The sequence below is a fragment of the Cupressus sempervirens genome, chromosome 6 (assembly GCF_028749045.1).
Source record: "Cupressus sempervirens isolate cs-2001-9-10 chromosome 6, ASM2874904v1, whole genome shotgun sequence".
Taxonomy (NCBI): Eukaryota; Viridiplantae; Streptophyta; class Pinopsida; order Cupressales; family Cupressaceae; genus Cupressus; species Cupressus sempervirens.
In genome coordinates this window covers 89,962,954-90,035,042 of record NC_143123.1, presented here as the reverse complement: position 1 = coordinate 90,035,042, position 72,089 = coordinate 89,962,954, and the positions used below count along the sequence as shown (strand labels likewise).

The following is a 72,089-nucleotide window of genomic DNA, read 5'->3' as shown; positions in this document are numbered from 1 at the left end:
GAAATTACATTTTTTGGCAACTGTACCTGCATAATCCTACATTTTGCAACTTCAAATGCTCCATACAGGCACATCTGGTCACTTTTTTAGGTTCTATATTTGTTGAAAGTGTGTTATTTTTCATCTACTTTCTAGATCTAAATTCAGATTCTAGGGTTGTGTGGACAAAATTCTCACTCTCAGAACAGGGCTTTTTTTGCATTGTAAAGCTTTGATTACTTTTTAGAATTGTTTTACATCTAAGCTATAGTGCTTAGTGATATGTTTGGGCCTCAAAAGGTAGTTGTAAAAGAAAAATTAGAATGTCCACTTTGTTCATTTTGACAAGTGGCCCATTGTACATGCACTACTTATAAAGTGCCAAAAGCATATTTCTTGGGGGTTCTTTTGATTGAGTGAAAAGGGAGAAGTGTGTATTGTGTTCTTGTGTCTCTCTTTTATGCTCTTTTCATTTTTGCATCATGGGTTTTAAATGTCCACCTCTAACTTCATGCAATTATTCTACATGGAAAGATATTGCATGGAGTAGATTAATGGAAAAAGGATATAGTCTTTATGTTGATGGTACAATTACCAAGCCTATTGATGCTAAAGAAATCATTAATTGGCAAGCTCAAGATTGACAAGCTTTAGGAGTTATCAGGAATTGTGTTCATAGAGATCTCTTTTTTCACATTGCCAGTTGTAAAGAATCCAAAGAAACTTGGGATAAACTTGAATCATTGTATGGTAAGGTGGATGAAGAAAAGGGATTTCAGATTGAGGATGATCTACTTCTCTTGGAACTAAAGAACTTTGACACAATTTAGGATTACATCATCAAAGCCAATGAACATAGGGCACTTTTGAAAGATTTTGGAAATCCCATGAAGGATGAAAAGTTGATTCATCACATCCTAAAGAGGCTACCTTCTGAGTATGCTTCCTTTGTTTCAAGTTTTAATACTCACAGGTTGACCATGGGATCTACTTACCAGAAGCCTTCATTTGATGCATTCATAGAAATGTTGATTGTTGAACAATCTCACTTGATGGATTTAGGACTTCTCAAGTCATCAAAGACCAAAGCCTTGGTGGCTAGTGATGAGCACCAATCAAGTCAAGGAGGGAAAAGCAACAAGAAGAAGAAGGAGTGGAAGCAAAAATCATAATCTGAGACACAATTCTCCTCACAACAAGGTGGTTCTTCTTCCAAGAAGAAGGGAAGTAATGAAAAGAAGGAAAAAAAATTTTGTGCATACTGCAAAAAGCCAAATGATGATGAGCATCATTGCAAAACTAAAAGAATCGATGAGTTAGAAAACCTACTCAGGAAGAACAAGATTCAAGTGCCAGGTACTTTCAAGGATTCAACTCCAACCTCTTCAAAGGGTAAAGGGAAAGCACTTATGGCAAACAGAAGTTCTTCTTTGGAATGGATACTTAACTCAGGTGCCTCCTACAATATGGGTTCTTCAAAGGGAGACTTTTCTTCATTAAAGCAGTCAAAGGTACCACACATCGTCATGGGAGATGATACTAAAATGGAAGTTGAAGGAAAAGGACACGCGGAAATGAAAAATGGGGAATTCAAAGATGTTCTCTATGTTCCAAACCTTAGCTCCAATCTCCTATTAGTTTACCAAATCACTCACTTTGGAGATGGTCATAAAGCTGAGTTCCTTCTAGATTCAGTGATGGTGCACAGTCTCAGAGATGATTCATTGGCTATAGTGGAGAAAGTCAATCATGACAAGAGGCTTTATTCCTTCTCCCACTTTGTGCCTAAGTGTCCTTCTCAAGCCTTGTTGACTCACTCTACTCCACAAATCAACTTATGGCATGAGTGGTTTGGTCATCTTGACTTCCACTCTCTTTAGCAACTTTGCTCAAAACACATGGTCAAAGGTCTACCTAATCTCAAATTTTCTAAGGGAGAGTGTTCATAATGTTCAGTGGATATGCATCTCGAGGAGAAATATGATAAAGGGAAGTCTTCTAGAGCTCCAATTGTTCTTCAGCTAGTTCACATGGTTTTAGCAAGACCCTTTGCAGTGACTTCAATCAGCCAAGGCCGCTACATCCTCACATTTGTTGATGAATTTTCAAGATTCACTTGGGTCTACTTCCTTCATCACAAGAGTGAAGTGGTTCTTAAGCTTCAAGACTTCACGATTCATGTTGAACACAAATCAAGGAAAGTCATCAAGGTTTTACGAGTGGACAATGAGAACAGATATGTGGACCAAAGACTTGGGGACTTTTGCAAATTTGAGGGGATTGATCTTCAAAATCCACTAGCATTCAGTCCACACAAGACAGATTTTGTAGCTATGAGGATTAGGACCCTCAAAACCATGGCAAGTTGCATGATAAAGGCCAAGTCTCTTGATCCTACAATTGAAGTTGAAGCAATTAGCAGTGTTATTCACATACTTAACAGGTCTCCTCATAATGCCTTAGATGGGAAGACTCCTTTTGAGTCATGGTGTGGTAGAAGACTAGTTGTGAGTCATTTCAAAGTCTTTAGTTGTCCAACATGGGAAAACCTATCTTCTAGGGGTTGCAAGGCACCAACACCTAGGCCTTGTACCTTCATCAGATATGAAAACAATGTGAAGGCATATAGACTTATGGATCCAAAGACTCATGAGATTTTTGTGGAGAAGGATGTTCACTTTGAAGAAAGTTCACCTAGCTTATCCTCTAATCCTCTCTGCACATCATACATAGTGGAAACTGATAGTGACACCAACAATAGTACTTTAATAGATTCAGACACATGGGGTTCTATCGACAGTTGCAATGGCAGGTCACATCATTAGTCTAGCCCACATGCTTAGATTGCCATAGTGAAAGGTACAACACAACATGGTACATCTCATCTTCCAACTCTAGATTTAGTTAAATTGGGAGATAGCCTTGAGGACTTACATCTTCTTTTTGATGAAGGTGATCCTTCTATAGTTGTTGCGAGGGCTCACTCTGACCCTCATGTCCATTCTCTACATGATCAATCTTTACAAGTTGGCGTGATTGTGGATCCTTATGTACAACAATTGGAGGAGGTCTCTTTGTCAGTTGAGGAGACAGATGGTTCATTGGAATAGGTTTAATAGACATCCTTGCTTGATCTACATTTGTTCTTTTAATACAGTTGGAAGGGGCGAACATTAGCATAGGGATACTTGAGCAAGTTTCAGGGCCAACATACATCTTCAAAATTGTACCTATGCCATTGTTTCTTCTAAAGGGGAGGAACGCCATTCAACACTCTTGGACCAACTTCTTCATCGAAGTAGCTTTCACTACCAAGAATTCTTCACTTGGGAAGGACTACCTTGTCTCTCTTCCTCTTCTTTCTTATGGGAGGGACTTTTTCCTCTTATGAGGTCAAGTTCTTCTCATTCTTCACTTATGTATATACTAGATGTATGTCATAATGGGAGGGTCTTGATTACTCCATCCATCCATGCATCCCTATTTATCTCTCTTTTTGGGGGAGAGTTTTCCCATGAGGTTTTCCCTCTTTCTCTACTTTATGAGAGATTTACATATCATTCTGTACATGTGTACCTAACATGCAGGCCTAGTAGTCGAGAGCCATCATGCACTTCATCCTAGTTTTCATATGCTTAAGGGAATTCCCTAAGTTGCACTTAAGGGGGGGTGTTGGTGTAAATACGTATTTACTATTTACACTTACTTAAGTTTACTTAGGTTAATGCATTATTTTATTATTTTATTTTGTGAGACACTTAAGAGTTTGTGCACCTTTTGGAGTTGTCATGTTGACAACATGGAAGTACACAACTCTATTTTAGCACATGGTGTCTACAACACTTATTTGTGTGTTACACCTTTGTAGTCTTATCCTCTCATCGCCACACTTACTTTCGTGCTTAATGGAGGATAACCAATATCTGTTGGACATGTGCATGGTTGTATGACTTATCATGATGTTGATTACAAGGCATTCTAGATGTATCTCAGAGGTCTTTATATACAGGTGCTCCTAGTGTACTCTTACAATGCATATTGAATGAATATATCATCATTTTGATCATACTCTCTCTTTTGAGTCTACACTTGTGCTTGTGTTTGAGTTCTTAGTTCCTGGGTGAATTTTTCCCTTAGGCAAATTCTTTCAAGGAAAATAAAAGAAAAATTAATTTTTGTAAAGTTTTGAATTAGTTAAGGTGGTTAGACACGTGAGTTTTTTTATTCTAAAAATACTATAGTAGAAAATTCATAATTAATCATTTATTTAGAATAAAAATACCCAAAAATATGTGTCACATTTGGGCATGAGTCTAATTCTTATATCTAAAATCTTATTAAAAAATATTAACATTTGATTTTGATTAAGGTGGTTAGACATACACCTACTTTTTTTTTTGTCCTGAAATTTTTGTACTATTGCCTTAAAATTCAAAATTTTGACTAATCAATTGTTTATTTCTTCATATAAGGCCTAGTAGTTTAGAAACTATATTCAATTTTCTACAGATTCTATTCTCACAACTTTTTGATTGAAAGTTCATAACAAGGTTAAAATTACACATCAAGTTGACATTACCTTGATTTTTTGATTTTTCATTGCCACTTAAGGGCATAGTTTGGTTGACCATGATCCTGCACATACCCATATAGACATTCTAACCATTCTGAACTAATTTGGACTCTTAACAACCTAAGCTACATATGTCAACTCATTCCTAGGACATAGGAATTGAATTCCTTTTACAGAACACAAATAAGATACTTAGTTGTAATTGAAGTTTCACAAAGTACAATCCTAATGCAATTTTTCAACTATAAATGAAAGAAATAAAAATAATAGAGACTTTTAGATAAGGCATCACTTATGCAATCCTTGCTAAAGGTTCACTACAACGTTACTTGTGATGCTTGAGTTTACTCTTATTTTCATTTAAAACATTATTACTATGGATGAGTTGTCGATGATTGAAGTCATTATTGTAGGAGCTGGCTCCATCATCTATGGTTGTTTGCTCCTGTAGTTTGCTCCATTGTGTCCTTTTATATATTTTTTGGTGATCATTCTCCTTATATTTTTCTCCCTTATTACGTTGATGTACAATATAATGATATTTTTCTTGTACTCTATACTTTTTAAAAGCCAATATTTGTTTTTTTTTTTTTTGGCAATTTTTTTTAACAATGATTAATTTGAAGAACTCCAAGGGTTGACACAATGCTATAATCCCCATTCTTTCAAGACAATGGATAATATGTTATTAAATATATCTGAATGATATGTAATTGAATTTAGCACTTGAAATGCTAGTTATGAAACAATGTTTTAGTATGACTTACTAAATTGAAATACTCGAACATAGAAAATTCACAACACTACCCAGACGTCCAGAACCATTGAACATTTAACATAGCAAATATCTAGAATAGTAAGATTCAAAAATAAAAAATCAAATAGAAATTCAAGTACCCGTCCCAAGTACAACATGGTTGCGAAATAGTAGAGGTGGGGGTACTTGAGTACTCCAAGTTCCCGATGCGAGGATGTCTCAGGGATGTGTACTTCGAGGGTTTTCTTTTATTTACTTTTCCCATGTTTCATTGATTTTAGATAATGAATAATAATACTATTACAATATAAAATCATGATATATAAGTTGAAGTATATGCATTACATATATAATAATAATACAAACATAATAATAAAAAATAATAATATAATAAAACCAATCAAATGAAAAGACACCCTTACTCATGACAAAATATATAAAAGGAATATTAACATGGAAAAAAGAATATTCAAAAACTTGGATGTTAAATAGGTTTGCAAAAAAATCAGAGAATCAGATCGGGGGCATTACAACATTCAAGACTGTTTCCAAGCGGGTCATAGCAGACTAATAAAGGGATCGTGAACATTTTTCTATTCATTGGTTAGAATGAAAATGAGTGATTTGTTGATGCCGTTAAATGCAAGGGTTAATGCATTATTTTTTTCATATGTTCCAACCCATGTACAGATTTGATATTTCCAACACCCAACAATCTAGTGGCGGGAAGACGTCTTTGATAGAGGTTGACTTAATAGGAGTCCTACATTGTTAGACTCTTGATTTATTTTTCATCATACATTTTATAATTGAAAATAAGTTGTAATTGCAAATGACCTTTTTCACCTATAAAGTTATTATAAATATGTAATAAAAAATGCAGGTCAACTACATCAGGACTTGTAGTTTGAGTAAGTCAAAGTTTATTGGGTTTCTCTCATCTTTTTCTATCATCCCCACCTATATAAAGGAGAGAGCTTCATTGTAGATTTTATCTTTTGACAAATCAATAAAATTCTGCTGGTTTATATATACATTGTAAGGCTTTGGGCTTAGATGTAAATTAGTTTTCTTTCAATAAAAGATGCAAGTTGTTTTGAAAGTTTGTGCCAATCCAAACTGTTATGTGATGATATTTTCTTGAGTTGATTGTGAGTTTTGTGTTTTTGTTAAAGAGGATTTGAACTCAATATTGCCAACACTGAGCTGCATACTGCTTTCAAAGTTATACTTTGGTTTCAGATTTGGTCTTGCAGTCTTTGAGCTGCATATCAAATTTGAGATTAATGTAGAATGCTCAAGCAAGGGAATAGCTTGTAAAATTTGAGGTGCTTCATTTTCTTCATTTGTGCATGCAAAGTGAGATACATGTTGGAGAATTTGAGTTGCACACTTCTTTCATTCTTGTTCTCCTAATCTCATGAGGGGTCATTGAAAGACTCTGAGCTTTCATGAACTCCCAAGTTACTGAAAGTTGTTGGTACAATAAAGATTATTCTTATGTCAAATCTTTTGTTTGTTAGGATTACTGCTCCATTGAATACTTTGTAAGTGAAATACTATTGCTTAAAGATTGTATTGTAATGGTAACATCTATAATGAACTAAAAAATTAGGATGAATGTTCCATTATGATTTTTCTTAGTGTAAATAATAGTTAGGTGCTTTGCTGATTCTAGCAATAAGAAGGGGTAGCCTTCTTGTATAATTTGGAAAGACTGTATCTTACACACCATAGCTGAAACCACTGTTTTGCATTTGATCCTTAAAATATCCATCCAACCAATATATAGACAATCTAACCATTATGAACTAATTTGGACTCTTAACAATGTAAGCTACATGTGTCAAGTCATTCCTAGGGCATAGGAATATAATTATTTTTACTGAGGGACTCAAATAGGAAACTCAGTTGTAATTGAAGTTTTAGGAATTACAATCCTAATGCAAATTTTTCAACTATAAATGAAAGAAATATATATAATAGAGACTTACATATAAGGAGCATGACTCATGCAATCCTTCTAAAGGTTCACTATAGCATTACTTGTAATGTTTGAGTTCTCTCTTATTTTCATTTAAATGATTATTACTATGGATGAGTTGCAATGATTGAAGTCATAATTGTAGGAGTTTGTTCCATCATTTATAGTTGTTTGTTCCTTTAGCTAGGGGGATCTATTCTTTTAGCTGCAAATAGTTGTTCATAGCTACAAGTTTACTACTATCTTGGCTATGGGTGTTTGCTATCTTGCTACATGAAGGGTTGGATTTTTTTATGAAATACTTCTATGTTGAAGTCACCATAATCAATCATGATATACTACTCTATTTGGGATTAATCATCAGAACACAATCAATGTATCGAGAGATTATATAGCAGCAAGTTTTTTAAACTTCAACTTTTAATATTAAGACTTAGGTTTTGGCTGAAATTGTTCATTTAAATTGTTTGTGAAATAGGAGATAAACATAAGAAGTAAGAGCAATTTTAGGTCCCATGAAGCTATAAATAGGGAAATACCAATATAGAAACCCTAGATCTAATTGTTATCTACAATAAACAACGTGATCAACAATAACATACACATAGTAGCAACAAAGCCTCATAAATTGCTCTTTTTGGTCTGAAAATGATCTGAAAATGCCTTTCAATCAGCCAATTACATATCCACAATTTGTTGTCTTCAATAAATAATAATACTAGCACTGTAGTGACATTGAAGTGACCAAAAAATTACTTTGTCAATGTAGTGACACAGTAGTACATTGAAAATGACTTCAATTTGTAAACCCAAGTGCAATCTTTGAATAGAACCATCTCAGAAGGAGATAAGAGTTTTCATTCCTAAATCCAAACATGGAAAGACAAGAGTGTTTTCGTCTTGTGAATCTATAATACCAAAGATCTTTATCTTTGAATGCTTCAATCCCCAAAACAAAATGATTGATGAAATGGCTAATTTTTTCCCTAAACATTAAATAGGACTTGCCTAATATATAACTGGGAAAAAATGGTTAGCTCCACTCAAAAATATCATTGATTCTTTAGTTTTAGAAAGGGGATATGAGATTTCTCCCTACTTAGAATTGTTTGCCCTCAAGAGACTGTGAGGCTCAAGTATCACCCAGCCAATGTGATGGAACTTGGTCTACACTTATAGAGTCTAGAGTGTGTACTTGTCAAATTAAGCAACTCCTACCAAAAAGCATAATTATAGGATATATGCAGATGTGGATACTCAAGTATTGGCATGACAACATTATGTTGTAATGGCTATAAGGTTTAGCTCTTGTTCTTATATAGTAAATCAACTCTTGCTAAAAAACACTATGAAGTCTACTATTTACACCAACTGTATTCTTATGCAATCCATGTAAGTTGATCACCTCTCTAAAAAATAATTTGGACAATTGAGAAAAAACAAAAAAGTGTGCATGATTCACAACAACATAAATAAATGCAAATTGGGAGCCCTATGATGAAATGCATGATTATACTTTCTAGCCTTGAATTGGATTAGGCAAGGAGAAGAAGCAACTCACAATATGCTTCTTTTGATTTGGGAACAAATGGCACCTTCTTCCCAATGTTTGAGGACATCTTCAAACTCTCACAAGGCCAAAGGTTGCCCTATGAACTTACCAACATGCTTTTGGTGCATTACATTGTTATGGCAATGAACAGGATAATAACTCCCTTGAGTTCCAATAGATCATCACTCCGCTATAGGATGAAAAATCATAGTAACATGAGGACATGTCCCCCCACCTTTTGCACCACTTCCTAGAGACTTCAATGGACTAGGGACTTGGGGACTCTGTACCCCCATCCCCAGCAGCGCCACTAGAATCCACCACCTCCACCAAAGATAGGGGACATTTTGATGTTGACTATTTGCAGATTCAACTATTCATGTTTAATGTTTAATGTTCAATGTTCCAATTCAATGCAATGTTCAAGTATTTACTCTTTTACATCTTTATATCTTATATTGTAATACACATTTTCATAACAAGCATTTTAAGTACCATATGCATATATATATATACATATATATATATGTATATATACATATATTGCATATATATATGTATGCATACATACATATATGTATGCATACACACATATATGTATATATATATGTATATATATATATATATATATATATATATATATATATATATATATATATATGTATATACATACATACATACATACATACATACATACATACATACATACATATATATATATATATATATATATATATATATATATATATATATATATATATATGTATGTATATATACCCCTCCTATCCCCTATTGCCGTCACCTTGTCGTCCCCTCACTATCCCCAAATTAAGGCCCCTCTATCCCCCCATCTCAGAAACTTGTCCTCACATTCTACTATACCCCCATCCCCCAAGGCGATGTAACTATGGATGGAATCCTCTTAAATATGTACAAATCATCTTTTATGCTAGCTTAAATGAGTTGTGACTATCATAATTCCCTTCAAACTTCTTCCCAAACAGTAGTACAACAGCTGAAATAATTGTTGTCCATTAGTTGAAACCCTATACAAATAGTAAGATATAAGAAAAAAATTCCTAAAGTCTACAAACTAGTGGTTGTACATGATTGATAACATTAGAGCCCAAAATCAACAACCTTGGAAATTGACAATATAAAAATATTATAGAAGCTATGGTGTTGAAACTTGAAAATCCCTTGCAAAATCAGCAATATAAAGGCTAGAAAAGCTATACAATGAATGAAAGCACTCCAATAGAAGCTACAAACCAAAAAATATTGTCCTGTGATTAAAAGCACGTATATGGCTACAAATAATGTAATATAGTGTTTGGAAATGATGATGACAACAACTGTAAAGCTAGCAATTATGATAACAATGATTCTTGATGTTTCCTTTGCAAATAATTGCAATTTTCTATGATTATTCTTCTCCATGATGCCAAGTTTGTAATCTTCTGCAAACATATTTGTATTTGAAATCACTCCATTAAGCTTATGCAGCACTATCCTAATATCATTATGAATATCCTCTCCAAATATTTTAATAAAGATCAATGATTCTCAAATATAAATATTTCTTAGTCAAAAAATGAATTCATGACAGAAAATGAATCTTCTAGATTAAACTTTTAATCTAAGCACCAACATCTGCCTTGCCTTCTTTTTTTGGACTACTAGCATTTACATCTACCTTCTATAGTGTTTGGCCTCCAATCAACCTCTTGTTTTATGAAGATGATGAATTCTAGGAAGATGATAAATTTTAGGAAGACTGTACTTTCTAAAAATGTTGTGTGAAGTGATAAAAAAATGTCAACTTTTTTTATTTTTCAAAATCACCAAAAATGAACATTGTTTCTAGCTTAAATGAGTTGTGACTGTCATAATTTACCATTAATGTAGGTGTATGTTAAGATAATTAATTTGAATGGAATATGGAAGTCAGATGAATCTACTTTGCAGTACTAATGGTTGTAATTTTTTGGGATGCAAATTGTCATCTCAACTTGATATTTAGATAAAAACTAACAATATTATTGGCTTAATAGGTTAGAAGCATCAGATGAGCTTATCAGAAGATATTCATGTGTGCTACTGAAGATTTAGGTCTTCAAGAACGCCTTGTCGACATAAATTTTTCAAAAAAGATACGTGATTGCAAGACAATTAGTATTTGTTACCCATGTGTATACCTACATTGGGTGCTTGGAGTACTTTGAGAGCTGCCTTGGAATCCAGTTTCTCATAATTTGCTATTAATTGCTACGAGCTGTCTAAACTAATCATTATATAAAATATGTTGATTCTTATCAGCAATTCAAAACATTTGGAAAACATGTATTACCTGAACACAATAGGTTTTCAAAAAGTATTTGATTCTTTGTAAAAGTCCTTATACCTAAGGCTTTATTAATTTTATCAATACATCTAATCTTGGACTTCGGTATCATTTGATTTTACATTATCTTATTTTAGTGTAGAACAAAAGTTTCTAATTTCTAAAAGAAAAATTCTGCCTATACTAACATAATTTTGAAACTTAGCATAGGATATGAATAGTAATTAAAATTGGTAAAAAAATTGACTTGTGATTTATCAATTCTAGGCCCCTGCCAAATTTTTTGGGTGATGTAATTATTATTTCAACTACAATTTTAGGTTGCATGTGTCACATTGGCCCTTTTATTTATTTTTAAATGAATTTTGGGGCTTGTACAGTTGGGAGGTTTTATGATGCAGCATCTTTCTTGTCAGTCTATCATGTTGTTTGAGGCACAAATTGAGGCATTTCTAGTTGTGAATCTAGGTGTACCAATTTGTGCTGTGGGGTCCAGACTCCATACACACTTTGTCAGATGTATTAGCATCAGAAGTTGAATTTTGTGTAGAATTCTGAGTGCAGTAGTGGATTTTAAGTGAGTGTCTACATTTGGAGGGAAAGACATTTTTTTTTCATCAGTGGAGTTTGTACTAGCTAGTGTGGATCCAGTCAAGAGAGGTTTTAGAAGTGGTCCTTTCCACACACTTGTTGGGATCTGGTCACTCTCCTCTTAAGGAGTTTTTTGATACTAGGCTATAGCTCTACTAATTTTTTATTTTTTGGCAATGGAAATCCAATCAAGCATGACAAATGGACAAGAAATCTCTAGTAAATTACCCAGGTCAAGTAATTATTGCCTCATGAATTGAAATTGAGAAGTGGATTTGGATAAATTCAAAATAGAGGTTCTTAAAGCATGACATTGCTCATATGAATTAAGAGCAAGCAAGAAGAAAGTCTCAAAGGGAAAATAAATGGTGCTTGGTTAAAACTATTTCAAACAACTTTTTGTTGCAACTTTGAGGAAGCAAAATGTCAACAAGTAGAGAAAAGGTATCAAGGTTATATCATTTATGATCCTACTTCCATAGCTCTTTCTTGAATATTTTGTCACTTACGATCCCACTTCCACACCTCTTGCCTGATCTTCATCTTTATGTGCAAGAATTGTCAAGTGCCAAGAAGAGGTTGGAGGTCTTGGAAGTCAAAGGGAGAAGGAAAGGGACCACAAAATCCATGAGATCACACTAGAAAATCTATTCTTACTTTAAGTAATAAAGTTTCAAAGGAACATGTGGTACTATTGCAAGAAGATTTGTAGGAAAGTTTGAGTGGCCAGGCATGAAGGTTGTTCATTAGAACTTGAAAGAAGTTGTAGTGGAAAATAAAAATGTGGAATTCTAAAATATCTTAGGATGAGATGAAAACACATAACCAAATGATTTTTCAAGGACTGAAGACAAAAGAAAATAATAAATGAAGCACATCAAAAGAATTCAAATTATGGGCTCAAGTTGGTAGTGATTTTGCTAGTATGCAAAAAGAAGCAAACACTCAAGTTGATAGATTGCATGCCAAAGGACTTAGAGAAAGGCAAGATAGAGAATAAATCATGATTATAAAAGGATTAAGAGATTATGGGAAAAATGAAAACATTCTCAATCTTATGACTTCTTAAGAGACAAGGACACATTTGTCAAGCATGAAGGGTCTAAAGGTTATATGATGAAAAAGCTAGGCCTATAAGTCATGATGTCAAAGTGTGCACAAAAGCACTATCTTCTAAGCAGGAAGCAATTCTAAGGAGCTCACACTTCTTAAATGAAGGTTTTAATTAAAGCAAAAAGAGGAGAAATGGGAGGAAGTGACAAAGATGAAAGATTAGAGCAATTAGAGACGAAGGTAAAAGGGCATGCTTTACAAGGGTAAAACTATTATTATCAATTTTGGACCTCATACTAAGACATGGCAGCAAGTTTGACAATTAAAAACTGAAAACATATCGTATAGTATGAAGCATAACAAGAAGGCCAATATGGAAAAATAAAGGTGAAGACTTAACTTTGAGTTTTATGTGTAAAGATAAATAGTAGCCAAGATCTGTTGATAATTTACCCAAGCTTAGTTTGTTGGAATTGTAGAGGTTATTGCTTTGAGGTAAGGACTTGGGTTATAGCCTAGAGTAGAAGGTATAGACATAATTTGTCTCACAGAGACTCATAAGCATGAAGGGTACAAGACTCCTTTGTAATACCCCTTTATAAGGTATACCTTGGTTTTTCCCAAAAATATCAAGAGCTCTAGTTGAGCTAGAGTCCCCACCTTTTGTCTAGAAAGGAAAATATATTTATTTATGGTCAAAGTGTAGCAAATTTTCTCTCTCTCGAAGTTATGGCATTCGATTTGTAATTCTTTTGTATTATGAAATATTTTGATCAATTTTGTTGTCTTGAGAGTATTTCGGTCTTAGTTACATAAGTATTTGCTTAGATCACATTAATATGCTCAAGACAACAAAGACCTATGCAATTAAGTGTAGTGAATGTTGTTTCTTTCAAAAAAATGTCTTCCATTCTATAAGACAATATGCACAAGAGCTTTAAGCTTAAACACATGGATAAATTTTTAGTTTTACGAACTCTTAGACAAAGACAAAGTGCAGAATGTAGACACCACAAACTATTTATTTATGCCCCATGACATCTACAAACATTACTAGAAGTTGAAATAGAGAAATTAAACTAAGCATGAATTTAACATCACCCCTGTTAACATTAAACTATAAGGACAAGTTTAAAAGTAGAAGATAATTCAACCCTTCTCTTTTGGCTGAGTTAACTATATTTTATAGGATGAAAATATGAGGGAATTGTGTCATTTAAAGGGGATGTCTAGAAGAACCTGGAAAATGAGCACACATTAAAATTGAACCTATCCTCCCCCATCTTATAGAAAGTTCATGTGCATTATGGAATCACTTAATTATCTTATTCTTAATTTTTTTAAATAAAGAATTGAAAAAAAAGAACCCTGTGCTATAAAGACATATTTTCAAATTATCTCATATATTTTCTATTGGCTAAAAATCGGTTGCCATTTATAATGCTAGAATATTTCCTTTGCAATGCTGAAGCCTCACAAATTGAAGGATCAGTTACTAGAGACCTAAATGTTTTCCTTTACAAGTACGATAATAGGAGATGAACCAAATCATATTGATGTGCATTACCATACAAAAAGGACAAATCTATACCTGGATTGTTGCTACATAAACCTCTACAAATCTTATATTGCTACATAAATCTTTATACAACACAAACAAACATATATTTGTCAATTATTGAAGGCAAATAGTAAAAGAAATGGTCTCTATAATACAACAACAAAAATCTTTGTAGCTTTTAAATAGACTTATATTTGTCAACTGTTGTAGGCAAACCGTAAAAAAAATACTGTCTATATACAACTGTAATATCAATACATATTGTATAACTAAACTTGGCGAAATTGTCTATCTCTATTTCCAGATGGACAATAAGGGATGCTATTATCATTCAAAAAAATCAAACCCGTGACTAGGATGATGCTAAATCTTACACAACTACAAAATTCTTTGTACATCATAAACAATTTCTATTTATCAATTTAGAGGTAGATCGTTAAAAAAATGCCCTCTCTACGTATAATTACGATATCAATACATATCATATAGGTAAAGTTAGCATAGAAAATATAGGTAAACTTAGCATAGAAAAATTGAAGGGTCAGATGAATGACAGAATTTTAATCGATATAATTCATATAGCCAAAGAGTATATGGGAATTGCAGGGGTAGAGGCATGATAGTAAGGTCTTCAATGTTGTTAGGGAATATCATTTCTAGCGAATACAAATTCAAATCTGTTGAGAATGGATTCAAATCGTTAATGAAAAAAATCTTTACACAATCTAAATCTAATTCTAATCCACAAACCAATCACTATAAACATAATAGATTGGCTCTTTGATTAACAATGTAGTTTACACCCACTCCATTTATTGGAAAGGACTATTGGAAAAAGGAATCTACGAAATTACATCTTCCAAGGAGCTCTCTGCGGACTGAGATACATCTTTTGCATCTTCGTTTTTGTCATTGTCTGTAGGAATTGGAGACTTTGAAACCCTATCTGCGCCATTAGCTTCACATTAAAAACCATCTTTGGATTCAATCCGAGTAGCAATCTTACAAGTGCATAAAATGGAAAGATGGATCACTTTCTTCAAGACTTCGACTTTGCAGTCTTCAAAAATTTTCAATCGTGTGGATTTGTCAATTCTGTACTGGACATCTACCTTTCTTTTGCCCATGATATTAACTTCAACTTCACGAATTGTTTATCAAAATTGCCAAAATCCTTTCTCTCAGTATTTTTTCAGATTGTTTTACAGATTTTTGTGGCATCTCCCCCAAGTAGCTGATTCTTATAGGAAGCAGTCTGGATATGTGTTTGAAAAAAGCAATAAAACAACGGTCAGGTTATGTTTTAAATACGATTTTTAAAAAAGCCAGCACATTGTTTCAAACGAAAAAACACAAACACACAACAGTCGGGCTATCTTGCTTCACACACAAGATAACCATGACAATCCAAATACATCCGTTGCCATCTCTCAAATTTTCATCTTAGACTATCATCAAAATGTTAAAACTTGTAAGTAGGAGAATGTTAAAAAAAATTCATCTTTTCATTGTCGACTATCATTCCTCTTTCCTTTTAAGGCTTTAGAGTCCCCTTTGCATGTCGGTGTTCTAATACGTGTTGATTGCGTGTCAGAAAACTTTACATTCACCCTGAATCAAATCCTTGGTATGATTATGTCAAACAATGAAGAGTTTAGAGACTATGACAGTTTCCGACTATTAATGAAATAACTCTATTATCATACTGGTCTGAATCTGCCGATCACACAGATCCTATATAAGCATGAAATCGCTGAATGAAGAGGCCTTATATTTCCTTCATTGTGATCGACATCTCCTTGGGGCACTTTGATTAAAATCAGATTGCATAAATTGGTTCGTTTAATCACTAATTAATTGTTGTCCAACTAGAGACGCTGATTTCCATGGAAGCATTTGTAGGGCCAACCTAGAGCGTCTAAGGACATGCCCCTTGGGTATATATACACATAATCATAAATAAAGTCTACTCCTTTAGCAGCTTACTGCTTCATTCGATTTATAGAAATAAATATTTATTACAGAACTATACATCATTGAAAAATACTTAACATAGGTCTAGTATAAACAAAGATCATCTTCAGCAAGAGTAAAGGTATTACATCTATATTGACCTTCAAAGAATTTGCAGAAACTTTACATGGTATCAGAGTTGTGGTAGTCGAACTTTGGCTCTGCAAATTAGTAATCAGACTTAATTCATATCTAACTTCATTCTTCTACCTACAATGGCTAGAATGACTAATGCAATCAGACACAAAGATAGATTTGATGGTAAAGACCATTTCATTGCATGGGAATTCAGAATTATGATGGCTCTTGATGAAAATGATGTATCACAATTCGCTGATAAGAAATCCAACCAACCTAATATTGAACCTAATAAAACTACCTGGATCAAAAGAAACAAGAAAGCCATGAGAATCATATTAGATGGAGTAAAAAATAAAATAGTACCTATGCTAATGAAATGTAAGATGATATTCAAAATGATGAGTGCACTAATCAATGCATATGAGGTTAATAATAAAACTAGAACCTTGTAACTAAAAAGACAACTAAATCATATAAAAATAAGGAAGGGAGAATCTATGAATTCATATTTCCTAAGGGTGGCTAGTCTCAGAGATGAACTTACAAGCATTGGGTACATAATTGATGATGAAGAAATAACATTAATGGCAATAGATGGATTACTAATTTCATTTTGAAATATTTTCACAAAGAGTAAGTGTTAGAGACATAATTTCAAACTTTAATAGACTTAAAGGAGATTTCCTTCAAGAAGAATCTAGGCAACTTAAGAACGGAGAAAAATTGAAAATCAAAGATGAAGAACTTCATGTTCTCAACACAAATTCCTATAAAGGTAAGAAGAAGTAGTTCAAGAAGAAGAAGGTTAATCAAAGAAATGACAAACCTAAGAGAGATTTATCAAAAATAAAATGCTTCAAATGTGAAAAATTTGGACACTATAAATCTAATTGTCTTGAGAATACATTATTAGGAAAGAGGAAAACTATGATCTTGAGAAATGTATATTATATTCAACACTATCAAATGAAGTATTAAGCAAAGCATGGGTAATTGATAGTGGATCATCTCAACACATTACATGATACAAAGAAGTACTAAACTCAATATCAGAAGAAGTTAATGAAAAAGTTACCATAGGTGATAATTCCACTCATTAACCATCAGATCTATAAGATTTTCACAATCCATGAAAATGAGTTTTAATTTCTGAATTTGATTGTGTATAGTTTTTTACCATCAATGTTTTAGATCATACTACATGATCCATCATCAAGATGTAAGAGAACATGAAGAACAAAAAATAGATTGTGTATAGATTTTTTGTTCTTCATGTTCTCTTGCATCCTGATGATGGATCATGTAGTATGATCCGAAACGTTGATGGTAAAAAACTATACACAATCAAATCCAAAAATTAAAACTCATCTACTCATTATGTCAAAGGAATTGGGAACTGCACCTTGAAACTAAAGTCAAGTATTTCTCTCCATCTCAAAAGAGTAATCCATGTACTAGGAATCAAGACGAATCTAATATTTGTTACAACACTTGAAGAAGATGGACATAATGTTGCATTTATGGATGGTAAATTAATGACTTGGTCTAGGAACTCCTCATTTAAGAAATCAAAGTTAACTGATCAAAGAAAGGGATATTTATATGCATTAAATATAGAACCTATTAAAGCCTTAGTTCATAAAGTTGCTGATATAAATGAAATGTGGCATAGAAGGTTAGGACACCTAAATTTCAAAGTCTTATCGACTATGGAGAAGATGGTTATTGGTTTACCTAAGTTGAATAAAGTTCATTGAAGCATATGCAAAGGATGCGCTCTAGGTAAGAACACCAAAAGTCCATTTCAAGATAGCACTAAAAAAAATAACAATGTTTTAGAATTAGTCCACTCAAATTTATGTGGACCTATGTCTGTTCCTCCTCTTGGAGGATTCTGGTACTATATACTTTTTATAGATGATTTCTCTAGGAAAAGATGGATTTACATCTTAAAATGTAAAGAAACAAAAGAAATCTGTAAGAGATTTAAAGAATTAAAATCCTTACTTAAAAGCTTATCAGCACACAAAATTAAATCTCTTAGGAATGATAATAAAGGGAAATATACTTTAAATTTTTTCAAAAAATTTTGTAAAGAAGCAAAAATTAAGAGGGAGTATATTGTTCCTTATAACCTACAACAAAATGGGGCAGTGGAAAGGAAGAATAAAATAATTATAGAAGTAGCAAGAGCTATGATATTTAATCAAAATTTAGAATATTATCTTTGGACGGAAGCCTCATGTACTAATGTCTATATTTAGAATAGAAGTCCTCACTCTAACCTTAGAGATAAAACTCTTGAAGAAGTCTTTTCTAAGGTTAAACCAAATATAAGTCATCCTAGGATATTTGGGTGCCCAGTATACATACATGTTCCAAAGGAAAAGATAACTAAGGTAGAACCCATTGGGAGGAAATGTATTTTTGTCAAGTATAGTCAAACATCTAAAGCATATAGAGTTTTCATACGTGGTCAGAAAAATATTGAACTTAGTAGGGATGTAATATTTGAATAAGATTTAGCATTCAAAAGAGCCCTACGTTCTAAAGATCCTACACATATACCAAGTTTTGAAGAAAATCATGAATTTGAGTTTTAGAGGAAGACCATTGAAGAAATTGAAGATGAAATTCAAAATCTTAATCTTGAGGAAGCTCAAAATCCTAAGAAAAGGCTAGTTCGGGATATCAAGATTGTAGAGGAAGCAGAAGACTTCGTTGCACCATTCGAAACCTTCAGAGAAAGGAAAAGACCCAAAATATTTTCTAGTTATGCAACAAACATGAGTGATTTATCTAAATTAGAACTAACCAATATTTCAGATGCTATTGAACATATAGCTTGGAAGGATTCTATGACAAAAGAATACCAATCCATTATTAAGAATGATGTTTGCGAGATTGTTTCTTCTAAGTGGATATTTAAAATCAAGCATGATACTAATGGTAGCATTAAAAAATATAAATTCATAGCTAGAGGATTCTCTTAGAAGAAGGGAATTGATTGTGCAGAAACCTTTGCTCTAGTTGCCATATACACTTCTGTAAGAGTAGTCCTAGCTATTCCAACATTGAAGGGATGGAATGTACATCATATGGATGTGAAAACAATATTTTTGAATGAAAAGATTATAGAAAAGGGATATCTAGAACAACCTAAAGCATTTGAGACTCATAATCTTAAAATCTTTGTTTGCAGACTAAAGAAAGCTCTCTATGGGCTTAAACAGGCTCCCAAGGTATGGTATGAAAGAATCGATACATATCTCACCAGTTCATGATTCTCTAAGAATGAAGCTAATCCAAATCTCTATTAAAAAAAGAATAAAGATCATATGATAATTTTGATACTATACGTTGATGATTTACTAATAATAGGTGATGATCATCTTATAAATCAAATGAAGAAAGATCTAATCAAAGAATTTGATATGAAAGATTTAGGACTCCTTCATTACTTCCTAGGACTGGAAGTATGACAAAACTCTGAAATCATCATACTTAATCAAGGAAAGTATACATTAGACATCTTGAAGAGATTTGGAATGTGGAACTATAGATCCATATCTTCTCCAATGGAGACTAATCTATAAAAATTTAAAGAAGAAGTAACAAAATCACCCTCCATAGATTCTACTCTTTACAGATAAATGATTAGGTCTCTTATTGATGCAGGAGCATCTTGCATGGAAAAATTATTGGGGAGAAAAAAAAAAAATTGTGGAGGAGAGAGAAAGTGACGAAAACTAGAGGAAAAATAATAAAAAAATAAAAAAGGGAAAAAAGGAGAAAAGAAACAAAAAGAGGATTTTTATTTTCTAGGTGCATAGGTGGCATAATAGAAAAAATAAAAAATAAAAATAGTTGTCATTACATTTATCGAGGTATGTGGGTAGAATTCTAGAAAGTTATGAATATTGTAGAAAGTTGTGGATATTGTAGAAAGCTATGGAAGTTGTAGAAGGTTGTGGAGGAATCCTAGAAAGTTGTGGATAAGTCATGCATGGGGTGGTAAGTGCCTATTTAAGCAAGGCATATGAGAATTTCTAAATCAAGCTCAAGGAGAAGCTTGAGAAGTGGAAGCTTGAGGAGTAGAAGCATGAGAAGTGGAAGCTTGAGAAGGAGTAGCTTGGGAAGTAGAAGTTGTGGAAGGTGAAGCTTGGAAAGCTTGGAAGGCTTCAAGGTGTGAAAGAGAAAGAAGAAGTGAAGAGTGAGTTTTTCTTGAGTCTGTGGACAGAGCGCTGAATGTGAGGCAGTTTATAGCAGGATTGTGATGGAGTTGTGAGTGTGTAGATAGAGTGCCAAATGTGAGGCAGTTTACACTTGGATCTTGGATTAGGTTTGTGAGAAGAGATAGTGATTGCAGCTTAGAAACAAGGAAGTTTCTTGGTGGCTTGCGAGCACAAGTTGAGATCTCGGAGGTTTCTACCAGAGTGTGGATCTGGACTAGCTTGGGTTTGGATTGGATCTTGAGAGATCTTGGAGAAATGTTATTGTAACTACTATTGGATTTTCAAGTATAATAAAATTGTCTTCATATTGTTGCATTCTTGGTTGTGATTTGGTAAGGGTGGTGTGGCCCTTCATCAGTGGTATCAGAGTGTACCTTCATCAAGTGGTAACAGAGCAATACTTCATTAGTGGTATTGGGGTGTACCTTCTGAAGTGGTATTAGAGAGGTTCTTCATCAGTGGTATCAGAGCAGGAGTTCCTAAGTGTACAAGAAGATCGCTGAAGTGTGAGGCAGTTTGTACCAGGACCTTGGTTGGGTAAAGTTTATTAGAGCAGGAGTTCTTGAGTGTACAAGCAGATCGTCGAAGTGTGAGGCAGTTTGTACCAGGACCTTGGTTGGGTGAAATTTATCAGTTCAGGAGTTCCTGAGTGTACAAGCAGATCACCGAAGTGTGAGGCAGTTTGTACTAGGACCTTGGTTGGGTGAATTTTATTAGAGTGGGAGTTCTTGAGCATGTAAATAGATCACCAAAGCTGAAGCAGTTTGCACTAGGACCTTGGGAAGACATGCAGATTGATTGATTGATGCAGAGATGGAAGACTGAACTTGTTGAGGCATGATTGTGGAGAGCTGATGGATTGCAAATCCATTGTCCTAGACTTGTGATGTGGTTCCTGATTGTTCGTGTGAGGTGGCAGGTTGCGATCTTACTTGCAAACAATTTGGTTGTCACAAGGAGCGTGGGAAGGATTTGTTGCAGAGGGTTTATGAAGATCTTGGAAGATGGCTCCAAGAGGATTGGACCCTAAGATGATTGCAAAAATCCATGATATAGTGGAGAGGAATTTTTCTAAGATGTTTGCTCGATTAGATGCTAGATTGGCTGATCAAGCTAAGAAGGTCAAGGTGGAAGAGGATGGTTTTGTTGATCAGTTTGTGGAGTCTGATGCAGAACCTACAGAGCAACTAGAGGTTGTTACTGAAGATATTCCTAATGTTGTTGATGTTGGGATGGAGATTGGTTTTCATGATCAATTCGTTGAGTCTAACATAGAGATTGTGGAGCATTAGGTCGTGGATGATCTAGTTGTTGGAGGTGAGTTATGTATTGCAGAGCATCTTGTTGTGAGCAATGAGGTTGCTGGTGTTGAGAGTTTGGCATGTGTTGATGGAGATCTACATGTGGCTGTTGATGTGGGGTTTTTTGCTATGGGTATGAATTCACTAGTTGCTGATGTGGAAGAGGGTTTGAAGAATTATGTTCAGTTTGTTCCTGGGGGTGAGCATGCTAATTGGATGGTTGAGATTCTGGTGTTTGATAGAGTAATGCAGATGTGGAAGATTTGCATGGTGGTTTTGTTGTCCCTGTTGAGGTGCAAGTCTTTGGTGAAGATGAAGATGGTTGTAGACCTTTCTTTTTGGCATCAAAGTGTGGGACACACTTTTCTATCTACCGGGGGAGTTTGATGCAGGAGCATCTTGCATGAAAAAATTATTGAGAAAAAAAAAATTAAAAAAATTAAAAAAATTGTGGAGGAGAGAGAAAGTGATGAAAATTAGAGGAAAAATAATAAAAAATAAAAAAGGGGAAAAAGGAGAAAAGAAAGAAAAAGAGGATTTCTATTTTCTAGGTGCATAGGTGGCATAATAGAAAAAATAAAAAATAAAAATAGTTGTCATTACATTTATCGAGGTATGTGGGTAGAATTCTAGAAAGTTATGAATATTGTAGAAAGTTGTGGATATTGTAGAAGGTTATGGAAGTTGTAGAAGGTTGTGGAGGAATCCTAGAAGGTTGTGGATAAGTCATGCATGGGGTGGTAAGTGCCTATTTAAGCAAGGCATATGAGCATTTCTAAATCAAGCTCAAGAAGAAGCTTGAGAAGTGGAAGCTCGAGGAGTAGAAGCGTGAGAAGTGGAAGCTTGAGAAGGAGTAGCTTGGGAAGTAGAAGTTGTGGAAGGTGAAGCTTGGAAAGCTTGGAAGGCTTCAAGGTGTGAAAGAGAAAGAAGAAGTGAAGAGTGAGTTTTTCTCGAGCCTGTGGATAGAGCATCGAATGTGAGGCAGTTTACAACAGGATTGTGATGGAGTTGTGAGTGTGTAGACAGAGTGTCAAATGTGAGGCAGTTTACACTTGGATCTTGGATTAGGTTTGTGAGAAGAGCTAGTGACTGCGGTTTAAAAACAAGGAGGTTGCTTGGTGGCTTGTGAGCACAAGTTGAGATCTTGAAGGTTTCTACCAGAGTGTGGATCTAGACTAGCTTGGGTTTGGATTGGATCTTGAGAGATCTTGGAGAAATGTTATTGTAATTACTATTGGATTTTCAAGTATAATAAAATTGTCTTCATATTGTTGCATTCTTGGTTGTGATTTGGTAAGGGTGGTGTGGCCCTTCATCAGTGGTATCATAGCATACCTTCATCAAGTGGTAACAGAGCAGTACTTCATTAGTGGTATTGGAGTGTACCTTCTTAAGTGGTATTAGAGAGGTTCTTCATCACTTATGTACTTGGTAAATACAAGACTTGATATTTGCTATATTGTTAATGCCTTAAGTTAGTTTATGCGTGAGCCAAAGGAGATTCACATAGTTGCAATCAAACACATTATGAGATACTTATAAGGAACTCTTAACCTTGGGCTCAAGTATGATAAAGTTGACTTGGACTTACCTGGGTTCACAAACTTAGATTGGGCTGGAAGTGTTATTGATAGGAAAAACACTTCAAGATTGTGTTCAAGTTTAGGCTCAGCAATGATATCATTGATGCAGAAAGTTTAGACACGAGCAACATAGAGTTCCACAAAAGTTGAATACATTGTAACAATAATGGCCTCTTAGGAAGCAGTTTGGCTTAGAAAGTTACTTGTGGGATTATTTGGTCAACCCATGAATCTCACTATTATTCATTGTGATAACCAAAGTTCTATCAGTCTTTCTATAATTCCAAATTTTCATGATAGGTCCAAGCATATTGAAATTCTTTACCATTATGTAAGATATATGGTAGACATGAAAACTGTCAAGTTAGAATACATTTTCACTACATATTAGACAACATATATTCTTACCAAACCTCTCTCAAGTGAAGGTAGATCACTTCAGAAAAAGATTTGGTATGGTTGAATTATAATACATTTGTATTATTTAATTATTAATAAAATAATTTTGAGTTAAAATTATTATTTTTAGGCTATTAACTATTATGGACTTCACCATTTGTATTCATTATCTAGGAGGTGATGATCTCTAATATAATGAACACTTGTATAAAAGACATTATGAGAGATCACGATCTCTGAGATAATGTACTGAATAGTAGAGAACTACTATTAGATCTAGATGAGTTCAAGATCACATTGTGATATAGACATTTCTATGCCTATGAATCACAACTTGGATAAAGGAAGAATTTAATTATTCTTTGAAATTTATCCTGTGTAATGGTAGATCTTAACTCATAATCATATTATGATATAGGTCTATTAGTACCTCTGAGTCACAACTTGGATAAAGTGATAATTTAATCACTCTCCAAGATTTATCTTGTGTATTTCATTCCATGCAATATTGTTATCACAAATATAAGTGATAAGTCATATCATAGGTATAGTAATATGACATAGTATTATGTGTTCATGATACCACATGCTTAGAAGATTCAGATAGATATAGAGTATCAATCTATATTTATTCATCTTAATTGATGGAGCTAGATATGTTATCTCTCAATATGATTGTTAAGTTAAGAGGGAGTGTTAATGAAATAACTCTATCATCATACTTATCTGAATCTGTCAATCATACAGATCCTATATAAGCATGAAATTGTTGAATGAAGAAGCCTAGTATTGCCTTCATTGTGATCAATATCTCCTTGGGGCACTTTGAATTAAATTAGATCACATAAATTGGTTGGTTTAATCACTAACTAATTGTTATCTAACTAGAGATGCCGATTTCCATGGAAGCATTTGTAGGGCCGACCTAGAGAGGGACATGTCCTTACTAAGGACATGTCGCTTGGGTGTTATATGGGGTGTAATGTGGATAAAGGATACACAATCAAAAATAAATTCTGCTCCTTTAGCATCTTACAACCTCATTCAATTTATAGAAGAAATAAATATTTATTGCAGAACTATACATCATTGAAAAACAGTCAATAGAGGTCTGGTATAAACAAAGATCATCTTCAACAAGAGCAAAGGTATTACATTTGTATTGACCTTTGAAGAATTTGTAGAAACTTTAGACCGACTGTTGGAATTAATGATTTTGTCAATCAAACTTTGTCTAGATCTATCATACTCTTTCCTTAGAAGGACATTTAATATTCAACAACTTCTAGTAGCTTGAGATGCTTATGCTAATCAAGCATGTCAGTAGGACAATATTTATTATTGTTCAGAAATCTAATCTTACTTTCTTCCAATAACTTAGCAGTGAATTTTCCAAGCAGGACATCGATTACTTAGCAATTAAATTTTCCTAATTTGTAAATAGGAAGGAATGTTTTCAGTTTGAGTGTCAACATAGATATAGAAGATACAATAGAAAGAACAAAACATATTGAAACAAGACAACAAATTGTACCTATAACATGAATCATTATATTCTATACTCTATTTTATGAGAGAGACTTTTGTGTTAAACTTTGTTGAATATATTGTCCTGTAGAGTAGTGATTGCTCTAGGCAAAGCTAGATTGTGCACAACACTACAATGTTGTTTTTATTCTTTGTAAACAATAGTAGGAATTTTTTGTTGTAGATGTTTACCAATTTGTATTAGTTAGTTTTTTATTTCAATAGAAAGAATTATAGTCTATTGCACGTTGCAACACTTCCATTGTCTCCATAGTTATTTTGTTCAATCTACTGTGTGGTTGGATACAAAGCAACCATCTCTATGAATTCACTGCTCTACCTAGTTTGGGAAAAATATATTTATAGATTTTGGAAGCATATTAGTTGTTATTCTATTTTTATTTTTTCTTCTAAAATAGTGACATGGTATCAGAGCTATTAATCCATTCATTCTAGTGAGTTCAGGCATTTGTGTTCATTGGGTGTTTGAAGTTATTGTGTAGGAGATAGGCCACAAAAGAAAGAAAAGTTTGGTAGAAAATGCCATCTTTTAATGGATATAACTATCACATTTTTGCAAGAAATATGAATACCATCATGATAGAAAATGATTTGTAGGATCTTGTGAAGAATGGTTTCATAGATACAACATACCCTGCTTAGTTCACTACCCTCACAAGCAATTAGAAGACTCAATTGAGAGAGACAAGAAGAAAAGATGCTAAGGAAACAAGCTAGATTGAAGTAGCTTTGATAGAGGTATTATTTCCAAGAATAAAAACATCTAGTTATTCCAAAGAAGCTTGGAATATTCTTGAAACTACATTTAAATGGACTGATCAAGTCCTTGCTATGAAGTTGCAAATGCTTCAAAGAGAGTTTGAGTGTCTTCTTATGAAAGAAAAGGAATCTATTTAAAAGTTAATCACTAGAGCCTCCACTTCATTAAATTAGATGAAAGATAATGGAGAAGTGATTCAAGAACAAAGAGTAGTGGAAAAAATATTTAGGATTTTACCTAAAAAATTTGATACACTTGTGATTGCTATTGAAGAATCAAAAGACTTGTCCAAGTTGACAGTTGATGAGTTAATGGGTTCTTTCCATACTCATGAGAATCACATTAATAGGTTTGCAAATTCCTCTCAAGAGCTAGCTTTTAGAGCTCAAGCCAATGCAAGAGGCAGGGGGAGAAGAAGAAACAATTCTAGATATGGTTCTAGAGGACAAGGACATGGAAGCTCCAGACAAAGAAATGATGGAGGAGTTGGTCATGAAGGAGAAAGCAACTCTTAGAGTAGCTCCCAAGGAGGAAGAATAAATAATAGTTATAATAAGAGCATTGTTGAATGCTATTATTGCCACAAGTTTAGGCACTATGCAAATGAATGTTGGAAGAAACAAAGTGATCAACCACAACATAACGCTAATGTACCTGATAAAAATGTTGGAGAAAGAAAGAGAAATACAACCTTCGTTATGTGCAATTTATTGGTGAAGAAGATAGTCCAAAAGTTTCATATTTGGAAAATAATTGTAGTAACCACATGAGTGGTAATGAAAGTATGTTTTCTTTCATTAATAATTTTTTTAAGTATGAATGGGGAACAATGTTACTGTTGTTGTGGTGGGAAAAGGATCTATTATGATTAGCACCAAGCAAGGTGATAAGAAAGAAATTTACATTGTTTATTTTTCCCCTAGTATAAAGCACAATCTGATCAGTGTTGGACAACTCATTCAGAATGGATACAAAGTGTTGTCAGACAATGACTAGTGTGTCATTCATGAGAAAGATGGGAGGAAGAAATTTGTTGCAGCAGTCTAAATGAAAAAAAAACTTGGATGTTTCCATTAAAATTGAGACATTTTTCAGCTCTCAATCTGTTGCTACACCTCCCAAGCAAGTGTGTACAACAATACAAAATCAATCAACTTTCTAAAATGTGACTCAAGACCCTTCCAAGTTATGGCATTTAAGGTATGGACACACTAGTACATTTGCACTTATTTTTCTACCAAACTTTTTGACCAAAGGTATGATTTCTTTTGTTTTTTGGTTTCCATCCCTCTATTGGTCAAAAATATCCTAAGTTTTCCCCAATTTGGTTGAAATTTTGACCAACTCAGTCATAACCTTAATATGTTAAAATTATATTGGTTGAAAAGTATGTTAAAATTGATATATTCATGCAGGCTTATAGTCATATCATATTACTTTTATGTTATTTCATTCCAGTGTAGGCATGGAAATATGCAGTTGATATTGGGGCTTCATGGGTGATATTGGGGCTTTGTGGGTAATATTGAGGTAGTGATCAATCTCTGTAAGCAACATAATTTAGATTTTGTTAAATTCAATATGCAAACAAGCCCAATTTTGATCCTACAATGAGCATTGCACATTTCACATAATTACTTGGTATGTTTCATCTATTTTTCTTCCTTGATTTGTCTTTTATAATTCCTAGTGAAGTTGTCATTTTTCTAGCATTGGAGTTGCAGTATTATCAGTATTGGAAAACATAAATTTTAGGGCATCTATTTCAGTCGGGTGGGTGGAAGTATGTATTTGGTTGGAAGTTTGGCACAAAGTTTAGACAAGCCAAATCTGCTAATACTTTATCTTCCTCTTATTGCTAGCTCTGATTTTATATTTGAGCTTAATAGGGATTTAAGATTTGATATTATCAATATTTGTTGATTTTAATTTTATTTTTGAGTGTTCAAGTTTCTCGGTCAAGTTTCTCTATCATACCCTTTTTCTTGTTAATTGTGGCTTCTTCTACTTAAAGGCCATAACTTATCATTTGACCATATTTGAATAAATGTAATTGGGAAAATTTACACCTATATTGCTATTAAGATGTTGTACCCATGAGCTCTCACCTTTTGGTTACTAGTACATTGTTGGTTAATGTGTGATTCTCTTATTTTATCAAGACCTTCCATAGAATAACAATACAATTTTTTTTGTATTCCAATGGGTTTTGCTAGCTTCAAACATGCTTACATAAATAATGTTTTGGTATTCAACCATATTCCTTTCTTATCAATTGATGATTTTACTTTTTTTCACAATTCCAAACAACTATTCTCCTCATCTTTTGATCTACAGACTTGAAATGTACTCTCCTACACAAACCTTCCATGACCCTTAACCTAGATACATACTCATGCAGACTCCAAATATTTTCTATAGCCTTCATACTATTAAGAACTTTCCATGAAAAAAATGGACATTCTAATTCAATTTACATACAACGTCATGAGAGTAGACTCTTCAAACAAATACAACAAATTTCTAGAACTTGTGATTTATCTTTATACACTTGTGGGTGTTTGAAAGATAACACCTTTGATCTCTATTGCAATGTCTGACTAAATAACCCAATTTTTATAGAAAAGCCATTCTTTTACTATTTGCACTAATATTCTTCAACAACTTTAAATTCATCTTCATCAAATTCTTCAATTTTCTTGAGCTTTGAATGGCATGAGACCTCTTTTCTATTTTGCCTCTCCACATATTTCATCAACATCTTTAACAATGATATCCAATTTTGGTTGCATTTTGGTATAGATCAACCTTTCTTGAACCCATGAATTGTGACTCCAAACTCAACTTTCGTTTCAACAAAACTCAAGAATCTTCTAGCTACAATACATCCATGGTATTACCTTTATTATGAATATCATGTCCCAAATGCTAAGCTTTCGGCAATCTCTTGCTACAATACAATCATACTATAGTGATTAGTATTCTTTTGAGTAGAAAGGTGATCTTTCTTCTTCATGGTGACTGCAAGCACCAATCTCAAACTCCTAGAAACCTTTGAACTAAAAGCTGTAGTGGATTTGTGTTTTTTATCGTCCACAAATCTTACGTGAATTTTACAAATACATATTCAGTTTCAAAATTTTCCAACATGACTCTCTAATCAAACACCTCAGTTCCTTTCACATAGATTTCCCTTTATTCATTTATATATATTATTTAAATGTCTAATCATGGATTTAACACCTGCTGGTTTTATGTCTATGTAGGAGACTCATAGTGTATTTTGATGGAATAAGTCATTTTAGGCAAATAATCTTGCATTTTGTTGCAAGGCCACATCTAAGACTAAGCTCCAACAGGCCAATGATTCTTCCTAGAAGCCTACAACTAATCCTTTTGTTGCAATTTTAGAAGTAGATTTTTTTCCCTCAAATGAATCATCAGCTATATTTCATGACCCTCTTGAAGAGTTTGACATTCAAGATGAGTCTGCTAGTATGAATGATAGAAAAATTCCACCAATGGAACTATTGGAATTGATGATATCTTTGATGGCTTTTCTCAAGCAGTTCCTCTAGCCTCATCTCCCATTGACAATTTTTCGTAAAGACCAAAACCTATTGAAGACAAATCAATTCTTGGATCCTCAAACTAAGGATAGCAGAGAGGCTATGGAAAGCAAATCTCCAAAGCAAGTCTCGACAGATAACCTAGAGAAAAATCATGACAAAATATATTCAAGTGACCCTTTAGTAGATTTTGATATACCAAGTGGCATTGCCAATGCTTTGATAAAATCTTCTTCAAATACCAATAACCCTTCTTTGCATGAAGATTCTATATTTTCTAGTAACCTGAATTCAAAGGAGACTCCTTTGCCCAAAAAGCCTAATGATAGATCAGAGATTGTCTATAATGAATGGATTATTGTAGATGACATTCAAATTTTTATGCAACCTACATTAGCCCCACCACCAATACCTCCTCCTCTAGTGATCCAGTATGGGCCCTCAAAATTGTATAGAGAAGCATTTGTTTTTGAAAAACCATTTGTCATTCTTCAATCAATGAACTTGAAGTGTTTGCAATGGGTAGGTCTTAAGGTTATGCTCAATAGAGATGGGATAAATCATCATATGAAGAAGAAATTGGTAGCAATTCAATAGTAGCTAAAATAAATGATGTCATGGACAAGGCTGAAGCAAAACTAAAAGTTGCTAGTAAAGTGAGAGAGAAGGAAAAGGAAGAAGATATGGTCAAGGCCAAGCAAAGTGAAAAGCAAGAGAGAGAAGAAAAACCAGTGGAAGAGGTTGTTGAGCATGAAGAAAGGGAAAGGGTGGCAAGGGTAACTTGGGAGGCTCGTTGAGAGAGAGGATAGAGAAAAAGAGTAATGAGAAAGAGAAAGGCTCAGAATAGAAAAGGAGAGAGAGAGAGAGAGAGAGAGAGAGAGAGAGAGAGAGAGAGAGAGAGAGAGAGAGAGAGAAAGAGAGAGAGAGAGAGAGAGAGAGAGAATAGCTATGGAGAAGGAAAAAAAGGAGGCTAATGAGAGAGAAACTATTGACACACAAGGCACAAAGAGCTGTAGTTGATAGGGCAACCAGAGAGGCTCATGAGAGGGCAGTTGCTGAAGCACAAGAAAGAACATAGAGATTAGCTATGGAGAAAATAGCTATAGAGGCAAGGGAAAGGGCAGCTGCAAAGGCAAGAGAATGAGCAACTACAAAGGCAATGAAAAGAGCAGCATTTGGTGATTTCAACTAAACTTTGGTGATTTCATAAGGGAAGGGAATTTGAGGGGACTTTTGATTGATCAGTTGGGTTTTGTGGAAGGTTTCAATGGCAGTGACAGATGACTACTAGTTGAGAAGACAGATACCTAGTAAAAGATTGCTTTGGAGGTAGGGTGCATGCCAATACTTGCATCTTGCTACTAACATGTGAATGCTTTTTTTATGAGCCTCAATAAAATCATGACCTTGAACAAAAATAATTAGCTTCTCTGTCCAGGTGTATGGCATCTTTTGGGGAAACGATGGACTATTTTGACCCTTTATTTGGACCAGATGAATATGTGAAGTAAAATTGCCAAAACTTCAACATAGCTTCCATCTTGATCCTTTGTGCCAGGTGTATTTGTCTACCTTACAAAAGGGGAAAAAAAGGGTTTAAGATAGTAAACATTTGATCATACATGTTGGTGAAATATAAATGAAACTATAAATAGAGGTGTACCCAAGACTTAAGTTACAAGTTCTATTGTTGATGGTAGGGTAACCTAGTATTAAGATTTTTCTTTTTCAATGTCATTTTGTCTCCAATTTTTTAAAGGTTAGTCCAATTATCAATTTTACAATTTAGATTTTGAGTGTTAGTCCATGTTTTGGGGGTGTTCATTTTTTGTTTGTGGCTTCCATTTTGAAAAAAATGATTTGATCTAACTAAATTGATTGATGATCTATAAAAATGGCTACATGTCATTTTAGGACAAGGATTGAGTGGGCTTGATTTTTAGGATGTTGGAAAAAAGCCACACTTGAAACAAAGATGGCCTAGTCACCAAGAGGACTCAACACAGTTGTAGAGGAAACCAGTAGTAAATGAAAGGCCTTAAGGTTACCTCCTAGCTAGTCAAGGAAAATTTTAATATGGTATCATAGCTTAGGTTAGCCAAAGCTAGGAAATACTAAAAGCTTTCAGTACATATGGTTGGAATGGTCACCGAGAGGTTTGGTAGCTCAGTGGTGAGCATTCAAGCGACAAACCAAATTCCCTTGGTTCAACTCCTAGCCAATTCATTAAAACAATTTCGAATGGACCACTTCACATCCATTAAACCATTGATACAAAAATCTTTCATATTCACCCTACAGGTTTACTAGATGAACAAATATAAACTTGTACCATGTGTTGAAAATTGTTTTGTTTTCTATCAATAGAGAAAGTTATGCACAAAACCTATTGGACAATCCAAGGACCCTTTGTCCACATACTTTCTATTAGTATGATTTAGATTGACAAGTTGGTCATCTTAGCTTGCTACAGAGTTTTTGTTGCAGGCAATTCATGCCAAGGTCTAGTCTATTCACCCAGGAAGATGTACTTTGTATAGGGCACAGATTCATTTCTACATGTAGATTATGCATACATCATGATGATGTCTATTTTGTTGGCAACATTATCTGTCAATTTGACCTATAAATAAGGCATCTTGGTTTCACCTGGTTAACATTGGTCACCATCATACCATTGGTATTTAAGAACATAATGAATTCCTACTACTGAGAATGCACATACATTATTGATGAAATCTATTTTGTTGACTACATTGTATTCTTGTTTAAAAAGGCATCTTTGATAGATGCACCTAGCCAATGTTTTTCATTGTTACACTATTGGCATTGAAGGAAATAATGAAATCCTATGACAATGTTATCCATCATTAATGCAAATACTATGACTTCACAGCTGTGATGAAGAGAATTATTTTTAAGATGTAGAATTTCTATTTGGCTTGAGTAGTTTTCAATAAAGTGATTAAGATGTAGCACACAAAGTTGGTCTTCACCTATCACAACTCTTTTAAATTGGGCATTTTTGCTAGAGTGCATAGTCAAAGAAACCAAGAAAATGAACTTCATTTAAGGTGTAGATGCACCCTAAAGTAGGGATCTATTGTTGATGAAATAAATTTTAATTTAAAATAATTATGTAAAAACAACTTAATTGTACTTGCATGACTAGTTCAAGTCCAAGTCTAATTAGGACTCTATCTTTTGGATTGCCTCTGAAGTTCAAAATGTTCAACTACAAAAAAAGTCTATTCTTTTCCACATTTGACAAATTTCTTCTAGGAATTCAGACTGTAGATTACATCATGAATCAATATAGTTCATCTTTTGATAGTATGATTTGTAAATACATAATAAACATTTTTGGTAACAAAAAGCATTCATTATTCATATGTTTGGTTTCACTTGATTTGTAAATGAACCATCTTGAATGGATGCATTCAATGAAAATCTCAGTTCCTATAGAAAATCTAATAAAGTGCAATTGTATAATTCCTAATGTCATGATAGGTAAAATGGGAAACACAAGATAATAATCCCAATGTCATTACATGTAAGCAACATTTGAATACAAAGCATGCCGAGACATAGGCATGCCTTATTTTGGTCACATCTTTTCATATACACAAAATGCAATCCCATGATTATTGACATTAAGCTAGTATTACTTTTCATACCAACAAAGATTTATTAGAGCCACATAAAAAATCACCAACAATTACAACATGCATATGTGCGTTATTGGGTAAGTGAATCACATGTCCAAGATAAGCACAACAACCACATGGAAAAGAGAAGCCACTAAATAATCATACATGAACAACATGAATACCTCAGATGCAATATTTCTATGGATTTTGTTTATCTATCTCATAAGGTCATCCCCTTGGATATCCTACCATTAGCAAATTTACTATTGTTATATTGCTATTAGGATTCAACTATGTAGTTTGATTCAAACTCATTGACCCATGTTTTATGAGCAGTGGTTCATAGTTCACACCTAACCCATCTCTCATGAAAATGAATGTAACTCTTAGCAACCATTGGGTCTAGGTGATGCTCATAGAGGTGGAGCATCAGGATTTCCTAGGAGGTCACCCATCCCAGTACTACTCCAGCTTGAGCATGCATACTATGGAGCTTCCTCTATACCCAATGTGCTTGCAAACCCATTTGAAAAACCTACACCAAGTGTTGTACCTTATGAAGCAATCATTAGAAAGCCCCTTATGCTCATCAATTGATAAGTATGAGATATTTTCTCAACAGGTCAAATTGTGATATTGTTATCAGGATTCAACTGTGTAGTTCTTGAGTCAAACTCATTAATCCATGTATGGATTGGAACTGTCAAATTTTTAAGATTTAATAATTCATGCATACAAATTTATTTATCAGACTTTTAACTTGTATTGCAAATGTTATCAGATTTTTTAATGACTTACAATTTGTTTTAGCATATGGGTTACAAAGTAGTTCTAAATTTTTTTATGTAATACTTGTCATAGAACTTCATGGAAGAGGCCTTAGGGACACCTATAGATGCATATAACATAGTTGATATAGGATATAATTCTTATCCTAGTCAAAGCTCTATGTACACTTACCCATGGCAAAATATTGGGCATGGTGGCCATTTCACTAGAGGTTATGGTCCAAGTGTTGCACATTCTGGCCCAACTAGAGGTTATGGTCCAAGTACTAGTCATTCTGGCACTGCAAAAAGTTATGGTCCAAGCGCTGGTCACTCAACCCCAACTGGAGGATATCGTCCAAGTTCTAGACATTCTACTGGGGGTTATTGGTCCTCATTATAGTAGCTATCGATATTAGATGGAGAAGCAAGTACATTGACTATTTATTATTTTTTGTAGGGAACCTTGAGAAGGTTTTGGATGTTGAATGCAGTTGAAATGGCTTGGGTGGTTATTTAGACTAATTTTTACATTACCCAAGTTGATGTCAATGCAACAAGACTATTGAAATTCTTAAAATTTTGCAATATCTTTAGGAATCGTATAGTGTATCCACAGGTAGGATGTACTTTTTCTATTGTATGGTATGATTCCTTTTCTTTCATAGGTGCCATTACAAAGTTAAATATTATTGGGATGTTTATGATATTTAATATTTTTCAACATTTACATGATCCTAACATTTAACTTCATTTTTGGTTTAGAGTCTATACCATGTCATCTTTGTATTGTATTTAATTTTTATATTTGCCTATTTCTCCAGTTCATGTTCCTATAAAAGAATTGATTCCCCCTTTCAAAGTGGTGATAAAATGGGTAGTTTCTTTTGAAATTTGTAGTCTTGGAAATGTTGGCATCTTCACTTGCACTATGCCATATTTCAAATAGAGGAAAGTGTAATGGCTTGCATGAATATAATAGTAGATGTCCAATGTCTAATCTGTGGTGTCTATGTTGTCTTCCTAAACTAGTTTAAATTTGTCCAATTATTAGCATTTCAATTTATTTTCACTGAACTTGTTTTTTCTAATGGAAATTGCAAACTCAGGAGAAACATTAACTCTAGAGTTTCACCTTATGGATTGCCTTGTCTGCATGTGGAATTATAAATTATAGATTAACTTCATAGTAGTGAGGAATAATTTTAATGAAATTCTATTTGGGTTCTTTGCACTTTGAAAGCCATATTGGGTTTTATTTAGTGTGTGCTTGGTGGTAAGTTTTCTAGAATACAATGCTAAACAACTTTTCCTGGAAGCCATCTTTAATTACATGAATACATGAGCCAACTTAATCTTGGTGCCTTAATCATTAACCATTTAGTGGAGGCCTTGTGTTGCTAGGAGCTTTGATCATTTTATGAATATGATGTTAAGTGTGGTGGGTACCCTCTATTTTGTGTGTGGATTCAATCATTTTTGTCATCAAAGATGTTAGTTTCTTAGAGTCATGAGGAATATTGTTTAATGAAATTCTATTTGCAGTTGCACTATGAAAGCTTTATTGGTATTTAGTGTGAGCTTGGTTGATAATTGTCTATATTTTTTTGTAAATTGAGTAAATGTTCTATATATTAACATGGGAGTCTTCGACTAAAAATGGCTAGCAGAGCACATTGATGTCTGCATGTGGGCATGCATAGTTTCACTGGGTGAACAGAAGTTAAGAGTATTGTGATTTTGATATTTAAGTGATTGTTGTATTGTGATGTTGAATCCTACTATGTGATTAGAGGTAGCTTCCTAGGTCAAAGATGGCATCCTTTCCTCTTGCGATCAGTCTATATCATTTCTAGAAAATGTGCCTAAATACAAGAGTATGGTTTAGCATTTGTTCTATGAGCTTTATTAGCTCGTAGTAAATTCCTTAGGGAACCCCTTGTTTTTCCCAAAACCTCAAATTTTGATGTCATAATGCTTAGTCATAGAATGTAGATGTCAGATGTTCAAACTCTAGTGTGCATCTTTTTTTATATTTGGTTCATTTAAAATTAGTTTGGACACCCTGAAACATGCTTCAAATCATAACTAATTGGATGGAAACTATAGTTAATAATTTTGACCATTTGTTTGTATTGTCAATATATGTCATAATTATTTTGGATAACTATTATTATTGTAATCAAAATTGAAATATTTCTGGTTTGACTTTATTTTATTTATTTATCAAGAGATGCCATTTGTCTTTTGTTGTGGACACATGCAATTCTGTGGAGCTTTGGACTCTATTTTAAATATTTTTTAATTAGATAGAGTCTTTAGACACAAAAAAGTGCTAATGACTACCCACTTATCTAACTTGATAGTTTGCATTGATCCCAAGCTAAGAGAAACAAATCATCATTTTTAAATTTTTGTGGTGAAGTGTCAAGCTCTTTGTGTTGATACTTGGATAGGTTCAATTGCAACAATTGGAAAATGTCAACAACACTAGAATCTATGCAAGAACCTAGAAATATCACTCTTGGTTAGAAAAGAGGATGAGATGAGGAGACAGTAGCTGGAACTGGTGCAGATAAAAAATGGCCTAGCTGGCCTAGAGAAAGTGTATTTTGATTGCTTATAACGAGTCAGAAGGTTGGTGGAATAATTGGTTGCAAATGAGAGTTTGTGAAGAAAATGTGTTAGGAGACCAAGTCTCGTATCAAAATTCTAGATGGAGTGCAAAGCATCCTTGATAGTCTTATAAGTTACATTTTCATCTAGCTTAAGTAATGATCTTTAAAAAATTAAAATATCTTATTTGTTAGAGTCACATTTTAATGCAAGCTAAACAATGGTGCTCTTGTGCTGCAACTTTGGTGAATTCTATTGCTTTTTTTAATTTCTAGCATGTATTTCAATCTAATATTTAAATAATTGTAGCCTCGTATTTTGAAAACTAATAAATGATGTTTAATACCAGATCTTAACTTGTATTAAATACTATTGATTTTGGCTATAATTAAGGTTATGATCTCAACAAAGGATAAACATTATGTAGCTATCTACCTAGCTATGGATGGTGTGCTTAAGGTTCATAAGCACATAATAGAGGGCATAGATGCAATGATAGATTCTGGTCAAGGGCAACAATGTGTTGGGGGGTCAATTTCAACTCGGATGCTGCTTCCTAGGACAGTCTGGAAGTTTAATAGGAAAGCAAGGATCAACAATAAAGTCAATTCCAGAAGGTTTTGGTGCTAGTGTTCGAGTACTTGGTCCCGGTATTATCCCAATTCTCCTTTTTTATTAAAAACTTGTTTATATTAAATTTATTTTGATAATTTTGCTAATTTATTGATTTATATTAGTCAAAGTTAGCTAAAAATTCAAAACCAATGAATTATGGAACATTTTACATAGACTTTGGGTTTTCTTTTTTAAAAATGATTTGATTGAAAAAATGTAATTTTTGAACAACAAATACTATATCCATGTAAATGAGATTTTTGCACATTGATTCTATCTTTGACATCCATAGCTTCAAGATTACATTGACGCAAGGTTCATGAAAGGTGGAATTTGTGCATATTTATGAGAGAGTAATGCACAATAGTTAGATTAGTTAGATATTTTGGAGGGTTCAATAATTTGAGAGCATTGAGATGAAAACATTTGATGGAATGGTTGTTTGCATGTCATTTTCTTACTTTTTGTTGTCCAATACAATGCAGCATGGAAGACGTGTTTGTCTTCTTGAGAGAGATTTGACTGAACCTGATAGAATTGTGGGGGAGCTTTTACAGCCAGGTGGTTACTTGAAACTTGTTGAGCTCGGCTTCAAGGTAAGTCTTCTCGATCTATCATTTTATGCAACTTTTTTTTCCTCTTTATGTTTTAGGTTGGCAATCAGTTGTGTATGAAAAGGGATTCCTTTTGTAGCTATTTGGTCATTTGACTTCATTTCTAATGTACTAGCACTCACTTGATGAGAACATATGATCAAGTAAAATTTTCATCTATTCTACCATATAGCGCTGTATGCAACATGGTTTGGTATATGGCAAGCATTGGTGCTAATATTTCTATTTTTGCAGAGGCTTGGGATGAGCTTTTTGTTAGGATTCACTTATTATCTAACCATTTGTGTAGATTGTGTTGATGGAATTGATGCCCAATGTGTACTTGGATATTGATTGCTTAAGGTAGGCACACCAAAGTATCTTATCCATTAGAAGGACACCATGTAGATTTGGCTGGGTGTAGTTTCCACAATGGACACTTCATTCAGTGCCTAGAAAAAAAGGTGTTGTCTTTGCCAATGTACACACAATATTTTTTGTTTCTCTTTGTATTTTAATCACAGAGTATCTTGGTATCATTTTTAAAAAAAAATTGGTGTCTTTATTGGAAGTTGTAGAAGTTGCATGAGTTATATGCATGGCTAAATTCTTCTATAGATATAAATAGTATATACATATTCTTCATTGAAAAGTAGATATATATGCATGTGTGCCTATATGTCTATCCATGTATGTATGAATTTTTGTGAGCATGCTTGAGTATAAATATGTATGTCCATGCATGTATGTATATGTGTGTGTGTGTGTGTGTGTGTGTGTGTGTGTGTGTGTGTGTAGATTTAATATCAATTAAAAGTCATAATATGATAAATTTTATTTACATATGCTTGCATAGTACCAGAGTGATAGTATGATATCATTCAAGAACTAGATAATCCTATATGGTTATAGTATGATCTTTAATAGACAATAAAATGAATTAGACATTTTTAACAGAATTTCACCTAATGCATTGCCAACAATATGCATAACAAACCTATAGTGCATTGACACTTCTTTCAAGTTCTGAAATGTACTGAAGCTTTCTTACTCTAGATCTTTGTGCAGATTTCCTATTCACTAAAAGTTTGGAAAATAAACAAAAAATTATAAGAACAGGAAGGGAGAACCCAATAGCAGGACACCTATAGATTCATACCATTCAAATGATTCTAAGAATTCATATTTTAGGGCTCAAAAGCTAAGATGTTGAAATGTCCCTTTTTCTGATTTTGTATGATATTTCCAACCTCTAATCAGATTTTCAAGATCAAACAACTAATATCACAAAGATCCACCAAATTTCTCAAGAAACCCCAAATCGGGTATGCCAGAAATTGTGCCAAAAGCTTCACAGCTTCACCTATTATTAATAAATATGAAAGTGGAAATTTTTACAGAAATTTCAACAGCATAAAAGCCTAAAAAATGAAATTTCTAGATCCATATAGCCTTTACACAATAGTTCTCAAATGTAGGACAAAAACTATGCTCATCGGGCTCCCGAAATTAACACAAAAATGCCCGGAAACACCACAAAAATACTAATAATCTATCTCAAAAGTTTAATCACGTCCCAATACATATATTCAGCTCTATTTTAACACCTTAAAGTCTGAAATAAAGCAGCAACCCAAACTGATATGAAATACTCAATAGAAAACACCAAACTCATACAAAAAACACACCCGAAAACCCACAAATCTGCACTGTTCAGCGCAAAGGAAAACTCTGTATGAGCATGCACATGGAATGGCTTCAAAATCCCATCCTTAGCCTTCTTGAAAACCTACAAACTCCCGTTCTTGGGTCTCCCTGGAAACCTGCAAACTCTCGTTCTTGGGTCTCCTTCTCCACAGGTTTGGCAGCCTCTGAAGAATAACAAAGAATTGAGCAAAATCAAGTTTTGGAATGAGCCCAAAATGCCTCCAAAACCCCTTAAAAGAGGGCATAACTGTAACTCACATCCAAGAGAGGTTAATGAAACATATTTTAATAATAATTTTCATTTATTAGTCCAACGGTTTCCAAAGATTAACCCCCTTCTTTCGAAAGTTCACTTTCTTGGGCCTGCCTGCCTTAGCAAAGATTATTATTTTTTAATTATTTGAAAAGGGGACATGAAAAGTCCTCCCCTCTCAAACATTGCTTGTCCTCAAGCAATGGCTGAACAATAAACCAATCAATCCACCTGGATCCCAAATGTAGTCATGAACTATACTACTACCAATTAACACAGGCTCCTGCAATATCCTCTACAATATGACCAAGACGAATCCATAATCAAACTGACAATTATAGCTCAACCAAACTCCAAAATCACAACTTCCATAATCAGAAACCCATGAGAGACAAACTCTTAGAACATCAAAACCCAAGTAAAGTGGACTACCAACACAGTAAATACCATCAATGCATTCCACTGGCCTATACGGAATGTACAATCCAACTCTGCAACAATGGTGAATGCTCTCAAGTGAAACTATACCAAGTATGGAGAATCCACACACTGTACAACTCTTGCAGTCAACACAACTCTGTAGATCATCGACCACTGTCTCATAACCATGACTCCCATGCACCCTTGATGGTGAAAAGCCATCACAAGATAAACAACAAGAAATGGAACCCAAACCAAATTTTCCTACCATCAACTCCTCAACACAAGGATCAATTGCTAACTGATGTACATACCCTGAAATATAATGTTGATTAAAAAAACCAACCTCAGTCAACAGCTCACCATGAACAAGTGATATAACCCACTGTGACTGATCACTAGCTAAGTCAGGAGATGTCATAGCCAAAGGAGTAGAATCAATAACAACACCTGCTGAAGCATCACTCCAAAACTCCTTCTCTAAGTCATGTATTATCAAGCTATCAACTGCAGGACCTATCGCCATGTCATGCCCATCACAACTCTCATCCCAAGGCATCAAACTATTCCATAACTGATGATAAGCACTAGGAACCAAAGTACATCTTTGTATCATAATCTCATCAACATGGTCATCAAAGGTAAATTGATGAGCGTACCTCACAGTGTAATGCTGATAGAATGCGCCAATCTCAGTCAGTGGCTCAGACTGTAATCCAGATGAAACTAACTACAATTGATCATTAACCATGTTGGAACTGACTACTACCTCCAAAGATATCACCAAGGGAGTAGTATTACTAGCAGGAACCATGCCAACTGTTGACTCTCCAACATCACACACGATCTTTGATACATCTCTAGTCTCTATGCCATCAGTACTAGAGGCCACCACCATGTCAGGCATACTACAATTTGCTACAACACCCAACTCAACTGAACCTGACTCTAGTGGGAATGAACCTGATATGCCAATGTTAGTATCAAGGATGGATGCATCCCCATCTCCACTGTCTCTGCCAATCTCGGCCATGGTCATCCTCGGATCACCAAACACCAAAGCTTGTGACTATATAGAATCAGGTAAAGACTGTAGTCGCTCTAACTCCATGGTCACCTTAGCCAAATGAAACTGTGACTTCTTGAAAGCCAACCGTGTACTCTCAAGAATCTCAGAAGTCACCTCAAGCTGCTCAGTAAGCTCACTCACCTCATCTTCCTTGGCCAAAAATGCATCATATGCTGTACTACCCCACTCCATAAGATAATCTCTGTCGGCTACCAACTGCATATAATTCTGTCTCAAAATTCGAATAGCCTCCCATAAAGAGTGGATCTCTATCAAGGAAAGATAACTGCCTTCTTGCTCATCACTAGTAGGAGATCCCCATCCATAAACTGCTAACAACTGACGAGCAACATCAAAATGTTGGCAAGTGATAGCAATGTCTCGGTCACTAACTCTCAACTAATTAGACACATGATGGCACTGGCTTGACTGTCTCCTACAAACCTCCTCTGATTCACTGTCTAAAGGAGTATCCTTAAAGTTACTAGTCTCTAGAGTATTACCATCCATATCATGTGAATCAAATCTAAAGCTCATATCAACATATAGAGTATCAAAAACATTAGCATTGCTGTCCAACTCCTCTATACCCAAGGAAACTAAGTCTTCAAAATTGCCCACTACATCCTCCTGGATGTCATCAATGCCAATATGATCCTGGGATTCATCTATACACACTGCCAAATATGAAATATCATCAACACATTCTAGCAAGTATGGTCGACTGGATATATGAACAAAGCCCAACATCGGTGTATAAAAACTAATACCAACATCGGACAAGATACTGGCACAAGAAAAGAAAACACTGTGTAATCTGCTAATCAAATCCATGATAGCACCCAAACCAACACTGCTACCAAATAGTGTTAAAGATCTCCAGTCAACTGAATCCCAAATGCCAATATAACAATCTCGAGTCCATATTCGTAAACTAGAATCAACTGGTAACTCAAAACTCCTCACATGAGTAATATGACCAATACCAACTAACTCTACATACTTGTCATGATGAGATAATGAAGTCACAATACTATCTTTGTTCACCTTCAGTTGGATGGACAAATCATGTGAAGTGCTACCAGCCTCAACCTCATGTGATGAAGCATCTAACTGTGCCTAGTACTCTTTCTCAGCAAAGTCATGAATGCTGAATGTTTTCTCATCTCTACTAGGTGTCTCACCATCCTGCACAACAACACCCTCATAATCATCATCTGAACCCACTACACTGTAGTCACTACCTGTTGTAAATATACCATCCTGAATACCTGTGGCATCACCCTTTGACGACCTATAAACAATTGTCTCAATTTGAGTATCAAGTTGACCATTACTATCAATTTGTGTAATATCCTTTCCCACCACCTCCTGTGGCAGAGTAGAATCTGAGACCTCTACCTAGCTATCAACTAGTTTCTCAAACTCCTCATGCAAGTTCTTAGGAATTGTGTCATCTGTCCTGTGAGAAAATTTGCCAAATAGAAATCCAGTCAACTTATCCACCTTAGCTGAGTCAGACAATATGTCATTCATTATACGGTGGTGCTCAACCAACTGTTTAGACATGTAATGGCTTATTTTCATAAGTTTATCTCGAATGTCTAAATAACCATCCTTTCTACTATTTTGACTTTGGATATCAATTGTCCAAGATCGTGTCCTCTGAGACTCTGTACTATACATGTCCATTCTGGATAAAGTAGAGTGTAACCCCAATAGGATATATCTTCTTCAAACACCAAGAACTAACATGCAAATGATTAGAAGTAGCATGCAACCATAGATTTTTACATGCAATTGATTAGAAGCAACATGCAACCACCAAATTCACCAAGAACTAACATGCAAATGATTAGAAGTAGCATGCAACCATAAATTTTTTCATGCAGCTGATTAGAAGCAACATGCAATCATCAAAACTGACATGCAAGATCTGGGTAGTTGTCAAAACTGACATGCAAACTTCTACAACCACCAAATTCACCAAGAACTAACATGCAAATGATTAGAAGTAGCATGCAACCATAAATTTTTTCATGCAGCTGATTAGAAGCAACATGCAATCATCAATTATGACATGCAAGATCTGGGTAGTTGTCAAAAATGCAAGATCTAGGTAGTTGTCAAAACTGACATGCAAGATTTGGGTAGCTGTCAAAACTGACATGCAAACTTCTACAACTACCAAATTCACCAAGAACTAACATGAAATTTATTAGAAGTAGCATGAAACCATAAATTTTGACATGTAGCTGATTAGAAGCAACATGCAACCATAAATTATGACATGCAAGATTTGGGTAGTTCTAAAAACTGAAATGCAAGATCTGGGTAGTTGTCAAAACTGACATGCAACTTCTACAAACCCTCAGACTGGCAAGATCATGGCTCTGATACCACTGAAATGACCCTTTTTCTGATTTTGTATGATATTTACAACCTCTAATCAGATTTTCAAGATCAAACAACTAATATCACAAAGATCCACCAAATTTCTCAAGAAACCCCAAATCGGGTATGCCAGAAATTGTGCCAAAAGCTTCACAGCTTCACCTATTATTAATAAATCTGAAAGTGGAAATTTTTACAAAAATTTCAGTAGCATAAAAGCCTAAAAAATGACATTTCTAGATCCGTATAGCCTTTACACAACAGTTCTCAAATGTAGGACAAAAACTATGCTCATCGGGCTCCCGAAATTAACACAAAAATGCCCGAAAACACCACAAAAACACTAATAATCTATCTCAAAAGTTTAATCACGTCCCAATACATATATTCAGTCTATTTTAACACCTTAAAGTCTGAAATACAGTAGCAACCCAAACTGATATGAAATACTCAACAGAAAACACCAAACTCATACAAAAAACACACCCGAAAACCCACAAATCTGCACTGTTCAGCACAAAGGCAAACTCTGTATGAGCATACACATGGAATGGCTTCAAACTCCCATCCTTAGACTTTTTTTAAACCTACAAACTCCCATTCTTGGGTCTCCCTGGAAACCTGCAAACTCCTGTTCTTGGGTCTCCTTCTCCACGGGTTTGGCAGCCTCTGAAGAATAACACAGAATTGAGCAAAATCAAGTTCTGGAATGAGCCCAAAATGCCTCCAAAACCCCTTAAAAGAGGGCATAACTGTAACTCACGTCCAAGAGAGGTTAATGAAACATATTTTAATAATAATTTTCATTTATTAGTCCAACGGTTTCCAAAGATTAACCCCCTTTTTCTGAAACTTCACTTTCTTGGGCCTGCCTACCTTAGCAAAGATTATTATTTTTTAATTATTTGAAAACGGGACATGACAGATGTAAATAATGGAAGGCTTACCTTTTGAACCATTTTGGATCAATATTTGCATCAAGTTCCATTGCTGATGATGACAAGGGTATTTTAGTCTTGGTGGTCTAGAGTGGTTGCTCACTTTTGTTAACACTTTGAACTTCTGGCTCACTTTTTAACTGGCTAGACATAGTCATTACTTTCTCTTCCACTGAAGGCTCATTAATGCTATTGTGATTAGATGGAGTTGAGGGATTCTTAGAGGTTGCCTATCTATCTGAACATCTATTATCCAAAGTAGATTTCTGATGATTAGGAGGATTAGAAGATTGGTTTGACTAATTTTTGTTGAAAGGCTCAACATCATTAAACATGGACATAAGTTTCTGCTCATCAAATCTATCAAAGTCCTAAGATCCTTTGGAAGGTATAGATGTTGCACTTCTACAATCAAACTCATCTTCCTTTGCAATTTCCTCAATTGGATTAGAATTTGTGGGGGCTTCTAGAAATGCAAGTGAATCACTTGTTGATCATCTATGATGGGCACCCTTCTTTGTTGGTATCTTAGAAGGCATGTCCAATAGATCATCTATCCATGATAGCTGGCATTATGAGAGATAGCTTACTAAAGGTGTGCACTGATGTTTCAATCTATGCCCCTGGAAAGAGAAATTATGGCATCCCATGTACATATTATTGTCATCTTGACTAGTGGAACCCATAAATGGTGGGCTTTTAGGAGGCAATTGAGGCAGCTTTCAAGATGTGAGTCCCCAATTTGCCAGAGAATTGTCACTGGTTCCTTACTGTGCCATTCATAATAAATATGAAAAAAATGGTAATGTGGAGTAGTCCAAAGGTTTTTTTTAAATTATTTTGATGATATGAACATTTTAAAAGAAATTTTGAAATCCAACGCTTCCTTTATTTTCTTGATTCTTGTTTTAGACATCTTTTAAGCTTTGCATATACATTTTTCTTTTGGTTTTAATTGTTATGCTAGTGGCTTTTGTCAATCCAGGTATTAGTTGCAAGCATATGTACAGATGTATGTGTTCTAGACTTTGTATCAACTATTCTATCTATAAGAAATTGTGGCTTTATTCCACCTTCAAAGGAAGTTGTGGTATACTCTCAAGGATGTGCAACTTATGATCTTCCTGTCAAGACTGCAGAAAAAATTGAAGGTAAGTTTTCTCATCCATAGGTATGAAAAGGCCATTTTATGTTTTTTTGGTGGCAATATTGAGATAGTAATGAGATGGTTCCTAATATTTATTGGAATCAAATATGTTTTGCGTGTTCATTTCTTTCTATGTAATTTTCACAATTCTTGTTACATCAAGTGGTGCAATTACAAATCATACATTAGAGGAATCTTTTTCTAGTCTATTAGTTGTTAATGATATTTTTTGTGGGAAAAATAGCTTTCAACCATTGTTTTCAACAGGAGCTCTAATTTGATCATTTCTAGTTCTTAGATAATTTATCTTTTTTACATGGAGGCTTGTTGGATATCCCTATACACTATGATTTGTGTTAGGTGAAATAAAAGGCATCATCATGGAGATACATTTTACATAAAAACATATCTATGGGTAGTGATTTATATGATATTTGATGTTTAGTGTCTACCATATGTATTATGTCTATATTGGCCATATTTTCATTGCATATTTTATGGAAAAAAATAGATATCATCCTAGCCTGATAATGATTTCACACTTTCAAGTACAAATAGCATCCATTTCATGGGTAGATTTGTTAAATAATGCACATAGAAGCTCATCAAACAAGTTGAGCTGAGGAAGGTCCAGATTATCTTTGTCATAATTATGGCTATGATGCCATTATTGATTATGAGGAGTATCATTAGAAATGCTACCACCAATATAATGTGAGAGTGATAATGAATAATGTGGGCTGAATATGATATCATTTTTCATTTCAAAATTATTTGAATCATCATTGTGATGGTTGACCATAGAATGTGATTCAAGCTTCTCTTCTCTAATCAATTTATTGTGATATTAATTGATCATAGGTCCAACACATGAAGCTTCTATTTCATGTGCATTATAGATTTGATTATGTTGGTTGCCTACATTAAAATCTTCAATTTGGCATTGTGAAGAGTATGGAATGCTTTCATCTACTATAGAACAAAGAACCCAGGTTATGTGATTTGTATTACTAGCTATCTGGTAGTTTATTGTGTCTCCACTTCTGTTTAGAAAATGTCTTTCATGTGAAAACTATTGAGTGATTATAGAATCCATAGTATTGCTACTTTCATTGAACACATTAGTATTTGTGAACTTTCCAACACAAGGAGATGAGTTTTCCCATTGTGTATTTTCCACCACACAGTCCCCCATTTTACCACATTCTAATATTCCATTGAAGGTCTTTAAGGTGTTGATCTCTATGATGGGTGATAGACAAGAATGTGTCTTGTAATGGTGAGTTGTGTGAAGGATGTAATTCTGGAGGAGTTTCTTGCTCAAATGAGAGTTCCAATAGTTCTTTATTTTATTATTAGTTCTACCAGTGCCAAATTGGAGATTTTAATGTAGACAACCAATGTAATCAACAACATATGAACTCTATTAATATTTCCACCCTCATGGCATCCCTTGCATACTAACTTAAGCCTATCGGGGTGTAAAATAGGCTAAGTGTCATCCTTGGCTTAGATAATAGAAGGGGACATGATAGGTGCAGTATTAGGGGCCAACATTCTATTATAAACTCTTAATGCACATTCCTTTTCACTATATGTATCAGAAATTCATGACAACATAGTTACTTCTATAATTTTACAATTCAAGGGATCTTTGACGCTTAAAGATTTTCTTAATATTGGTTCTAGATGACTTGTCCTATAACTTGGAGTAGGAGGGATAGTCTACTAAGTGTTTGTCATAATTACTTTAGTGGTATCAAATAAAAAAAAAACTAGATCATTGTTGACAATTGTATGAGAAAATGCTTTAATTGAGACGTGTGTGTTTACAAAATAATGTATATTACATAAAATTGTATCGAGGCCTTTGGGCTTGAGAAGAGGTGTACAATTTATTGTGTTGATTGTTTGGTTTGTTGTTTGAGCATTTTTTTAGAGAGGTTGTCATAGACTATTGCAATAGCTTAAGTGTTTAACAAAATATCCTTGCGAGAAGTTGTGTATATTTTGGTTCAATTCTAGATAGGAATCTTATACAACCACACATATATGATAGAATAGGCTTTTTATTGTCTGTTCATTTCATTCATAACTAATGATAACTACTTTTACTATTTTGTTGCCTAGACCAATTTCACATCCAAGCTAGCATAGATTATTGCAGCAATGTATAAAGCCTAGAAAATTGCAGTGTCTGTAGTCTTGCAAGGATAAAGTTCTTCAATAGTAAATTCTAAACATTTGACATGCGGCCCCAATGTTAGAGTTGGCTTCTATTTGAACTAGGCAATTTAATTGGAAAGTTTAATGATAATATTGACATCATATATGCCTATGTGAAATACATACATAGATGAGAACAACATATATATGGTCTGCTATAAATTCCAAAGTTTCTCTTGAATTAAAAGACTTAGTACATTTGCATCTAGGTTATATGTCCCAATTAAAAAATATTGTTACATCATTATATTTTTTATGATAAGAAGTATTATTTCTATTTATTGTTTATTATATATGATTTTAGTTATAGAAACTGAGCTGTTGGTAAAATTGCATGCGTGAAACATAATGGCATCACCAAGATTTTTGTAAATTGAGACATCAAACCATTTATTTATACATGTGTTGTTCCAACCCATACATTTAATTTATGGCTGTCTAATTATAGTGCCAAAGGTTAGGATTGCAGAGCATACATCATGTGGAAAAGGGTGATAGAATATAATGAATGTCTGTTACATGGTTTTTTCATTAGATCAAGGATTTCTTTTGACTCCCTTAGCATATTCCTTGACAAATGGTAACACTAAAATACAAAAAATTTAAGAAAAAATTATAGGACAACATTGTTTCGATGGAGGTGGAGACTTGCTTTATGCAAGAGGATGCTTGTAAGTGGTCTTCTTACTGTAGCTGCTGGAGTAAGGGTTGGAATTTTGATATTCCCCCCTTCGTCCAAGCCCTTCCTTTTCTATTCCTAAAGAGATAGGCTCTTTTATATTGAGGTGGAAAGGAGGTTCACATAGAGGGAACAGTTAAACTTTGGGGGTGACCCTACTCTTATGGAAGATTTTGGGTACCATTTTAAAACCCAATGTTAAGGCTAAGGGAACCTTTCAAAATTCCCTTGTTTTTAAGGAATCTTAATATCACTCACATAATTGATGGTACCCTATGCATAAATGTCCATTTGTTACATGTTGTATCAAGCAATTGTTTCTTATCCAAGCCATTCAATTTGCAACCTTTTAAATCTCTACAAAGATAAAGTTGGAGCAGGAGAACTTTTCTTCTCAAAGGTGTCCTCGGATTGTAAAATGTCCATTCCATTAAACAATCTGAGGACATAATGGAATGGACATTTTACAATCCGAGGACACCTTTGAGAAGAAAAGTTCTCCTGCTCCAACTTTATCTTTGCAGAGATTTAAAAGGTTGCAAATTAAATGGCTTGGATAAGAAACAATTGCTTGATACAACATAAAAAAGAAATTGACATTTTAAAAAAGAAATGGACATTTTACAATCCGAGGACACCTTTGAGAAGAAAAGTTCTCCTACTCCAACTTTATCTTTGCAGAGATTTAAAAGGTTGCAAATTAAATGGCTTGGATAAGAAATAATTGCTTGATACAATATAAAAAAGAAATTGACCAAACATTGGTGGAAATTTTGACCAATTCTTAATAGTTTTCTACCAAGAATTGGTCAAAATTTTGACCAATTATTAAAAAAATTTGACCAAACATTGGTGGAAATTTTGACCAATTCTTGATAGTTTTCTACCAAGAGATTGGTCAAAATTTTCACCAATTCTAAAAAAATTTGACCAAACATCTGTGGAAATTTCAACCAATTCTTGATAGTTTTCTACCAAGAGATTGGTCAAAATTTCCACCAATTCTAAAAAAATTCAAGCAAACATTTGTGGAAATTTTCACCAACAATGACAAATCAGAGCTAGCAAAAATTAAATTTTTTGGACAAATGTATTGGTTGAAATTTCAACCAACTATAAGTTGGTTGAAATTTCAATAAGAAAATTTACCACAAACTACTTGGTTGAAATTTTGATCAACTTGGGTCAAAATTTCAACCAAAATTCGTCAAAATTTGAGTTCAAATTTATTAGTGACATATTGGCTATGTTGGTTTGAATTTGTAATCCAAGAAAAGAATGGTGGATGGTTTGCTAAGTGTTCAAGAGTTTGGTAGCAAGTGTGAGGCTTCTATTTTGGGTAAGCAACATAGGTTCCCTTTAATTTTGGTAATTCCACGAGGGCTAAAGTACCATTGAAGTTGGTACATACTAATTTGGTAGGCCCTATGAAAGATACTTATATCGAAGAAAGTACTTATTTTATGATCTTATTGATAATTTAAGCCATATAACATGGGTGTATTTTATGAAAAGTAAATCCAAATCTTTGATAAGTCTCTATAGTTTAAAGCCTACGCTGAAAAGGAAAGTCAACATTACATTAAAGTCCTAATAGAGGAGCTCTATACCTCTAATATTTTTGTGAAAATTTGCAAGGAAAATGGTATAAAGAAGGAGCTAACAATCAATTATACTCCACAACAAAACATAGTGGCTAAAAGAAAGAACAATACTATAATTGAGATAGCAAAATGTATCTTGAAAGAAAAATGTCTTCCAACTAAATATTGGGGAGAGGCTGTAGCAACAATAGTTTACTTGAATAATATAAGTCTTACAAAAGTAGTCCATTATAAGATACCTCTTGAGGCATGGGCAAGGCATAGATGGATAGCTAAACACTTGAGAGTGTCTGGGTGTGTAGCATATGCACATGTACCAAAGGAGAAAAGATAAAAGTTTGATGGTAAAGGTGAGAAATGCATTTTTATGGGTTATAGTTTAGAATCTAAAGCATATAGATTATATAACCCTCTTACTAAGAAGATTATTATTTCAAGAGATGTTGAGTTCATAGAGAATGAGTCATGGGATGGCTCAGTGGGTGCATCATCTAGCACTTCAAGTAAAGTACCTATTATTGATGAAGATGATGAGTTGAATGGTAAACAAGATGTAGCAACAACAAAAATAGAAGGCTTTGGACAGCTCTAGATTTATCTTAATAGAAACAAGTTGAAAGAAAAGCAACTAGAGACAGTTAGACAGTCAGCTCTTGATAGCTCTGAACAACTTCATAATAACATAGAGATTTTCTGATACTTCCAGAAAGCTTCAGATTCAACCTGCATAAAACAGTAGTAGTAGTGATATTTTTGATCCTAATCTTGTCTCCCTTCTACCAAGAAAGACTAAAAGTCTAAGGGAGATATACCAAGATGAAAAGTATATTGATTTTGACGAGAATAGTAATTTTGCATTATTTTCTCATAGTGATCCAGTTTACTTTAAAGAATCTAGAAGAGAAGAAAAATGATGTGAGGCCATGGATAAGGAAATAGGTGCAATAGAAAGAAATGAAATTTGGGAGTTAACTAATTTTCCTACCAAAAAGAAATTTATTGGTGTGAAATGGTTATTTAAGACCAAGTACAATGCTGAAGGAAAAATAGATAAGCATAAAACACATTTGGTGGTCAAAGGATACAAACAATAGTTTAGTAGAGACTGTGTTGAGACATATTCACCTATTGCAAGGATTGAAAATGTATGTGTTGTCATAGCAATTGCAACCCAATACAAGTGGAAGGTATTTAAAATGGATGTGGAATCCTCCTTCCTTAATGGTGTGTTGAAAGAAAAGTCTATGTGGACCAACCACCTGGCTATAAAGTTCTGGGTGAAGAAGGTAAAGTGAAAGAGCTCTTTATGGGCTAAAGTAAGTGCCAAGAGCATGGTACACCTAGATTGACTCATATTTGTTGAGCAATGGTTTCAACAAAAGGGATGGTGAGCCTACTCTTTACATTAAGGAAACCTATGGTAAGATTTTAATTGTTGTCTTATATGTTCATGATCTAATTTTTATTGGGGATGATGATTTCCTTATTACTGATTTCAAACAAGTTATGACGCATGAGTTTGAAATGAAAAATTTAGGAATCTTGAGATACTTTCTAGGCATAGAAGTTAAATAAATAAATGATAGTATTTTCATTTCTCAAGAGAAGTATGCACATCATATTTTAGAAAGGTTTAGAATGTTGAACAATGTTGCCAAACTTTTAGTCCATCCCTTTTGAGCTTCTAGCTTGATGTGCTTTTATTGCAATTATGTTCATTTTCTTGTCTAGGTAGCCCCTAGGTGACTCTCTTCTCATCAAACATCCTAAAGCTTTCCTTTTGTGTCCTTTTCGCATTTTCCCTACTTTACTTCCCCTTATACCTCCATGCAAGATTTTTGTCATTTCATTGCATTAAGGTCTTAGGTGATCTAGGTTTAAATAGGTTGTTGTCTAAGCGTCTTCCAAATGGGAAGAAAGTCCTATTTATTTTTGCAATTTTGTACCTACCTTAAGTAAGATGCTTCTTCCAGATTCTATCTCCTTTTGCTAGTTATCCATCTTTGGTGAACTTAATCAAGAGAGGTTCCAAAGAATAGAGAAACAATTCCATGCACAGGTATACATCTGGTTGATACATGGTGAAAAGACTAAGGGAAGTAAAGATATGACACTAGGAAACTCTTATATTGAATATTTGAAGTCAAAGTCCATTTCTATGTAGAGATATGCAACTTCATCCTTTCAGTTGCTCATCTGCCACAAGAAAACATCTTCTAATGTGTTTTCGATGAAACAAATTTCCTAAAGATTAAGACCATATCCTGATCGTTGATGCTATTTCAGATCAAAGGCTATGATTTGAAAACAAATAGCCATGAGGATAAAGCAAGAGAATTCATGCTCTATTCATAAGACTCCACTTTTCAAGTGGACCCAGGCCTTGTGTTGTAAAGAAGTTAGTCTAGGCCCTTGATATGCATTACTAGATGAGGAATCCATAGTCAGCAATTCATCTCGATGATATACAAGGAAAAGTGACCAAAGAAAAGTAAAATGCTTCTAAACTATTTTTGTCTTCAGCAAGAGAAGGTCGCAATGATTATTTTTCATTTAACAGAAACACTCAAAGCTTCCTTTTTGGGAGGACAAGGAGTAAAATGATTCTAAAAACTACATGTGAGGATATTCTGTAGAGATACCAGAAAGATGTTGTTTGTTCGAGTTCACAATAAAGTAAGAGCTCAATACAAAAGAAATCAATTGTTCAAGTGATCGAGGTGGAGAATCTATTTCGCAGATTCCCCAATTCAAGTTGTGAAATAAAGAGAGAAAACCTTGTGTGAAAAAAAAGGAAATAAAGTTCCCAAGGTGCTAAAGGAGTATTACTCGTGCTGGGGTCCCAAATCAAAGGAAAAGGCAAGCTTGTAGAAAGATTAGTCTATATTTCCTCCCCCATACATAAGGAGTTGTGGTGTGAACCCTTGTTTCAGATGCCAAAGTAAAGAGGGAAGTTTCCATTAAACCAAATTCAACTAATTTGATAAGTGGCTAGTCTCACTACTATATGAGATTTAAGTGAATGATATGATCATCGGATTTATGAATCATCATATGGATTGAAGTGAAAAGTTTTAAATAGTTGTTAAACATAAAATTTATGACAAATCTTATAGTTATGACCATTACTTGTGATTTATTTCATTTGTGTGGTGCCAACATTTAGATTACCGTATCTATATGACTGTATTTTTCCCAAATGCAGTTATTCATTGTTTTAATGGCTATTTTATCAAACAATTTATCCCCTCTACAAAAGTATAAGATAATGGAAATCAAAGCAACATGGTATGATCATCTAATTGGTTTGGAAAGTGAATCAAAGGACTTTTCAGGTACCTCATTCAAATTTTATGATTTAGGGAACCTGTACAGAAGCCTCAACTATCATCCTATTCGCCCAATAACCTAGAAATTGAAGGAGAGTAGATTAGTTGAAGCTACTATGTTCCACATGGTCGTGCAAGCACCATAGCTAGTAAAGGAATGCATCGAAAGATACAACCCAAAGACATAACATATATTGCTATCCGATCAATCTATTCTACTTTTTGTAAACAAGCATGAATGCAATTTGCATTTGGAATCCTAGTGAAAGAAGAATATTGTGACATCAACTTCTTGCCCTCTACATTTATATTTAATGAAAAGAAGACTCTAAGAAGAGAGGACATGCAAAGACCTTGGTTCTAGACACCTCATTCCAAAAAGAGTAGAATGTCAACGACTATTTTTGGTACATGCCATATGTGCTGAGGGACTATAGATTGACTAGGCTCAGATCATATTGGAAGAGCTTGCTTCTTGGTTAAATTTGACAAAGGCATTTGGAAAACTTTATATGTTTTCATATTTGATATATGCTTTAGCCACACATCACCTCTGGCTGGGTCTTCCTAGTGTTGAAGACTATGATGAGAACACAAGGGTGTGTGAGTTCTATCCCCACCTACATCTGTAGAGGGGATTTAAAGAACATGTAAAGGTTAATGATGCCTTTATAATGAGGTTGTTCCAAGAATTGTAAGGTTGACCTAAACGAAGGTTTTCACCTGAGGCTATATCAGCTATAGGCCAATTTAGATGTTGTTTTATTAAATTCTCATCTTTCTCCTACTTGAGGATTGGTGCATTTGATGGTTTCCCCAAAAGGCTTCCCAGACATCCTGAGGAAAAGGTTGTTCTTATTGAACTATGTAGACAAATACTGGAGGTGAACACCTTGTGTTCCAATGTGAAGAAGATAGTCAAGATTTCCTTCCCAATAGTAGTAGGACCATACTCCTATACTTCTAGGTCTGATGCCTAAAATCTAGTCAAAATATTTGATAGCAAGATAAAACCATTTGATTGTGAGCTAATAAGCCCTGAGTATGACCCAGTGAACTTTGTGAAAGACCATCTAAAGCTTGGATATGCTCACAAACATGTCCTTGATATTAAATTCTATTGGGTTGTTTGTTATGATAAATTCCAGACCAAGGAGAGGTATTGGTCTAGGATAACAATAAATAAAATAAAATTGTATAATGACATTGTTAATGTTTTTTATCTTGTAGATGATGGCTCCTACATACATCCCTCAACCTATGAGCAAATCAAGAAGACCCCCATTGTTCAACTCCACCTGAAGATGTTTTTGTTGATACATTGGAAGTCCTGATACATGTAATCATCAAAAGGAAGAAAAGAACTGGAAGAGAAGGCTCTACTAGTGGAGTAGCTTCTGGCACAACTCAATCAATTACAACTACATCCATGACTATTTCTACATCAACATTAGCTAGTCCAACATATTCTATCATGGAGGAGGAGACCAACCTCCTAAAAAAATGTTCAAATTACTCCAACCCATTGAGGAGGATCTCTGTTGGACATGGAAAAGGTTGGAAATGATGAGAAAAATAAAGAGAAGGAGCGGGACAAGTTAGTGGCAAAGCCCTCTTCCCTTGTGCAAGTGATCAACCTTGATGGTGACAATAATTCCCTGGATGGTCAAGAGAAAGATGCATCTTAGCAAGGTGACACTCTAGCCCTCTTAGTTGCCAAGGAAACTGCTTTTCTTACTACCACCTAGACCAAGGTAACAACTCCTGCACTAAGGAATCTTTTTGATCCCACAACCTTGCATTCATCAATCAATGTCCTTTCAAATGAGTTATGGTTGGAAGAAACTATTGATTGGAAGAAGAGAAGATGTGAGGAAGTTGAGCCATCCAAGGACCTCATTATGCAAGCAACTTTGGCTCAGCCATCATCAAAGAAGAAAAAGAAGTAGAAGAATATAACGTCATTTGCTATTGATTCCTCTACTGGTCATATTCTAGTAGAGATTGCAAAACCTCAAAAGGAGGGAAAGTTTCTTGAGCTAATGATGAGTTATTTCTAGATTAGTACTATTGACATAGGTATTCCAGTGCATGATTCTATGGTCAACATCTAAAAATCAACAAATGAGAAGATCGAGGATAGACTAGAATAATTGAGGGCAGAAAAAGAGGTACTCAAGGCCTAAGATAAAGAATTAATGGACTACATCAAGGTTGCACTTGGAAGCAGCTCTACAAGCACATTCAACCCAAGTGCAAAGGAGAACAAAAATATGCTACCAAAGCTACAACAAGAGAGGCAATTCAGTCAAATTTGCCATGCCTAGATTGATAAAATGAAGGCCTAAGGTCCCCCTCCCATTGAGAACCTTGGAGACCTACTGCTAGATACCAACAAATTGAGAGAAGTAGTGTCCAATCATTAGACTTTAATGCACAATGCATCAAAGAGTCGGATAGAGCAATTGGCCTTATTGCAAGAGGTAATTGATATGAAAACTAATTTTTCTATGACCCATGGGATTCTTAAACTAGGCTGAGAACCATTGCTTCATTTGAATTCAACGTTGAAAGCTTAGTAAGGTCTAAAAATGAGCTAAGAGATGTACATGATCTAGTGTAGAAAGTCATGGTTAAAACATTCAAACATTTAAAGGTTGATGTGTATTGAATCATATGTCACTAATAATGGTCAATTGGTAGACATTGAACAAATTAAAGCTACATTTTTGGCATTCATGAAAGAAGCTACCAACTCATCAAGCTTCCAAATGTCTAAGATTCTAGAGCTTTCAACAATAGATTATGCTCTAAGGCATGCATCAGAGAAGCTCCAATCAAAGATCTCCAGAGTTGAATTGATAGAAATGCATGATTATTGAATGATTAGAGATGATAACATTCTCATCCCAAGTTTTAATAAATTGAAGAGAATAACTATTAACACAATGAAAGCATATAGAGCTAAGGTTGTGACCCAAAAGAAAAATTAATGCTCTAACACTCTTTTTGACAAGTGTCACCTCTTCTCTTTCTCAATTTCTAATAATGTAGCAATATTTGGAATTCCTCTTGAAGGCTAAAGTTTTGTAACTGATGACCCTCTAGTCAGTCCTATTATTAGAATGATTCAAAGATACTCTAGGGGTAATCATTAATATAACTAGCCATTCCTATGAAGGCCTATAAATGTAACTATTTGGTTAGTAAAAAAGATTGGAAAATTATTATGTGGGAAAACCCCTATAGCTGGGACTATTGTGTGAGACTCTACATTTGTATTTTGATCTTTTTTTTTCATATAGTTCTTGTATGGTGCTTGGAATGAAATGTATTGTTAATGAAAGCTACGAGATTGCAAATAAACTGGGTTTTTTTTCTTTCATTTTAGTGGTTGTAAGCTTTACTTCCCTCATTTATAGTAGTATCTTAATTCCTCTATTCTGTGCAAGTTAGTTCATATGCATTTCATCATTGTTTGAGAGGTTTATGATTTGGTTAATGAAAGGGGCTGAGTAGAAATCAATCTACATATTGTCAAATCTCAGTAACTTAGACAATATGGGTATTGTCTAGTTGACCATAATCTCCCTTCCTATGCAACATGCATTGGTATATAGTTTTGTATTATTGTATCCTGCATAGAGAAAGAATAGATTGCATTATAGGTGTTAGATGAGCTTAAAAGTGACTCATATGCATTCATATTTATAGAGGCTATGAGTTATAATTTGAAATTGGCCTAGATTGTTTGAAGTATTAGGCAATCTAGTTATACCTTTTCTACTCTCTAGTTAAGAGCATACCCCCATAAATTAATTGATCTACTAAAAAAAGTTCTTTGTAAATAGTTGTATTACAGGAAGTTGCACCTTTCAATTCAAGGGTCTATATTAGATTACTATATTGACCCATTTTTTCATTAACTATTTTGTTTTCCACCACTTTGGGCACATTAAGAGTCAAGGTATAAACCAAAATATAGGAAGATAAACTATTAGCCAACAAAAAACAAGGCAACCCCTACACCAACAAGCATAGGTCTTAAGTTGAGTAAATAAGATTGCAGCAGTAGTGTGGATCCAAATGTGTTTAAGATTTTGGTTGAAATTTTGATGTACTTAACAAAAACTATACCTGATATTATGCATGTAGTGAGCTTGATTTCTAGGTTTATGGAAACACCAAATGACACTCATTGGTAAGCTGGTAAAATCTTGAGGAATGTGAAGGGAACTAAAAGATATGGTATTTTATATATTACTGAAAGTGATTCTAGGCTAGTTTTCTATACAAATAGTGATTGGGCTGGAAGTCTAGATGATAGAAAAAGTACTCCCAGTTACATTTTTCACATAGGTTCTAAAGTAATTTCTTAGTCTTCCAAGATGAAACCCATATTTTCCCAATATACTTCATTGAGGCTAAATATATAGTAGCAAATTCAATAGCATGTCAAGTGGTTTGGCTGAGAAGAATCTTAGTTGATTTGAAGGAAGAACAAGTGGAAGCAATCACCATATTTTTTGATAATATTTATTTCATTTCTTTAACAATTTATTTTTTCTTTTCATAGTAGAAGTAAACATATAGAAATTAGATAGCAATTTTATATGTGAATAGGCTAATAAAGGTGAAACACATATGGAATTTTGCAGATCTAAAAAACAATTGGCAGACATCTTCACAAAGCCTTTAAGTATTGGAAATTTTCAGCAATTAAGAAAAGATTTAGGTGTAGTTGATCAAGCACAATCATGTGTGTTTTTTTTAAAAACTCAGGAAAAGGGGAGAGTGTTGGAATTACTGATTTTGTCAATTTGATTTTGCCTAGACTCGTCAGACTCTTTCCTAAGCAAGACATTTAATATTCAATAGCTTCTAGTAGCTTGATGTGTGTAACATGACAATACTTATTATTGTTTAGAAATCTAATCTTGCTTTCTTCCAATAACTTAGCGGTGAATTTTCCAAGTAGGACATTAGTTAGTTAGCAATTAAGTTTTAGGAAGGAATGTTTTTAGTTTGAGCATCAACATATATAGAATATACAACAAAAAGAATAGAGCATGTTGAAACAAGACAACAACAACCTTATAACTATAGCATCAATCATTATATTGTTTACTTTGTTTTATTAGAGAGATTTTGGTATTAAACTTTGTTGAATGTTTTGTCCTGTAGAGTAGTGATTGCTCTAGGAAAAGCTAGATTGTGCACAAGCCTGTAGTCTTGTAGTTTTTCTTTGTAAACATCAGTAGAAAGTTTTTGTTGTAGATGTTTACCAATTTGTATTAGTTAGTTTTTTATTTCAATATAAAATATTATAATCTACTGCATGTTCCAACACTTCCATTGTCTCTATAGCTATTTGGTTCATTTCACCACATGGTTGGCTACATAGCATCTATCTCTATGAATCCACCACTCTACCCAGTCTTGGTAAAATACATTTAAAAATTTTGGGAGCATAATAGTTTTTTTCTATTTGTGTTTTTGCTTCTAAAATCTTGACATCGATTGCGATTGGAATATCAATCTATGTTACAAAATTGCAATGAGCGACATATTTAGATGCGACCACCATAGCTAACTTTTAGCCTCTTTTTCTAATGCACTAGTTTTCCTCTATCACTCTTGCTTATGGAATGAAAATGGCGTTATAGAAACAAAAGGCGTCCTTGAACAATGGTCTCCATTATAGAGCTCTATGAAGAAGGTTTTAGTAATAACTATGGGAAATTTCTAGATTTTTGTTATTTTTGCATTAAAAATATAGTAAAATTGATTAGTCATTAGAAAAAAATCTGTGTTACTAATTTTAAAAAAAAAAAAAAAAATTGTTCTAAACTTTAGAACTTCTTTATTTGTTGCACAATTAATTACAAATAGACAACTATAAACATTAGTTCCTTGCTTATATAACAATTCCTATAAATTAATTTATTTACACTAATAAACTTTCACTAAATTATATAATAGTGATTGAACTTATGAAAATAAATAAATAATATCAAACAATGATTATAATAATTTATATGCATTTGGACACACTTTTACATAAGAACACCAATATATTAGTGAAGGATAATATTTAGAAAAAAAATAATTGTAAATAATTGTTGAAGTTGATGAAAGATCAACACCACAACTCGCAAGAATCACTTGTGTACAAACCCCTGTCATAGAAAGAGAGAAACAAAAGCTATGGAGGTTGGAATTCCCAGATCCACAGATGAGACATTTTTGATGAGAAAAAAGAGAAATTGCTATAATCAAAAGTGAATGAATATTTACAAAGAGATAAATCCTTATAAAGCAGATCAAAACCCTAAAAGTTAACTAACCTAGGTTGCATGATAATAATTAATTATTATATGTCCAAAGTTTAGCTTAAGTAAACTAGAGATAATAAGTGACCTAATAATTAAATCAATATGATTTAATTAATGAGAAAATACTTTATTACTGTAGCAATAATCATTGAAAAATATACACTTCATACTAAAAAATAAAGAATAAAATATGATTAATGAATCAATTGGGTCAACTCAATACTAAATGGATCCGCCCCTTCCATAAATGACCCATGTATAGTAAAGGAAATTTTCATGCACCAGCCCTACAAAAATAGAATAGTAGGGGCCTCACCCTATTTTCTAGGCTAAGGCTAAGGCTAAGGCTCGAGAAACTATAGGCCTATAGATTTTAGGGGTTGTAATCTGAACTATTTATTAATCCTTGCATTACATTTCTTGTGCCCAATCAAGAAAAATTAATAGTATAAAATAAAAGTAACATTCACATAAGAATGGAAGAAAGGCTTGAAAAAATTAGACGAATAAAACTTGACCTATAAGTTATAAAAATAACCATCTTATACAATAGATGTTTAATGTATGGATTTAAATGATTTGATTGATAAATTTTCTTAATACACAAAATCTAGGTAGTTAGATTTAAATTACTACAAATGTATCTCTAGGTCATCCTTTTTAGTATACATGTCAAAGTATGGTACTGAGAAATCCAACATTAAAAGATAATTAGTATTATGAAAGCAAGAAGGATATAATTTATCTTTACATAATCATCTAAAGTTTTCTTTGAAGGTACAACATCAACATGATGTTCCATGGGTATTTTTAGTTTGTAGTATAGATAAAGGTGGTGGAAACATAAAATAATAATAAAATTAGTAAAAGTACATAATGAGAGGTTACTAAATGGGGGATGTGGCTATCCTCCCTATTGGTGTTTTCACACTACAAGGTAGAAACATGGCCTAATACTAGGATTCAGAGGACTTATCTTTGTCTAAGGGCTAGCTACTTCCTATGTTTAACTGAGAAAACTTTAGATTTGGTTCCAACTTCAACAAAATCGCCAAGATTCTCCACTCTTCAAGCTCTAAAAGGCTTAGGCGGCTGCACCTTAGGGATATATGGTTGTATAATTGATTATTTGACAATTTTCTCACAATTCATTTAACCAATTCTTCTCTTTTCTAGATCTATCACTTTAAAGTAGACAATGATCACATATCTTCTATACTTTAGAACTAATCCTTGATAGTAACAACTAATAATGACACTCAAGGGATTATTACAAATAAGTGTTGATCAACAGTTTAACTCTTCATACAATAAAGTAAAATTGATTTGATTTTATATTTTATTCCTAATGTAACCCTATGACTTCTTCAACATGTAATTGAATGTATGATCAGTGCCCTATCCACTGGGATTCAGAGTCTACCCAAAAAAAATATTTTGAACTAATTAATTGTATTACAATTAATCTTATTAGCAATTTTCCTTAAACCCATTCTTATGAATATCTCTGCTATATAACTTTAAACCCTATCAATTTATTGGAGCATTTACTTAATTCCTTTAAGTAAAAGTAGCAACAAATTAATATACCATATCCTAGTTGCATTAAATTACATAAAACTTGGTTACACAATCCCAACATAACCAATAGACAACAATGGAGATATAATTCAGAGACAAAAAATGGCAGAACTTCCTTCTTTGTATTAATTTTCCTTGAAAATTGCATAATGTTGGTAAAACTACAAAAAAATTCAAGATAAAAAAACAAATCCTTCAATATTCACTTATATTCTCAGATTTACAGGAGAATACATCATAAAGATTTATAAAAGACTCAATGGACCAATTGCAACAATATCATAATTGATAAGTAGGAGATTATTTCTACAGCACGTCAAATTGTGATATTGTTATCAAGATTTAACTGTGTGATTTTGAGTCAAACTCATTGACCCATGTTTCATGAGTAGTGATATCATAATTCTCAAAATTGTAAGAAATTTGGATCTCTACTCCACATCTTGGAAATCCTTTTATAGAAAGGATTGCAACAAGCTTCAGATGGAAGGACACTTGTCAAAATTTTAATAATAAAAAAAATACAAAGATATTCCTATTCTGTTAAAAATAAATTATTCTTTGTACTTGGCCTAAAAAACTAAGATGCAGTTACAAAACTGGTAGGTGGTGTTTGTTAGCAAATATCTTCTCAGCAAATTTAATTTGTCTTTAGCTCCTGTCACCATCCATACCTTTTCTTTATTTTATTTTATTTTTGAACTATATCTCAACTGCATCTAGTCACTATCATCAGATGATAATACATTGATATCTATGGTTAGCTCCCATATGGCAATGTCTATATCAATATCAAGCTAAGTGACATTTTTTATTATATCTAGATCTTCTAGGCACTTGGTCCACTTGGCATCAGTTATGGCTTTGACCTCAACACCCACCTTAGACATCTCTGCCTCTAGCTTACAGAGTATATCTGCCATAACATAAAAAAAGGAACTTACTTCATTATTACAAAATGATAAAAACCTGGAATGATCAAGAATATTTCCAAAAGATAATGACCATTTGACCTAGTCCTTTATTTTTCCCTCACTGTCCAAATTTTTAGGTATACAATTTGGTGTCCCTACAACAATTATTTTCATATTGTTTTGGATTAGTTGCATCTTTGCTCCAAAGAAACTATTCAGATCTCTCAATTTATGAATTGCTTTCCTTGTGCTCACTGTTAGGATAAACCACAGACAAAAATAAAAACTACATGCAAATATAACCAATAACAGAAAATAATAGATCACACAGAAATGAACACAAGGCACCAAGATTTAATGTGGTTCACCCAATCCCTGGGCTATGTCCACCAAATAAAAAGTCTGATCTTATTACAATCCAATGATTACAACCTGATTACAATCTGTAATCCCTTACAACTCAATACCACTGGAAGAACCAATTTCGCATCACAACATAATGAAAAATACCCAACCCTAAACCCTTTTGTACAAGTATTAAACCGCTTTAGGGTTATAACATGTCGGCCATATGTCGGCCATAATATGTTGGCTACCATGTTGGCCACGGCCCAATTTTTTTAATGAAGTATGTACAGTACTTTCCTGATCAGTCACCATAATCTAACAATCTCCCACTTGGGGACTGATCAGGCTCCACACTAAACAACACTCACAATGGTTATCTTTGGCAGGTCCCTTTTTTGGGGAAGTATAGTAACTATATTGTCAAATAATTGAATGTAAGGGCCCTATGCGTTGAACAATGGAGATAATAGAGCAACTACCTCTACACATTTTTATTCCACTCCTTCTAATATAATGTAACTACCATGCACATTCTAAGAAACTATCTTCAATGCATTGATCTTATGAATTAACAAATTCTTCATAGTTCTGATCTCTTCGTCTTTGCTAGCTTCTAGCTTTTCTTCATAAATTTCCATAGCCTAGCCTAATGTTTCCCCTATTTCAAAAGTCTAGCCCTCTATTTGCACATCTTTGTCATGAACTTCTATGACAGTTTTGACAACTTTCTTTAATGGTGCCACCTCCATCGCCAACTTAATAGTGCTTTTGTGTAAAACAAAAGTTTTCTTCATCTCCTCTTCATAACTTCTTGCTCCAATAATTTTTTCATATATTTTCTCAAGTTGGGCCTGAAGAATGTCCATCTTGTTCTTACTCATTAATGCTACAGAAATATGCATCCCAAATATATGGTCACTAGAAGTAGATTGCACATGCCAAAACATAACATTTCCCCTATGTGATTCTTTGATTTCCATGAGAGTGGGTATATCACACTAGTACATTTGACCCCATTTTTTGACCATTATTGGTCAAAATTTTGACCCAGGTTGGTTAAAATTTGGAACAACCAATCGGTCAAAATTTTGACCCAGGTTGGTCAAAATTTGGACCAACCAATTGGTCAAAGTTTTTTCCATCAAAATTTCAACCATCCTACTAGTTGGTCAAAAATATCCCAAAATCCTAGTGTAATATATGCCATGTGTTGGTCAAAATTTTGACCAACCCATTTGTCGAATTATTTTTGATTGGTGGAAATTTTGACCAATGCTTGGTAGAAAACTAATAGGCATTTGTCGAAATTTTCACCAATGTTTGGTTGAAATTTTTTAGCATTGGTGGAAATTTTCACCAATGATTGGTCGAAAAAAAATTTTAGTTGGTGGAAATTTCGACCAATGTTCGGTAGAAAACTAACAAGCATTGGTCGAAATTTCTACCAATGGTTGGTCAAATTTTTTTAATGTTACATATCAAGCAATTGCTTCTTATCCAAGACATTTAATTTGCAACCTTTTAAATCTCTGCAAAGATACTGTTGGAGTAGAAAAAAATTTCTTTTCAAAGGTGTCCTCTGATTGTAAAGCATCCATTCCATTATCTGTTCAACAGAAAATGGAATAGATACTTTACAATCAAAAGACACCTTTGAGAAGAAAAATTCTCCTACTCCAACTTTACCTTTGCAGAGATTTAAAAGGTTGCAAATTAAATGGCTTGGATAAGAAACAATTTCTTGATACAGCATGGAACAAATGAACATTTATGCATAGGGCACCATCAACTATGTGAATGATGCAAATGCAACCGAAGTAAAGTATCTCTTAGGGAGAAGGCTCTTGCAATTAAATAATAATAGAAAAATCATGTAATCCTCAGAACCTAGATAAGGGGGATCTTACACATAATCTTAACAAGGAAAAAAGGATTAATAATTATTATTAGATATGAAAATAGCAGTGAGCTTCCCCAATCGGATTATAGTGATCATATGAATACCATAAAAACTCAGAATCTTACAGACAATATTGATAGCATAAAAGGCACTAACAAGTCATAAAAACGCTCTCAATTGTCTTACTTTATTCTAATGCTGCAAGCCAATGGGAATATTGTCTTTACTGCAGCACATCTTGGATTTCACATAGGTCATATTAAGAGTCTGTATCATAGAGATAATAGAGATAATAAGGTGTCAATATTATAGCTGCAATGCGCGCATCTGGGACTGAAACTTTTGGTATTTGATAACGATGGGCTACAGGATTCAAAAGCATACTAACTGGCTGAAGATCCATATTCACCTGTACACAAATAAAACCTGATTTCCATTTATAACATCTACCTTTTGAAAAACGTTGTATATGCAGAATGAATCAATTGCAATAATTTTCCCTCGAGATACAAACATAATCGATTAAGGTCGATTCTATTGAAATGGAACAGTTCACCATACCCCAAACAGACAAAGTGGATCAAGTGAGGGTAACCAACTGATGCAATGTACCATTAAATTAAATTTGTCAATTCAGTAAGCCCAACTCATATATTCCACCAGTTGATCTGATTAAAGTAACATACCTTCTTAAAAGACACAGTCCAACCATTGGAATTGGTTTGATTAACGTGCCTAGGGTCTGATTGATGCACTCAATCAGTTTGGTCTCTTCACATTTTGTACACTAAATTGGTTGTGAATACCTCTATTCATACAGTGGCTCGTTTGTAAGCACCGACAAGACACAAGGATTTAATTGGCAACATTCTACTGAGTACAATTGTTCAACAAATCTAATTCGTTTGTTTTAAATGAACTCCGATGAGAGACTGGCTTTGTTCCACATAAACTCAGCTCTCTTGGCAACATGCAATAATCTAAGGTATTAACATTAACCAGTAAAATAATAAACAGTAAGTATTATCTGGCAATGAGGCAACTAGGACTTAATACATACCTCAAAACTACCTCTGGTAATTTTGGTAAGAGCGATGGTAACGGCATGGGCGACATGAATAGCACGGTTAACCAAATCTCTGAGTGTGCTGATTGGGGATGAGAAAAGTATACATAGATGGTGATTGCAAATAGGACATCTATTATGTGAGGATCAACATTCTGAAAGGGCCAAATCATCAAAGCACAAAAATGCAGCTCGAACATTCTAGAGCAAGAGACAAGCCTCACCTCCAAAAAAGCCACTCACACGCTCCAAGCTGGAGCAGCCACCTATCACACACAGTAAAGACACTTTAATATAAATGTGACACGAGCAGCAAAGCCATTCAGAAACTCTGTAATAATTATGAAATCCTCCAACCTGCCCAAAAGAATTTTCGGATCATTGTAAATTATTGGTGGATGAATATGAGGGAGGAGCAAAAATTAGGGGTACAATTTTTGACATGGGGTAGATAATCTGCTAAGAGATTGGAAGAGAGGCAATCTCATTCCTTCAAATTACCAGTGATCCTTGTGGAGTTGATCCTTATGGAGAAGGGCAATAAGGTAATTTGCATATTTGCCAAATGATTTACTACTTTATTAGACTCCCAATTTCAGTGAAGAGAAGCAATTTCTTCAAAACATTTACCCACAAGAAAGGCCTCAAACATGATACCATGTAACATCCAATCTTATAGCCTAACTATGTTTCCATCTTAAGAACCTCTAACACCACCCGTAACTCCCCTTCATTGTTGGACCTAGTCCCAAGGAAGAAAGAATTGCCTTTGGCATACTGCATTTAGCACAATAAAACAAAAGCTCCATCCAAACAAACAAAGGTTTTGTTGCATCAAAATTCGACTTCAGTAACTCTCCAAAGATAGCCTCTAGGATGTCCTTAACCATTTAATTCAATGTTTGAATACCTAATCATTTAATTCAACATCTGAATACCTCATTAATGGGTATATTAAGACACTTAAAGTAAATTGAGTAATACTCTGTAAAGCATCCTATGTATTCACATCTCTATTTTGTTATGTATGAAGCACATGCCATCAAAAAGATCTAAATGATTGTTGACCAGGGCATAGACTTATTTAAGGTAGTTCTCAAAACTTTTCCCTATATGGGGAAAAGTAGTAAAATATTAACACCTAAGGCCTTCTTACTATGAAATTATATCCAATGAATACAAAATTATTATTTTCCTGCCTGCCCATAAAAAGGTATTCCCAACCTTAACATAATAGAGCTGATCCAATGACTTGACTAAGAACTAGTCAACCATCCAAAACCATTTTCTAGTCTATGTTAGTATATAAATGATTGAGTAAATCAGACTTGTTGACTAATGATGTTTATTTTTCAACAATAAAATACATGTTATAGTATATTTTACTAAAAAAATAATAAAAACTGATGTGAATGATGTTATAGTTCTTTCAAGTTCTTTCATATTTATAAAGTAATACTATCCTATAAGTACCTAATGCCAATATTTGACTGTAACCTCCACCAATCAAGGATTATCGTCAAAAGTTGTAGTATATTTATTCATCCTATGCCTAAATATTATTATTTTCCATTCTAACTAATAAAAGAAAAACAATAACAATATTCTTCTTTCCTTGCTTCAACAACATTGTAATAGATTTACTACCTCTAGGAAAAAATATGCTTTTTGGTATACAATGCTTGACCCTATACTTACAGTAATGCCATCAAAATTTAACTTACTAAATCAGTAGAGAAAGAAAACTGGTTTAAAATTAAATTGTGTACAAGTTTTTTGTATCAATCTTTCAGATCAGATGTCATGATTCATCATCAGGATATTATGAATCACAGAGTGGGGTACAAAAATTGTGTACACAATTTAATCTAGAGACAACTTTCTCTATACAATCTAGATTGTGAAAATCTATTATTATTGACACTAAGTATGAATGATCCGACTATATTAAACATCTTACACAATTTGCTAAATAGAGAAGAATGAGTGTTTAACCTTGAAGGTTCGATTGTTTCCAAGAGTCAATGCAGTAGGGAAACTTCTATCAATTGTGCTTGCTGCTACTATAATTAATCAAGGAGCTATATTTGTAACTGTATCTAAGTAAGGTCCAAAGTTTCTAGCTAAATGAACTACAACAATTCCTTTTTCCAAGGCATGAAATGACCCAATAGCATTTGCATCATCAAAATAAGCATCCAGTGGAGGTGGTGATCAAGAGACACAGAGAGCACATCCACACCATCATGAATTGCATCATCAAATGCAGTAAGTATGTCATCTGAACTACAATCACTAGTATCCCAACATACTTTCTATGTTTCAATGTGAGCTACTAGGGCACCCCCCCCCCCCCCCCCCCCCCTTGTAGATCATAGAGGTAGCCCAAGAAAACTCACATTATCTACCAAATTACGCATTGTTGTTGAAGAAGTATGAGTTCCATGACCTAATGCATCACAAGGTGACAAAAACTCCTTTACACTGCTCCTATATACCAGCGTGCACCAATGATCTGGTTTATTTTTTATTCGAGACAATTGTCAACAATGATCTAGTTTGTTTTTTATTTGATACCACTGAAGTAATAATGACAAACACTTAGTAGACTATCCCTCCTAATCCAAGTTATAGGACAAGTCATCTAGAACCAATATTAAGAAAATCTTTACACGTCAAAGATCTCTTGAATTGTAGCATTACAGAAGTAAATATGTTGTCATGAATTTATGATACATACAGTGAAAAGGAATGTACATTAAGAGTTTATAATAGAATGCTAGCCCCTGATACTACACCCGTCATGTCTCCTTCTATTATCCAAGCCAAGGATGACACTTAGCCTATTTTACATCCCAATAGGCTTAAGTTAGTATGCAAGGGATGCCATGAGGGTGGAAATATTAATAGAGTTCATATGTTGTTGATTATATTGGTTTCCTGCATTAAAATCTTCAATTTGGCATTGGTAAAACTAATAATGAATTAAAGAACTATTGGAACTCTCATTTGAGCAAGAAACTCCACCACAATTCCATCCTTCACACAACCCACCATTACAAGACACATTCTTGTCTATCACCCATCATAGAGATCAACACCTTAAAGCTCTTCAATTGACTATTAGAATGTGGTAAAATGGGGGACTATGTGGTGCAAAATACACAATGGTAAAACTCATCTCCTTGTGTAGGAAAGTTCACAAATACTAATGTGTTCAATGAAAGTAGCAATACTATGGATTCTGTAATCACTCAACAATTTTCACATGAAAGAAAATTTCTAAATAGATGTGGAGACACAATAAACTACCAGACATGTGGTAATACAAATGATATAACTTGGGTTCTTCGTTAGATGAAAGCATTGCATACTCTTCACAATGCCAAATTGAATATTTTAATGCATGCAACCAATGTAATCAACTCTATAATGCACTTGTTCAATGTTAAATTTAATTTTAGAAACAACACGTTGGACTTCTGATCAAATAGCTTCATTTAGTCCTCAAGCATCTGTGTTTCTAATAGGACTATCGCTCTAAAAAGACTAAAAATGAATTGCAATGACCTTTAAGTTAGAATCCATTTAAAGGGAGGAAGGAGGTAGATACCAGATTAAATGATGAAAACTTAAATGCATAAAAACTAACATATGTACTATTTGTTAATTTGGATATAACACACTTCTGACATGCTAACAAGAGTGAGCACTATTTTGAGCTATGACATTGCTCAATTATGGTAGAAAAAATAAATCTTTATATGTTCACAAATAGATTTGATTGTCTTCTCTTCCATACAAACCTCTAGATGCATCAATGACTTTTCATTATCAAACACTAGTGACGCACAATTTTGTTAAACAAAATTAGATTGCACACAGTTGTTAAATGTTAGGAATTTTCAGTGATGCAAAAATATTTGAAGAAAGTCAAAAGAAAATTCAATATTTCAAAGAATAGAAAATCTAATATGAAATTGGATATTATAGTAGAAAGCAAACAAAATCTCCATAATATTTACCAGTATTTAAAGTTTAAATAGAGCCACAACTACCATAAGCTGGTAACAAAAAATTTGGGTACAATTTTTACTAGCATTACTACTTTAGATACAAGCATCAAATATTTTAGGAGATTCTATGAATGTCAGAGAACAATAAATTGAATGCTTCACTTTTGATGAAAAAATGACTTTACATGTTGTACAAGAATTATGTGTTGGATGTTTCTACGAATGGTAAAGTAAATTATTTTCCATTTTAAATTTTCGTGTAGAAAAAGTTAACTAAAAAAGCTTTTATTTTTTTAGTATATAGAGAAATTGATATCAAGGACTTATAGAATAGCCATCCAAGGATTGTGAACCACTTTGTTGATTTGAGCATCTCTGTATCCCCTATTGTAGGTGTGTCACAACCCAGTTTATTTGATGCCAATAAATTGGTACCCCACTCCACGTGGATGGAGAATGAATCGAAATCCTAAATTAAAAATTAAGATAATGTTAATAACATACTTTAACACCTAAAATTAATCATAAAGAAACCATTAACAAAACAAAATAGGTCAGTTCCATCCGTATTGTTGGAAGAGTGGTGTTAAAAATATTTTTTTGGGAATAATGAAACACACATATATAGCCAAGAAAAGTTAACAGCTCGGCAAGGAAGAAGAAAGGTCGGCCATAGCACTTGAGAGTCATTGTAGTAGGGGTGAAACTCAGGGAAGGAAGACTGTAGGAGCAGCCACATCAATAGGAGTCATAAATCTCTAGGTTCCTTCTTGATAAATGATCTTCCTCTGTCCATAATTTGTATTGCATTTCTTGGGAGTAAGTTTCTTAATAAGCCGTAAATATTAAATGTCTTGCTGTAACTTTTCACTTCTTGTCTAGAAATATTATGAAAAATGAAAATTCTTGTTTAATTTGGGTTTGGGTATGTGTTTGAACGTTTCCCTAAACTAGTAGATCTCAGTGAACGAGAAAGTCTTGGTAACCCCTTTTCTTAAGCAAGTGGTATGATATATGCTCTGTTGAAAGAAATGATTGATGTCACTGTTTTGTTGTTACCTATACATTATGTTGATACTGTTGGTGCCAAATGTTACTACAATGCCTTATACATTGCTGAGTCCAAAAACGTTATTATTGTTCCTCATACATTTTGCTGTCTTAAAAATGTTATTACTATTCTTTATATGTTTTTGTTATTATTGTGTCTTGATACATTTTTGCTGTATCTTTCAACAATATTGTTGTTCCTTAAATCATTAGTGTTTACTGATATTATCGTTACCTTCAAATGTAATGATGTTCTGGTTATGGGTCCCTGTTACAAACACAAAGAACATTGACTATTGGTTTGTGATTTAGTTTTTAAGGGTTGAATTAGAAATGTTAATATGGTATTCAAGCCCTAAATGATGGGTTGTGTTCTTTGTGATTTTAATTGGATTATATTTGTATGGTTATTTCACTCCACTTAAATGCATTACATCCATAATGCTGGAACAAAGACCCAAAACAACAAATACATCTTTTCTTGAACTTTGAATTAGAACCTTATTGCAAGAAAACTTCCTAAGACTTGATGTAATTGTGTTGTTACATGAAAATTTTGCCAATCCTATTTAAACACAATCTGTTAAACTCAATCTATTATACCTGCAGTAGTGACAGGATTAGGCAATCTATTTTCTAAATTGCAATAATAATGTGATCCACAACTGCTTGGTGGGGGTTTAATTAAGGGTTGTTGTACTAGCTTGGTCTTGTCTAGCAAGATTGAACATGAAGACTTAAAGAGCTGTGTTGCTCCTTCCAAAGCTCTAAGTACAAAATGAGCTTATACGAAAACATATTAAGAAATGTAAATTATGGAGCTTTTGATATCTTAAGTGACTAAACTTTGCTACAAGAACAATATTGCTATGATCAATTGAACTATCTGGCAATTAAAACTTGTAGATTCCAATGTTCATCATTCCAACAATTCTATGTTTAGTTATAGTTTGATTTTTCCACTTTTATGTTATTGGCTCTTTTCCACA

At 33.8% G+C, this 72,089-nt stretch overlaps 2 pseudogenes; one reads left to right on the top strand and one right to left on the bottom strand.

Moving 5' to 3' along the window:
* The first annotated feature begins 13,025 nt into the window (after positions 1–13,025).
* LOC149551340 (uncharacterized) lies at positions 13,026–31,075 on the top strand (annotated as a pseudogene).
* Positions 31,076–39,121: 8,046 nt separating this feature from the next.
* LOC149551339 (basic leucine zipper 34-like) lies at positions 39,122–45,684 on the bottom strand (annotated as a pseudogene).
* Positions 45,685–72,089: the final 26,405 nt, after the last annotated feature.